The 72089-nt window shown below is 42.8% G+C and overlaps 2 protein-coding genes across 2 annotated transcripts; one reads left to right on the forward strand and one right to left on the reverse strand.

Moving 5' to 3' along the window:
• Positions 1-21928: 21928 nt before the first annotated feature.
• On the forward strand, positions 21929-22297 carry LOC136524006 (F-box protein At5g49610-like). Its single transcript, XM_066517497.1, has one exon. It carries the CDS (start codon positions 21929-21931, stop codon positions 22295-22297), a length of 369 nt encoding a protein of 122 aa, XP_066373594.1.
• Positions 22298-49653: 27356 nt separating this feature from the next.
• On the reverse strand, positions 49654-56169 carry LOC136521205 (uncharacterized). The gene is made up of 3 exons (XM_066514913.1): positions 55907-56169; positions 50227-50429; positions 49654-50118 (listed from the first exon to the last, which is right to left on the reverse strand). Exons 1-3 carry the CDS (start codon positions 56009-56011, stop codon positions 49854-49856), a joined length of 573 nt encoding a protein of 190 aa, XP_066371010.1. The 5' UTR covers positions 56012-56169; the 3' UTR covers positions 49654-49853.
• Positions 56170-72089: the final 15920 nt, after the last annotated feature.

A 72089-nucleotide genomic window follows, 5' to 3' on the forward strand; every position in this document is an offset into this window, starting at 1 on the left:
AGCCAAATCGGTATGATCTATTTGGGAGCATTGGATTGAATCTAGACGGCTTGGATTGGACGAGAGGGAGAGAGAGCGCCGACGGCGAGGTAGGTGGTGGCGCCATTGCCGGACTCATCCGGACCTTGCTAGAGTTCGTCGATACGATGATTCTGGCCATCAATGGACACGAGAAGACCACGGGGAGAGAGAGGGGATGATGGCGAACTCACCCAGGAGCTTTATGCGGATGAGGGCGGATCTACGGCGACGTGCAGCTCTATGGAGCGGACAACGATGGCGACGCTTGTTAGGGTTGCGGCGGCTGGAGCATAGGAATTCTATTACCTTGCATAAACAACATGTGGAAACAAACACCAACAAAAGACTAGGGAGATCCTAACAATACTTTAGCAGGTAAACATGGTTTTTAAGGGTTTTTCACAGAGTAAAGAAGAAGAGTTGAATTAAAAATGTTATTGAAATTCTATGAAGTTAATTATATCCAATTCTTCTTCTAGCAATTGTGTGTCATGCAAAATGTTTTAACGCTGACCATTTACCTTGAAAAGCGTACCTTCATCATTTTGAAGTGTGACTGCTCAATGAGACGATGTGCTAATGACCTTGTAAGGTCCTTCCCATTTGCTTTGTAGTTTCCCATGTCTGAACAACTTCACTCTGGAGTCGAAAAGCAACACCTTATCACCTGTTTTGAATTCCTTCTTTTTTAATTTTTTGTCTTGACACCTCTTTGTCCTCTCTTTGTAGAGTTTTGCATTATGATATGCCTTTTCTCGCCATTCCTCTAGCTCAGATAGTTGCATTTTTCTTTTCTTCCCGGCTGCTTCAAAGTCCATGTTCCACCTTTTTATGGCCCAATGTGCTTTGAATTCCTAACTCAACAAGTGACATGTCTTACTGTAGACCAGTTGGTATGGTGACATTCCATGAGGTGTTTTTAAGCTATTCTGTAAGCCCATAGTGCTCCGTGTAACTTATCTTTCCATGTTGTTCCCATCTCATTGACAGTCTTCTACAGAATATTCTTGATTTGCTTGTTTGATGCTTCTACTTGTCCGCTTGTTTGAGGATGATATGGTGTTGTGATGTTATGACGGACCCCACGATCAGATAAGAAGCATCGGAACTTTCTATCAATGAAGGGAGCACCTCCGTCACTAATTACCATGCATGGAACTCCAAAGTGTGGAGAGATGGTCTCTAAAAACATCCTCTTAGCGTTATTGGAATCTGTAGCTCGACATGGTAAAGCTTCAACCCATTTTGAAACATAGTCGACTGCCACCTAGGATGTATTCGCACTGACTGGGATTTTGGAAATGGACCCATGTAGTCAATTCCCCAGACATCAAAGAGTTCTAACTAGAGGTTGGATGGTGAGTGGCATAGCATCTCTTGCATTGATATTCCCATGTTTTTGACATGAGATGCACCTCCATATGAAGTCTTTGGTGTCATCATACATGGTTGGCAAGAAGAATCCACTTTGCCTAGATTTTAGCATTAGTGCAAATGCCCCATAATGTCCCCCATAGGGTACCGAGTGGCATCTCTTGATGATCTTGATTGCTTCCTTAGCCAAAACACACCTCCTAAGTAGTCCATCAGCGCAGACTCAGTCGAGGTATGTTTCATCGCATAGGTGGAGGTGACTTTCACTGAAGAGCTTCCTCTTATTCTCTCTTGGTGGTACATAACCTGCAACCATAAAATTAACAATATTTGCATACCAGGGGTCAGATTCTCTAACTTTTAGGAGCATGTCATCCCGTAGAAAGTCGTTGATGGGCATCTCCTATGGATTCTCGAACTGCATTCTTGACAAGTGATCAGCTATAGAATTTTCTATTCCTTTCTTATCTTTAATTTCTAAATCAAATTCTTGAAGCAAAACGATCCATCGTAAAAGCCGAGGCATAGCATCTTTCTTAGTAAGGAGATATTTAAGAGCAGCATGATTAGTATAAATAATAACCTTTGCTCCTACTAAGTAAGATCTAAACTTGTCAATAGCAAAAACAATAGCCAGAAGCTCTTTTTTAGTTGTTGCATAATTAAGTTGAGGTCCTAATAGAGTTTTACTAGCATAAGAAATTACATGATGCTTTCTATCTTTCAGTTTGACCCAAAACTGCCCCTATAGCACACTCACTAGCATCACACATGATTTCAAAAGGTAGCGACCAATCAGGGGGTTGAATGATTGCTGTAGAGATGAGTGCTTTCTTAAGGATTTGAAAAACAATTAAACACTCATCATCAAACTCAAAGGGGGCATCCTTGGCTAGCAAACTTGTAAGGGGTCTAGCAATATGAGAAAAATCTTTTATCAAACAGTGATAGAACCTCGCATGACTAAGGAAACTTCGTACCTCTTTGATATTTGTGGGAGGAGGCAATTGTTCTATTACTTCTATCTTAGCTCAGTCTACCTCAATCCCCTGTTTGAACACCAAGTGTCCAAGCACTATGCCTTCTCTAACCATGAAATGATGTTTCCCAATTAAGGACTAAGTGATTTTGCTCACATCTTTGCAAAACTTTGTCTAGATTTTCTAAGCAATCATTAAAAGTTTTTCCATAAATAGAAAAATCATCCATAAAAACTTCCATGATTTCTTCTATCATATCAGAAAATATAGATATCATGCACCTTTGGAACGAAGCTGGAGCATTGCACAATCTGAAAGACATCCTATGATAAGCATATGTTCCATAGGAACAAGTAAAAGTAGTTTTACTTTGGTCATCAGGATGGATCAGGATTTGATGGTAGCCAGAATACCCATCAAGAAAATAGAAGAAAGAATGATTTGCAAGGCGTTCCAACATCTCATCGATGAAAGGTAGTGAAAAGTGATCTTTCTTTGTTGCCTTGTTAAGTTTTTGATAATCCATGCACATCCGCCATCCTATGACTGATCATTGTGGGATTAATTCATCTTTTTCATTTTTCATCACAGTCATGCCCCCTTTCTTCGGTACAACTTGTACCGGGCTTACCCACTCACTATAAGGCACGGGATAAATTATCCCTGCATGCAAAAGTTTTAAAACCACTTTCTTAACAACGTCTCTAATCGCATTATTAAGCCTAAGTTGGGGCTCCCTAGAAGGTGTATATGCTGGATCTATGGGAATGCGATGGGTGCAAAGGGCAGGACTAATCCCCTTGAGGTCTTCGAGCGAGTAGCTGAAAGCAGAGCAATGCTTTTCTAAAATGGCAAGGAACCGAAGGGTCTCATCCTCAGAAAGTTTATCGCTATTAATCATAGGAGACTCCCTATCATTATTTTGAAAAGCATATTTCAATCCTGAAGGAAGAGGTTTGAGCTCAATGGGTTGTTTTGGTGGCTCTTGAGTTTCATCTAGAGGGAAAGGATCTCATGGTTCTTCTATGCCTTGGATGAAATCCTAGGGCATCTTCTTCGAGGTATTTGTCAGAAGTTTCTAGGAGAGATGCTACCATCATCTCCTCCATTAGATCTTGCTCGGGACTCAACTCTGTCTTAACATGTAATGATCGAGTGATGGGAATAGAAAGGTTTATGCTTTTCCTGAGTCTTACATTTATACTCCCCTTTCTTCCTTCATGTAGGAGTCTCCCTATTGGATGCCCTATCAAAAGATCAAACTCCCAAAAATTGAAAACATAAAAACTAAGATACACCTTGATTTTGTCTACTTTGACAGAGACAAGGTGAAAAATTACTTCACTAGGAAGGATTTGCCCTGAGAGACTTTTTAAGAGTTTGGTTGTTGGAGTTAATTGCATATTTCTAGGAAGGATATGTGCAAAAGATTTAGACATAAGATTTACACCTACAACCGGATTATAAAAAGCATCGAAGGAGGTTTTATGAATCTAACAACGAATTGAGGTAGAGGGAGAATTTAAACAAATGACTTTAGGAGAAAGCTTGGATTCTCCTAACCACTCATTGCTTATGATTGTTGTCAACTCCATAGTATTTTTAAGGAACTTCTCTTTGGTTGGGTCAGGAAGATGTTGGTTAGGTGCTGATGGTGCCAAAGATTTCCTTATTGCATAATAATTTGAGGTGTTTCCAAAGTCAAAGAAGAGCGCATCCTCGAATTCAAAGGTGGAATTTCTTCCTCCTTTGGTGGTTTAGGAATTTGAATAACAGTTGAGGCTTCAAGTGGAGTGGCAAAAGGTTTGGGCTCAGCTATCAAAGGTTCTTCCTCAGGGGTTTTCTTGACTTCATCTTATGGGCCATCATCATGAACACTGGTGTAGGGGGTGTTCTCTAGTATTTTTCTAAGGATTTTTCTCCCTTCACTACCAGAGCAATGTAAGAAGGCACCTCTAGAAGATGTATCAAGAAACTATGTAGTCTCCCCACTAAGACCCATATAGAAGTGTTGTAAAAGCATAGGGTCTTGGATGGCATGGTCAGGGCCAAAATTGACTAGGTCATTAAAATACGCCCATGCCACACCAAGAGATTCTTTTTTTCTTTCTGTTTAAAAGATAAAACCGCTATTCTAAGGCTAACCACTCTAGAGATTGGAAAGAAAAATAAGAAAAAGCTAGAACATAAGGCTTCTCAATCTCCTTGTACACACCTTATGGTTCGTGTATACCAGTGTTTAGCCATTCCTATCAAAGAGAACGGAAATAGCTTCCACTTTAAAGTTTCATGTGACATGCCTGTGATATGTAAGCATGCACAAATTTTCTCAAACTCTCGTAGGTGGGTATATGGGTTTTCATTGCCTTCTCCTAAGAACGATTGCTCCTGGACCAAATTTATTAAAGATGGACACAACTCATAGCCAGGTGTAAGGATAGGTTTTGATGATTCCAGTGGCTCTAGTTGTGTGCCCGTGGGAGCAACGAATTGATTAATAGGTGTGATGTTATCCATGCTTAAAGATAAATAAAAGATACAAGGACAAACCTGGTTTGATGAAATCATAGCAACTGTTTCCCCAGCAATAGCAGCAGAAAACTTGTTGACACCTATGGTGGCACACAGAGACAAAATCCGCAAGCACACGGGTATCGAAGTAGTTTTCACTCGAAGTATTATCAAGCATCGTATCTACAAGGAAACGTGTGTGTTGTCTAAACTCTAGTTTGTCTAGGGGTAGCAATCAAGGTTTAAGGTATGAGTAGAGAGGATTCCTATGGTTATGACCCTATGCAAAGCAAGGCTTATGATTCTAATGTTCACTTCGGGACGCCACTTAGATGGTAAAGCACCGCTAAAAGATAACTCTACCAATGCGACTATGGTCCTACTAATTTAAGAACCTACTCAATTTGGTGTGGACTACAAAAGATAGATGAGGCTATCACCTCTCGCTGCTACCACACAATCAAGAAACAGGGAGCAAACACAGGTAGCTGATAGCCTAAGCACCACGCTTATGCTAACGATTACTACTTTAATCTAGAGATCTAACAAGGACTAGAGCACTCAAAAGAACTGTAAACCCATGAACGAAAGAGCACAGAAATTAGTTACTAGAGGTATCTTAGACGTAGACTTGAAGAAGCCTAGATCTGCTAAAGTACAAGCCATAGAGGTAGCACCAACAAGCTGGTACTTCCCCCAAACTCTTCCCTTCCTCTCTCTCTATTTGTATACAAAAGATAGATCCTAACTAGAGGATTAATCTCTCTTAAATGCAACGCTCTGATCCTTAGATGAGGATACGAATTAGAGTTTCAGGATGATCTCAAGGAGGGGGGTACAGGGCCATATATATAGGGGGTAGCGTCAATTCTGGACCCTCAGATCAAACCAACTTGAATAAACAGCATAGATGCAATCTTTAAGGCGGTAGAGAACCGTCATTCGAAGGAGACACTGAGCCATGGGTCCCATAGACTGGCCGATCTATAGGTGGGGCCGACCAGCCCCACTTAGCAGCCCCTCATGGTCATCTTCAATGTGGTGTCCTCTGGAACCTTCTGGAGTTGTTTACGCCCTGGTTAAGCATGATTTACTTTGATGAATAGGCCCACCTTGACGGTTTTATGGATAAACCCTACTGAAAACACAGATTCACCAAAACTCATAGAATTTATTAGTTTAAACCCCTAGACCTATGTTGATCATTTTTATGTATTTATACAAGTTATGTTGTTGATTTATGATTGATATTAATGACCGTAAACATCCGTGAAGGAGGAGCCTTCACCTACCAACACCGTCTACTCTGATGAAGCCCCGTGCGCATTTTCGCAAGTACAACGATGTAATTAAGTGCATTGCCAAGTGTTATAATACTTTGTAAACTTGTACTTCCGCTATGTATCAACTGTGATATCAGTTGTTATTTGATAATGTGATGGCTAGATCTCCTAGACTATCACATTACAATTCGATTTTGTGGATATTCCCTTTGTGGGAAATCAGGAATGTCACAATTGGTATCAGAGTCATACTTGACCATAGGAAGAGACCTTTAGAACCAAACACTAGTATAAAAGCCAAACACCATGTCTATTGTAGAACTATAGGTGCTAATACTTGTTTCTCCCTCCACCTTGAGTTCTACTGCTAACTGACTTCCCTATTTTAGAAAGTTGACCTGTAGACCACCCCCATTGCCGACCACACTAGATCGGTAGATGTGTGAGACCTTAAGGCCTAAGAATTGCCTTAAGTCAACACTATGCATACAGGAGTTGTAATGTTGCTTGATTGCTTAGATCTTGTGCTGTTGTGCTTCTTGTGTATTTTATTGTCTGAGTGTAGGCTATAGAAACTATTTTGTATGTAAGACTCTAGACCCTAGCCAACCTAGCTAGCTAAACCCAAGCCCGCTTTACCCTCGGTTGACCGGATGTCAGTCCTCAAAGGAGTATCAAGTCAAAGAACAAGGAGGCCAGAGCTATCAGTGATCTCAGCTTGGAGAGAGTCTGATGGACATCGACCCCCGTGTGAATTCTAGATACCCATCATCCATCGCTCAGGCATGATTTTTGGATACCTTACCGCCCATCATCCATCGCTCCAAGGATCACATCAGGGTAATGGACAATTATTCTTGGATACCCATCACCCTGGTGTGAATCTTGGATACCCACTAACCATTGCCTTGGAGTGAGCCTTAGATACACCTAGAACCTGACCAGAGTCTTGCAATAGAGATCCCAGAGGAACCCAAGTTTGACAATAGCTATAGCACAGCAAACCCATACATTGCAACAGAGAAAGTTTCCAATGCTGAAGCACCTGAGCCATCCTGTGAAGTCTTTTAGCAAGAAGTTCGAGAAGATCTACAAGCCAAACCCTCTTACTATGACCATACCGACAACCCAATTAAGGCAGATGATTGGATACAAAGAATCATAAGAAGGCTCGACCTTAAGAAATGCACCGACAAAGAAGGTTTGAATATTGCCACCTCTTAGCTCAGAGGCATTGCCCATTCATGGTGACATTTGATCTTATGCTAAACCATCCTAACCCATCAACATTGGTTGGACCGAGTTTGCACAAGCATTCCGCAAGTACCACCTCATGGAAGGAACGATGGAAGCAAAGGTAGAAGAATTCAGGAAATTGCAAATGGGAACCATATCAGATCAAGAATACACCCCCAAGTTCATACAACTGATGAGATATGTGACTAAGTACACAACAGCTAAAAAATGAAGGAAACACTACCACATGTCGGATCTTCCCCAAGCCTTGCAAGTGTTCTCATCGCTCATGAATGCTCGACTTTGATGAATTTGATCAACACAACCACTCTCATGGAAATGGATCCTAAGCTAAATGCACTAGAGAAAGAAGCCCTCCACAATGAGAAGAGATAGAGAACCCAGCTGAATCTTGAGAATTCAAGCAATCATAGGCTTAGAAACCTACCAATACACTAAGAGCAAGAAGAAGAAGTAGAGGTGATTAATGTTTGCCACCCGTGACATCGGATTGGACACGAGGACCAAGTTTGCCCTCAACGTCGATTATCCCGCTCAGTTAGGACTACTTGGAAGTCGATCTCTACAAGCTCGAAGCACACTCATCGTATCATCCAAAGATCATGGAAGCTAAACCATGTCACAACCAAGAAAGTAATGGAAGCAGTAAAGTTGAACTCAGGAAAGACGAGAGTAGAAGGATCCCTTGCAATAGTCTTAATTGACTTAAGAGCCATTAGGTGCACCTTGGTATGCAAAATGAAGAAATGGAAACTCAAAAAGGATCCTTCTGATTCTCAAAGAATGAGAGGCAAGGGGATTGATACCGAGAAAGATTTCTTCTTATTATAAGACATGATTTGATCCGCATATGTTTGGTAAAAGAACAATCTTCTCCTTTAATCATAAATGGAAAGTGTTCAATTAGAACATGAAAACATGACACAATTCAATTGGTCTTAGTTAGTCTTCAGGGGCAGAGTGGAAGAAGGGCAGAGACTCTCGAACGAGGAAAAGGATCCCTTCAAAAGAATTGAACGAGGAGCCGTATGAGGTGAAAATCTCATGTACGGTTCTGTAGAGGGACTCGTATCATCCAAAGATCATGGAAGCTAAACCATGTCACAACTAAGAACATAATAGAAGCAGTAAAGTTGAACTCAGAAAGACAAGAGTAGAAGGATCCCTTACAGCAGTCTTAATTGACTTAAGAGTCATTAGGTGCACCTTGGTATGCAAATCGATGAGGCTGAAATGAAAGAATATATGTTACAAGCAGATCTAATAGTACTGAAGTTTGATGGTAATATTAATGTGACTCTTGGAATACATTGTTGGACCGAGCATAAGTATTTTATCACTTATCCTCTCGATTTGGTAGCATAAGGATTTTAGCACACTAAAGTTTTTCGAGTACAGATTAATGCTACACATCATTTGGATGATGCAGAGAAAGCTGAACCCTAGGACCAGACAGAGAATACCATGCAAGACGTATGCTAGTTGTCTGAGTATTCGAACGCCTTTCCAAATGAGTTGCCAGGATTGCCCCCTGATCAGGGCATTGAGTTCATAGTTGTTCCTTCAGATTGACTAGTGCGCCTGCATATTTCATGAACAAGATCTCCATAGAAGAACTAGACAAGTTAGTTGTGGAATTCATTGACAACATCTTGATCTATTTAGAAACAGATGAAGAATAAGAGAAGTATTTCATAGATGTGCTAGAAAGGCTAATGCAGAATCAGTTGTATCATGAGTTTAAGAAGTATGAATTCTAGCACTAAAAGCTCATATGTGTTAACCGTAGATAGAATTTTCAATGGACCCCAAGAAGATTGAAGCAATCAATGATTGGAAGCAGCCATAGAATGTTACCGAATATCAGAAGTTTCCTTGGAATAGCTGGATATTGTTGTCAACCTTACCCAACAGTCATTAGAATTTCATGGTATAATGTGAAGTTTCAAAGCAAGGTTTAGGAAGTGCGCTTATGCATGGTGATTGAGCGATTGCTTATACTACAAGATAGTTGTGAAATTGTGAGATGAACTACCCCACACAAGACCCTAAGTTAGCCATAGTTGTTCATGCTCTCAAGATTTGGAAGCACTACCTGATCAGCAACAAGTATGGAATCTACGCCTGATCACAAGAGTCTCAAGTATTTCTTCACACAAGATGAGCTAAATATGAGACAACACAGATGGTTAGAATTGATCAAGGGCTATGATTTGGAGATTCATTACCATCCTAAAAAAGTCAATATTGTAGCAGATGCTTTGAATTGGAAAAGCTATTGCAACATCTCGGTTGCCACAAAACAACTGCCTAAGTTACCTGAAGAGTTTGAGAAGCTAATGATAGTGGTCACCTATACCCTAGAAGAGAAGATCAGAGAAGCATGAGGATCATGCAAGGAGATCCAAGAAATCAAGATACTCATGCAAGAAGAAAACCCCTAGAATTATAGGATCAAGGAACAAGTCCCCCTATGATTGAAGGATCAGCTAAGTGTTTCCAAAGGATCAACAAATCTAAGAAGCCATCCCCGTTGGGAGCACATAACCTTAAATGTGACATTTACCAAAAAGGAGTGAAGACTGAACACTAGAGGCCCACATGATTGCTCTATCCCTTGGACATTCCTCTGAGAAAGTAGGAAGATATCAGTAGGAACATTACAGATGGCATCTTTTATAGTGGATTACGTTATAGACGACTATTACAGTTGGTATAGGTGATACAGTCAAATTACCCCACTCTTAGAAGGGAAATGACATGATGTGGTCATAGTCGAGTGTTGGACCAAGTGGCTTATTTCATTCTTTGGAAAGGTGTGCCGTAATTCAGACTTCTCCTCCCCTAGATTGATAGTCAGACTGAAAGAGTAAATAAGACTATAGAAGATCCACTTAGAGCTTGACTTTTTGACCTATGGATCAGATTAGGAGAAAAGCCTATCCTTTGCTAAGTTTTCCTACAACAACAACTACCAAGCTAGTCAAGAGGTGATACTGACAGAGGTTTGCAACCCTACTCATATGGTCAGAAAGTTAGAGAAAGATAGTTCCTTGGACCAATAGTGATAAAAGAAGCCAAAGGGCAAGTGACCAAGATTAGAGAGAAACCGATGATGGCCCAAACCCTCCAGAAGAGCTATACTGACAAAAGAAGATGTAATCTCAGTTTCAAGGTTGATGACTACGTGTATCTCGAGCTTGAAGTTAGCTACAGGTAGCTACAGTTGGTATCGCCTCCCAGAGGCACCGTGAGGTTACACACTAAAGGCAAGCTAGTATCTTGCTTCATGCCCCCTACACGGACTTGAACAAAAATAAGGAAGCTCGTCTACAAGTTGGAGTTGCCATCTAACCTAGCTGGCGTATACCCTGTGCTCTACGTCTCACACCAGAGAAAGTGCTTGAAAGTTTTAGATGAAGAAGTTCAAACAGAAACCCAAGATCTACAAGACCCGCTTGAGTACCTTGAGCACTCGTGAAGATTTTGGATTTAGTTGTCAAGGAAACTAGAAGGATGACAATTCTTTTCTGCAAGGTCCTTTGGAGCAACCACAACAAAAGAAAAGCAGCTCAGAAGTAAGAAGAACTTTGGAAGCCGCACCCCCACCTCTTCACTGATGGAGCAACACCATAATCTTGGGGATGAGATTCCTATGAGGGGGAGGATTGTAACAACCCAAGTCTTTGAGCATCCAAAAATGCGAGCTTTTTATTAAAAAAATCCTACAAATGTGTGAAGCATGTAGCCTCTAGGTCAAACCTAAGTCAAACCCACTAATAAATAGAAGTGTGCCGTGTTTCGGAGTTGGTTTTCAGTTTTCTGTCTAAGTTTGTTCGGAGTTTGGAGTGCATAAATCCATAGCAAATCCCCTCAAACCCCTTTTGAACTCATATCAAAACTCCTTTGAATTCCATCTCAAAATTTGTTGACTTACAAAAGGAAAATTCCTTTTCCTTTTTCTCTTCTTATCCAGCCCAACCAGCCCACCATTCTCTCCCTCTTTCTCCCTTCCCACAGCCCACTTCCCTTTCTCTCCCTTGGCCAAGCCGACACCATCAGCCAGGCCTTGCCCTGCCTTCACCGCGTGCCCCACCTCGCGCAACTGGCCTAGCTCGCCTCCCCTAGCGCGCAGCCCATCAAAGCAGCAGCCTACTCAGCCCAAAGCCGCTAGCCCCCACAAGCCCGCAACCCACTGGCCCTTGCAAGCCAAGTCACCCTTGCCCTAACACTAGATGCAATGCGCCCCTACTCCCAGACGCCGCCACCGCTCGCTGCGCACAGCGACCGCACCCCAACACCATGACTCCTGCCCGTGCCCCCACCTTCTCCGCCTCTCGATGCATGCCATGTGCTCTACCACTGCATGGAAACTAAGGATCGCTATCCATAGTGCCTTGGTGCCCCTCCAAACCATGTTGTTCCCAACTCGCCGCCACTCCTCTGCTTCCCTCCTCTTCCTCGCGAGGCCAAACCCTAGCCACCACTCCACCCACCGCTGCTCGCCACCGTAGAGCCGCAACCGGCCGCCACGCTACCTCCTTGCATCGAGCCTTGCCGAAGGCGTGTCACAGCACCACCTCATGGCCAACCATGTGGACTGCACTCGACATCCCTGACCACCTCCCTATGCTTCGCTCCACTAACTGTGAGCCTACCATGGCCGTGCCTAGCTCCGAAGCCGGTACACTCCGCCACCTAGCACCTCGCCAAGCGCCTCACTGTTTCCTGCTCTCTATGCCAAAGCCCTTCACCAATGCGAGCACCAGTTGTCCTTGCCACGCCGCGCCTCGATGAGCAATGGATGCTGACCACGTTGCGCGCTGCTCCATCCATCATCATGCATGCTGACCCCATCCTCACCAAGCACCCCAATGCCAAGCCGCTGCCCTTCGCTGAGCCTAGAACCATGACACCGCACACTGCCTCATCCTCGTCGCGACCATGCCGAGCTGTCTCCACCATATCGGACTCCATCACTGGCGCCATACAGCACACTCCCCACCGTCAAGCCACTCCTCCATGTCACCGGTGAGCTCCCAAAGCCCAAGCCTTTGCCTTTCTTCCTCCCTATCACCGTTCATGTCTGACGATCAGCCCTTGTGCCATGACCCTACACCATCGTAGCGAGGTGACCCCTACTCATCACCGTCGGGAGCCGAAGCTGCTGACCATGGCACCGACCACCTCGTCGGACAAGCAGCGTCATCTCCCCTATCGCTCTGCTTTCCCGCAGCTCAGGTGAGCTCTATACCCTCCCTAAAGGTCCCTCTTTTCCTTGAAATTGGCGCTGCTCTTGCTGCTCCTGACCGCTTCTTGCTACGAGCTCAAGCTGCGGCCTTGCAGTTTACATCACCGACTCCAGGCCATCACTATAGCCCACTGCTAGAGCTCCATTGCCACCCCTAGCCGCCTACAACCCTGCTCGGCCAACCGCAACCACTGTCTAGCCAAGCCATAGCTAACCAACAGCAAGCTGCAGCCAGCTAGGGAAGGCCGTCAGCAAGCCACCTGTCTCCGCCTTCCTCATTGCAGCAAGGTTGAACCCTAGTCGACACCATTCCCGATGCCGACGAAAACCCTTTCTTGCTCTTTCATACACGTGATATATGTTCATACTTGTTCATACATGATCTATCTATCATATGCCTATGACATGCCTTCGCCGTCCGGTCTATCTCATTTCTGCTATGGATATTTGTGCTACTCCGTTTAGTTGTTGTAGCGTTGTCTTAGTTCGTGGTTCTTGTGTTGCTTGTGTTGTCGGTTTGGGTGTTGTTTGTTGTCGTCTATGGACCGATCCTTCAAGTTGGTCGAGGGATCAGTAACTCGTTCGGTCAGTCTTGGTCGTGGGTTAGTCCCGCTATGGCTGTGATGCCAAGCGTAACTCGATTCCTTGCCTTTAGTTGACTTAGTAGTACTATGAGTGTTAGCTCCTATCTTTGGCCCTAGGATGAGGCTATTGGGGACTCGATGTCGATATCGATGCAGTTCTTACCCTGCACCTTCTCGAGCCCTCCCTGACCTTGTCTAGTGGGAGAATTAGGGGATGACTGATCGTGGGACTACGAATCCAACTCATGTAGGTATAGCTTGAGGCTGCGAGTTCGTCTCCACGACCATCGGGCTCTACCTCTCCTTGCTCTCTTGTGTCTCTTTTCTTTCAACCCTCGCATGTTCTCATGGCGTGTTGGTCGAGAAAATGCGGAGATGGCTCTTCTCTCTTCTCTCCCCTCAATCGATCCCCATCGATCTAGTAAGATGTGGATTGATCTTCTTGTTCCTAATTTCTTAGGTTCATGTCTATTACCATGACATGTCGATCGAAGTGCTATGGAACCAAACACCCTAGTTCATTGTTTGCGTCCCTTTGTGTTGTTGTTGCTCTCTTGATTCCATACCTTTGATTCCCGTCGTCTACCATGGCGAGTGGATCAAAGGAAGGTGAATTCCTTTCCTCTCTTTTGGTTCTTTCATGCTCGAGCCCTTGTATGCTTGTACCTATCTGAGACCTTAGCGCTCCTTAGGTTCTTGTGGTGACAACCGCACCTGCTAAGGTCCCAAGGCATCTCTTGGTGCAAATTAGAGCCCATAGGTCGAGGTACCCTATGAGTGGACCGAGCGTTCGTGTTCTCTTGTGTGTCGCTCCTTCCGATGCCCCGTCTTTTGCTTGTGGCGTGATGATTGGAAGAAGCTAACCAGTGCTCCTCTCTTTCTCCTCCCTGTTCCACCCTCTCTTCGGTTCTCGACAATTGCAATGGCGTACGGATTGAGAGAGACCGGAATTGTTTTCTACCCCTCTTGCTTGCAATCTTTTCGGTTCCCGTCAATCTCCGTACAAGGGCATAGGGTGGGAGCCAGTGGCTACTACAAATCATACTGAAAGATATTTGACAGGTTTTGGATGCCATCGACGATGATAGCAATGGAGATTAGGCAGTAGATGGTCTCGTTCCTGCGCTCAAGTTTGGTTGAAGAGATGAAGATGAAGTCTACGCCCACTAATGATCTATGACTACTCTGATGATTGCCCGTGAAGGAGGAGCCATCACTCGCCGATGATCTACGTCAACTCTGATGATAGTCCGTAAAGGAGGAGCCTTCACCCGCCAACGCGCTACGTCTACTCTGATGAAGCCCTATGCGCATTTCTGCTAGTGCAACGATGTAATTAGGTGTGTTGCCAAGTGTTGTAAAACTTTGTAAACTTGTACTTCCACTATGTATGAACTGTGATACCTAGCTGTTATTTGATAATGTGATGGCTAGATCTCCTGGACTATCACATTATAATTCGATTCTGTGGATTTTCCCTTCGTGGAAAATCGGGAACGTCACACAGGGAATTGGAGAAAGGTAAACGACTATGATGACCTAATTGACAAGCATGGCATGGCGAGGTGTCATGGGAATTAGATGCAACAGAAATAGCTTTATTTGAGCGCAACTGGGAGAGAACTTGAATAATGGGATGCCCGAAACGTCGGTGCCATGTAGTCTCCAGAGCAGCAAGAAGGGCATGAGGAGTTGAGGTGGACACCGAGAGGAATGGGTAAAGATCTCCAGAGCTATCACATCAGTGGAGCTCCACCTTGGTTTGGAGATCCTTCACAGATAAACCAAAAGGATCAAATTCAACCGAGCAACAATTATCTCTAGTGAATTGGCGAACAGAAATAAGATTAGTTATAAGCCCTGGAGACACAAGAACATTAGGAAGATGTAGAGGGGGTAGGGTTAGGGAAGGAGGTGTGACCAGAACAAAAATCAGGTAGGGAGGAGTCATTGCCAACAATGATGTTGGAATGGGAGTTAGGAGCGGTGTTGGTGGAAGAGAGATTACCGGAGGACGAAGAGTGGTGCGAAGATGCACCGGAGTCCATGTACCAGTTCGCCTCTGGCTGCTGCAGCGTCATAGCATTGAGGACGTTCGCCAGAGCAGCCTGATTCCACGAGACCGTAGGCAGAGCGCCGCTACCGAAGAAGCCGGGGGCGCCATAGTCGGGGGCACAGTAGGGGTAGCCCAGCTGAGGAGCAGTAGCAAAATTGGCGTGCGTGGTGCCCGGGAATGGAGGCGGCTGCTGGAACGGGGGATGGCCTGGCCGAGCGCCTAGAATTCCCTGGCTGGACTGCGGCCACGTCAAAAATGAGCCGCTACAGGGATTGTTCCACGGCAGTGGACCGCGAAAATTGTTGGCGTAGTTGGCGCCATTGCCGCGATCCTTCCCGCGACCCCAAGGGCGAGACGGTGGACGAGGGGCCGAGGGTGCAGCGAGGGCCGCAGCTGCCGGTGTAGGGACGTGGGGTGCTGCAGGTGAAGTCCTGGGCGCGACGAAGGCAGTGGCCAATGATGCACGCGTCGGGAGCTCAGACTCTTCTAGTGCAAGAAGAGACTGGGCTTGGAGAGACGAGGGCAGCGGATCGTTCGTCTTCAGGATAGAGGCCATGTTCTGTAGAGGTTCGTTGACGCCACGAAGGAAGGCCAGCAGTAACGTGGAGTCACCGGCGGGCTGCTCCAAATCAGCGAGGCCATCAGCAAGATCCTTGAGGCGTTGGGCGTACTCGAGGACCGGCAGATCGCCTTGGGTCAGAGCATGAAATTTTGCCTCAAGAGTCATGGGCCGAGATGCCTTGATCGATGTCGAGGAAGAGGTTCGCCGCCTTGGTCCAGATCGTGTGGGCGGAGGCGCCAGTCTCCATGATCATACGCATCACACGAGGTGACGACGACGTGTAGATCAGCGAGCGAACGGAGCAGTCGATCGCCTGCCAGTTTGCATCAGGTTCTTCGGGCGCCGGCGTGCCGTCGATGTTAGACGAGGCACCAAACTTGCTAACGAGGGTAAGGAATAGCTCCTGCCATGTAGAGTAATTTGGTGGATCAAGGTCGAGAGCGAAGGGGATGTGAGTCTTGACGTTGATGGTGGCGAGCGCCGAGGCTAGGCTCGGGGCAGCGGGGGGTGGAGGAAGAGCAGGGACGATCACGGCGGCCAGAGCAGCAGGCAGCCTGGGCGTTGTCTTCCGCCATGGGTATGGGGAGGAGGCAGTGGAAGGGTTAGGAAGAGGATGTATCGATATCGGCTGATACCATGTGACAAGACAAGATTAGGGAGAGTAATAGTCTCTGCAGTTTTTCATTCATCAATATATAGGTTTACATGGCTGATTGTTTCACACACGCACACACAGGACATGGCTGGTCGTTTCACATACACATGCACATGGCTGGTCATTTCACATACGCACGCACATGGCTGATCGGTGGTGAACGTTTCAGCTTCAAGTGATTCATATTCTAACACTTAACACGCTCTGCAAATGGTCCTTCAGTGTGTCGGTCAGAGGGGTTGACTCTGTTTGATTGACCGACATAACTCCTGAATTCACTTCCTCAAGATAATCATCAACGCCGAGCTTAAGCAGACTAAGAGATGGAGAATTTTGGGCCTACAGAGTTGAAAAAATTAAAATTTTAGATTCTATTAGTGCAAATATAAAGACAAACCAAGTTATTACCTGTCCAACTTCAGTTTCCTGACGGGTTGAAGACTCACCAACTTCTGGATTAACTGATTATCCGATGGTATAATTCAGTAAACCATCAGCCGAAAAATGACTAAATAAATTAGGATTGGAATTATGAAGGAGTCATACCATCGGCCGATCGTCATTCTTCATGGTTCGTGTCATTCGGCTAAAGGTGGCGTATTAGAGGTTGGTTGATTTGTTGGACTTGGAGTGCGGTTGGACTTGAAACTTACCCATCTTTTGTCGACTGTTCATCGGATGCCTAAATGAATATGGGATTTAAAGATCTTCAAGATATGAATGGGAGAAAGAAAAATCAAACAAGCATTATAACTCACCTGAGCAATTGGTGGATATGATGCTTCAGTAGTTTCTTGATTCAGGTTAGCTAAAGATGCACCCACATCAGACGATGGACCCCCGACAGCTGATGACGGTTCCGCTGCAATCGTTGACGACTTAACCTTTTTGGAATAAGTCTTCAAAACTGGACCTTCAGTAGTCTTGCGCTTCTGAACCTTCGAAGTTGGCACCAGCATTGGTGTTGGACCCTTCATTAGATCAGTCAGAGATGGTGCACTAGCTCCTAGCCTCCTACACGTGGATAGGGACACCACAATGCATTCAATTGGACGGTTGCTTCTGCTAACCATAGGTGGTTCTGTGTCGACATCCTGAAAGAAAGACAGATGAATGAGTATTTCAGGGAAACATCAAGAAATACTAGTTAACCAATGAAAAATTTTACCTTTTCGTCGGCTTCATAATTACTGTCCAGATGCTGACAGAAAGTTTTCATGGCCTAATAGAAGAGATGGTTCTTCCACTCTGTCCACCATTGATTGAACAAGTTGGAGCTAAATAGACTGTATGATACCATTGGTGGGTCAACCAAATCGTTGATACAAGATCACTGATCTTGTTACACTCCAAAGGACCCTTTATGGATTCACTCGGTCTCAATTTATTAGCAAAGTACAGCCTGATTGGTAACTGTCCTAGCCCCAATTGACGAGATGCTACTGACGGATTATAGAATTCATATGATGGTTGTTGAGTCCGGCCCTAACGAAAGTCAACTGGAAGGATCCCAGGACTAACAATACACTAAAAAGTTTCGGCAATATCAGTACAGACCGTAGAAAATCTGAAAGCCGGGAGCTCAAATTCATCAGCACCCTCATAAGCAAACCACATCATTGTGTTATTAGTGAAACCATTGAAAAAGGTTGTATTGTTTGTAGAAGAAGATGGCCAGGGAAAAGCCGATGCAGCTTCACCAAAGGATGAACATCGGCGTCTTTTTGGTTCTTCATCTTCTGCATAATCAAAAGATGGGAAAGTGTTTGCTCTGATATATAAGCTCATTGCCTTTTGCATATGAAGGTTCAACCAGTGAACCACCATGGACCACCAAGATTACCAATCTTTTCCCACTTCAACAATTTTACCGACTTGGTGAAGTAAAGAATATGCAGATCCAAGCAAATAATCCCCAAGTGGAATTTTCTTGCCACGGGCCAATTGCTCTGCCATGCACTGGTAATTGCTAGTGGGTCCAACACTGGTGTCACAGAAGATAAATTTTTCTAGCCACATATTTAGAAAAGCAGTATGCTCTCTATCACCAACGAATCCCTTCTTGGTATGTCTAGAGACATAACCAGTCCAGCCACCACGTTCCTTGGGTTTGAGCTTATGCTTTGTTTCATCAAACATTCTACAAGGAGAAAATGGCTCACTGACACTTAAACCAGTCAACATCACTATATCAACCCGAGTCATTGTCATTGGTCCATTTCTAAACAAAAAAGCATTCAGAGCATCAGACCAGAAATGAGAAGCCACGATCAACAAAGGTTCAGTTCTTTTCATATCGGCTAAACAAAGCGCGAGACACTGTCCTATCTCTATTGTATCCCGGACTTGCTTCTTAGCCGATATACGGCGATACCAATCCCTCCATCCGACGGTATAAGCTGGCCATGATCTAAAGGTATTTGTCCAATCTGATAGATCTATCCAAGACCTCTTAAAAGGGAGCCTCTAGGTTTCTAGGTTGATAAATTCGATTGGGTCAACATCTCCCATCGAACCCAAAAAGTGCATCCCCGAATACTTGGAATCAAAATGTCATCTTTTAACGCCAATGGCTCGTTTGGTTGGGGGTAATTAGAAGCAGGGAATGAGAGTTTAGAGATAGGAGTTTAGAAATCTTTTGTTTGCTTTGTGGGAATAGGAGTTTTGGTGGGAAGGGGAAGAGGAGTTTAAAGGCCCAACTCCCATTAATCAATTTCCTATAGGGGAGGGGTGGGAATTGGTGGGAGTTGTGTTCTTAATAAAGAAAGGTAGATCCTCACCATCCATCATGATTTGTCGTTTAATTTCCCCCTCAAAACCCCCACACCAAACAGGAGATATGAATTCCATCTTCAATTCCTTTTCTTATTTCCCTACACGAACCAAACAAGGGATCGGGACTAAAAGTCAATTTCTCACCTTAATTCCCTCTGTCAACTCCCACCACTAATTCCCATGCCTCTTCCCACGTAGTTGTCAAACACATCTAGAAATCAAGAAGGGAGGAATCAAGTTTAGATACAGAAGACAACAAGCAACAAAAGGGGAGAGGAAATGAAATACCTCCGTGACACTTGAAGAAGTCGCCATTAGAGTTTGAAGATGAAGTCCAAAGACGTAGGTGGCCTTCACGAGTAAGAGCAGCAATGGCAGATGAGAATCCGCAGCGGCGACACACTGGAATCCTTTGTCCCTTTTTTGCCTAGGTTTGGAAGCACCGGCCGCTATTGTGAGGGAAACAGAGGTATTAAGCAAGGATTATATCAGATTTAACCCAGGAATCCAAGAGCCACCCGCAGGAGCAGGAAATAGTTGTGAACACAGCCAACAATAATTGCAAGTGAAAATTTCGGAACAAAATAAATTTGTTTCAAAATTGGGGCGCATGTGCTTACACCAAAATTTGGAATGATACGTAGGAAGCCCAAGATTCGAGGAAGCTTCTAAAAACCACATTGCACACGGAATCAGCCCGAAGGTGATTAAGCCATGGAGCCAAAACAATGACAAACACAAAGAGACAGGCGTAATCAGCATCGGCTAGAAGCATTGGATCGGACTCTCTCGGAGAGGAAATCGTGGAGTCCAATTTATCTAAATTAGGATATTTTATCTATTTTTGAGTTTTGTAATAAGTCTTATTCGACTAGGACTCATGTTTAGGCCCAGGGTACAAATATGTTACCCTGGCTATTGTAATAACATCAATCACAATCAATACACACTACTACAAAATGAGATACCACTGTCGCCACTTTCACTGCCATAGCGATAGAAGCAACAGTGTTATACTTTCAAAGTCGGTTGTGTAACATCCTAGATGTCTGAAACAATTAAAATTTCATCATGAGCATCATTAAACATAATCAACAAGTAATGAGTTATAAATGCATTCCATGTTTCAAGTATTGCATTCTATGTTTCAATTATAGCATGACTATGTTGCATATGCGAAGTTTCATATGTTGCATATATAGTGTTTCATATGTTGCATAAGTGATGTCTCATTTATAGCTTTGATATGCTGCAAATGTGGTGTTTCATATGTTGCATATGCTATGTTTTAATTGTTGCATGAAATGTTACCTTTGATATCAATTTAAGAAACTTTATGAATTTATATGTGAGAATTTGCTTAAACAAATAAAATTTTGTTAAAATAAATTTTGTAGTTTAAAGTGTGCTCTTTAATATAGGACAAAGGTTTGTTTGAGTTTTCAAGCTAAACATGTTTAAATTGGAGCCCAAATCTTGGATTCAATACTGAATTTCATACTTAGCAAACTTTATCTAAGTCACTGCAAACCAGTATTAAGTTCAAATTTTGGTGATTTATTAAATGAGATTTCATGAATAAAATTGGTACAACTTTTGTTTCATTGCCTGGTAGTATACTTGAGTTATGATACTGCGCAATTGGTTGTTAAATTTGATAGATGTTTAACCTCTAATTAATTGACCAAAGTTGCTAATCAGAAAAATTTGCAAAACTCTAAAACTGATTTCAGTTTTACAGTTTCAAAGTACCTTTCTTCGAAATTCAAAAATCTCTTTAAACACCAAGTTTTGAGTGTCGATCCTTTAAGCAAAGATGGAGAGAACGTGTAGATGAACATCTTTTGTTCTTGGTGATGATCGAGTTGCTGTACAGAATCGAGAGATCGAAAGAGAAGGGGAGGGTTTCAGTAGGTTACTACAGCACGAGAAGCTGCCACGCAGCAGCTTCACCATTGGTGGCCTCTCGTTCCTTTGCGTAGCTTCTCAGCGAGGGCATGCAGTTGCTTCCGTGGCGCAGCTCCAACAGCAGCTGGCTCACCTAGAAGTCACGCGCGTGTCGCTATAACGCCCAGCCGGTACTCCGACAGACTACCGAGGTTATCTGGCTCTCGTGTACAGTTGTCAGAGGTCTTTAGGACAATGACACGTGCATGTGGGCCATATAATTTGGGTGGTTCTGCCATAGGTTGGACCGATAGCGATGCCTCCTAAGGGAAAAAACTGGCAGTTGAAACTTCTACCGCTGATGGGTTAACAATAGATGCGGCAGCGGTATTTTCTCCATTGTATGAAAAGCTGAGCTGACTTGGAAAGGCATTATGGCCGCCAGCTCTACACGACCGTTTGATGTACCGACAGTAGTAAATTCAGCGAGAGTCTCAACCACCCGCAACACAGTTGCATCACCGTTACTTCCACCACCATCTTCTTGTTCCTATCTTGCAATTTGTGTGAACCATTGCACGCCTCACGCCACACCACCGCTAGATCCAAAGGCAATGGTAATGCTTTCGTACTTCACTAATGGATCTTTGTTGCATTATTTTCCACTTTAGTAATCTCATTAGTAAGGAAGCTCTCATCCTACTACACACTAATGATCACGGGCTCTTTGAAATGGAGGAGGCCCCCAACAACAGGAACGCACTGGCCAGCCTCACAGAGGATGTCATTCTCGAGATCCTCCGCCGCCTCCCCGCCTACTCCTTGTTCTGCTGCAAATGTGTATGTTGCTCTTGGAACCGCCTCATCTCCGACAACCGTAAGGTGCTACCCCAGACTATGGCTGACTTCTTCTACGATGGCAAGAACGGCAAGCGAAATTTAACTAGCGTCACCGGTGAATGCTCCGACATGTCCTTATTGCCCTTCCTAAGGGACAATGTAGCTCTCTTAGATTGCTGCGATGGCCTTGTCCTATGCTTGTGCATTGAGGTTGTTGGATCCCACTATGTCGTCTGCAATCTGGCAACCAAGACTTTGTGAGTACTACCGCCTAGCATCCGTACTGTTGATCAGGCTCTATTGGGGTTTGATCCGACAACCTCCTAGCACTTCCATATGATTAAATTTGTGGAGGAGGAGGATGCTAAGTGCCTAGGTGTGGAGATCTACTCATCTGAAACCGTAGCATGGATCTATAAGGAATCTGAATGGGGCCAGGACATTGGTGATGTGATACGTTCAAGATCAGCAAGTGTGTTTCTTAATAGTTGTCTACACATTATGGGGTACTCTCTAATACTTGTTGATATGGATGAAAAGACATGGAGGAAAATTCCTAGACCTCGTGGTACTCTACCCTCCATCTATCAAGCTTAGGGTCACTTGTGTGTATGTACTGTTAGTAGTGTTGTTGGTCACAATATGTCCTAGCTTTTAGTCTGGATCCTTGAAGACTATGCTACTAATAAATGGACATTGAAGCATACTATCAGCACACTGAAGGTGTTTGGAAAGACTAATATTCAATTTGGTTATGTGGATTATGATTCGGTAAACACAGCGATTATAGTTCACCCAGAATGGAATTTGATTTTCTTTGTTGGGGAGGAAAGAACAATCACCGCGTATGACATGGACTGAAGAAAAGTTCATGTCATCCCTACTAGTGTCCATTGCTATGGTAGACGTAAAGTCCTGTCATGGTTCAAGAGCGGACCTTACTTTCTTCCTTATGTTCCCTTGTTCCTTGTTCTTGGAGTCATTAATGGAGTAGTGAGTAAAGCTACATTTGATGTATCTCTGTGTCATGACATGTTTAAATAGACCAATGTTGTTTGATTGTCTATGGCCATGTTAGTTTCATCTAGGATGGATGTTGTCATTATTGCAGCTAAACTAGTGTGCCATCTTTGTTGTGTTTGCAAATTGGTTTATTTCTCTAGCGCGAACAGTACGTTATGGTGGTGTTACAGCTCCCATCGCCGTTTCATACGGTGATTCAGCGTTAGTGTTACATCGCCCTCCTTTGAGAGTAGGAAGGCCCGCATGACAATGAAGAAGGAAGAAGCATTGTAGTAGTAGAATACTAATATTGATTTCTAATGTTATCGGTATATGGGAAATGCTGATGAGGGCACTCCAAAATACTACACAAAAATGATACCTCAAAAGCACTACAATGCACCTGCCATTGTACTACTGGGTTAGGCTACTAGTACTAATTAGTACACCTATGCTTGTGGAGTTGACTTCCATAGTCGTTTGGAGCGCGGAGCCGACTAAGATACACGTTATGGCCCAACATGTTATGCCTAGACCACACATCTTAACTGCTCCTTTCCAAACCAGGTGATTTGATTGGAACAATCAGCGCATCATATGTTATACATGTGTGAGGGTATTCGGGTAATAGATTATACGCCATGCACTCTGACTTCCCAAGTACTCATTATAGATGCACCTCATTGAGTACTGCTATAGATGCACTCCGCCAGATATTGCGCCTCATTGAGTACTGTTATAGATGAGGAAGAAATGTGGTAGTGAATCAAATGGTATGCGTCGTCTTCCCTTCTCTATCACCCGTGTGACTTGCGTGGGTGGCCATGGATGTCACACACCTTGACTATCACCTTCCCTACTGGTGTCGTATCATACTCTTGAGTACATGTCATCATTATGTCCAATTTTAGATGAGGATGATATGTGGCCGAGAACCAAATGTGCCAGGGAACCTGAACCGCAACATGTTCACGGACCTTGACTATTGCCTTCCCCGTGTGCGTCTTGTGGTGGGGCTATTTAAGCCAAGGTAATCTAGTTTAGGCCATCAGTTGTGCTCATTCCACACCTTCTTCCTCCAAGAATTGCCTTAGTTTTAAGGAAAGGAATCTTTTGAGCCTGTCATCCATCTTCATAGCCATGGTGCTCGTTCTTCAACTTCTCCAGCGGCAACACCGGCGATGGGATAAGGCCTTTAAGATTGGCTTTCTTTCGCATTTGGGGTGCAGCAATGGCAGCTTGTCTTAGGTGCTAGTGGATGTTTTGTGAAGATATAGGGAGGATCACTGGCTCTGTTATGTCTGGGGGTTCTTATTACACTTTGTAATCCTCCATCTCATGGTATTCCCATGGTGGGCTTCATCGGGCTGCTGAGGTGTTGCCATGGAAGATAGCTTCCTCTGTGACCCTCAGCCACTGTGCGTTGCCTCGAGGTATTTGGAGATTGGTGCATTGAGGTATACTCGATGGAGCTACCGGTGCCATGTATCAAAATTTGATGGCTAGGGGCACCGGGGTGATCCTCTCTTCCATTTCCACGGAGGAATCGGACATGCAGGCAGGTCTCCTCATGCTTTCTGCTGCAACCCTTGCCTACGGGTGGATGCAAGTGGAAGCTTTGTGAGGTGGGTGTCGCACCGGTTCTCTTCATCAAAGCAACCTACGACTACAACTCTATCATTTCAAACTCCACTCCATTCCCCATCTTGTGTGATGTTAATGGAAGTTTTGCGACGACACAGTCAAGTATAGGTTATTTTCAATACTTGATAGGTCTTTGTTATTGTACACCTAGTAGTATTCGATACATCTTTGTTATTGTACACCTTTCAAATGTAACACACTAGACTTATGAATAAAGATTTACTTTTTTAACAAAATGTTGCCTCATGTTGTTGTGGTACTTTTAACTGTATATCGTTTCATTCTTTAACATTTTCATTTTTAGACATATTATTTCTTTGATTGACTATTGCCTTTCCCACTCATGTCGTATCATATGTTGTACCATTGTATAAGTTGCTTATGTCATGCAACACACATTCCTATTTTTATTCTATGCATTAAGGAATTGTGAGTTACTATGTGTTAGATATATGGGCCAGGCGTACCCGCATTGCCCGTATATGTGACCATCACCAGGCTATTGGCCCAATAGCTGCCAAGAATTAGGCCCACAAGGGCTAACACGATTGACCAATGTGGAGATCAAGGCAACCCAAGACAGATGTATCTTGACGATAGCTAGGATCAATTTGTTGTGCATATCGTGTAACAAAGTAGGAATCCAATATGTTAGCCCGATCACCCTCTCTATAACCCTACCCCTTCTACCTATATAAAGGAGGGTAGGGACCTCGGGCTCAGGATCCATCTTCCACCATTCCAATCTACTACGTAGCTATCTAGGGGCAAGAGACCCTATAATTGAGCATACGAATACAAGAACAGTAGCACCACTAGAGTAGGGTTTAGCGCACCACCAGGGTTTAGCGCACCACCGCACCCCAAACCAGTATAAATCCTTATGTCTTGTGTGCTACCATCTGAATCCATCTACGCGATCTTGTTGCTAGGCATTGCCGAAGCTAAATCATCCGACACAATGAGACAATTTAAAAGGACAACCATTGTACATATAGTCTATTAAGTCGTCTTAAGTTATGGGGCACTACAAATAAAAATTGAAACAAAACAACAAAAAAAGCAAAAGTAAAAGCAACAGAAAATCAAAAGCTAACTAATTCTCTCACGCATGTAAAGAGTGAATTAGTAGTTTCTTATTCCAACTTCCTATACAAACAACTCAAATTTGCGGCGAAGCCTACAATCCTCGCTCCAATACACATCCCTTCCTTTCCATCTGTCTGCAATGCCGTGTCGCCTACACATGGAAGATCGCCTTGCACCTGTGCCGACAGCATTAGCCACTTCTTGCCCCACATTGTTTGGTGGATCACCTTGTCGGCTGCCAGCCCTGGTTGTGTAGCCACCTACTCATTGGTCTACCGTCGCCCATCATCGCCCATGATTCTTCCTCACCCTCGACCCGTCTTATGTACCGCCTAGTAGTGTCATCGTCGTCGGCATGCCATTGTGCCTATAGAGGAATATGATGACTAGATAGGCCACCACATTGTGCACGCCAACGGCGGTGTGGGTGAGATTGTCAAGGCATGGTCGGGGGCTATGGTATTCCTTGAATAGGATTGGTTTCCTGGTGAGGAAGCAAGCCTTTAGGCTACTGAGTTGGGTCAGGCTAGGAAGGAGGGCGTAGTAGTTGTTGACATCGTTCCACGACATCACCCCATGTCTACACTGGTCTAGTGTGATGTCTCAACCGATGGTGGGGTCACCACAGATGCAACAACTGGATGAGCAGGTTGCTCGTAGGCTACAGAGGTCGTCCATGGGCCACTCCAAGGTCATAGCAAGGTTGTCGGCGATCTCAATGGCTAGCTCAGTAGGGAGCGCTGTCAGCAGGTGTGGGGTGTCACCTCACCGCCATGATTGCCAGCGTCGATGTCATGTGAAGTGGAGCGTGACTAGGCCAACCGAGGGCTCATGTGATGATGTGGATGGAGCTATGGTGTGTGGACGGCGGTAAGCCAGAGGGCTAGAGAGGCAGAGCAGAGTGATCAACATACGTTGATTGAGGTGGTAGGGGAGGCGGCCGAGCAGGGGCTAAATACCCTCTATGAACTAGCATGGGAACTCGCAACGAGCCACGTGGAGCAGTCAATTTTCTCTGTCCAACTTCCAACGTCATTTTGGGAGAAGCGTGCTCCACTAAGATCGTGTGGGAGACATGGCCTTGCCTTAACTCCTGCTCTCGCTTGGTGCAATCGTATGGAAATCCAATGGGCAGGGTAGCAAATACGATTCCTTTCTAATCTCATTACACTTAAGGGGTGATCTATAGATAGTTTTAAAGGACAAATGAAGGGGTCATCTATAGATAGTCGGTAATCGTGCCTATTTAATGAAAATGAAAGTCCCACTGAGACTGGCCTTTAGATGAGTATGAAATGTGCAAGTGAATATAAACCGCCTCATTTTCCACTTCCAGCCATCACTCGTGACACGCGTGGGTGACCGCACAAGTCACGGATCTCGATGGATCCTTCCCCGCTTGCGTCATGAGGTGGGGCTATTTAAGTAAAGGTAAGGCGAGCCTCTTAAGCACAATCCAATCCCAACCTTCTTCCTCCCTTACCATCGAACAAACCAGAGAAACCCTTCAGTTGCTCCTAGTCTCCTATTGCCATGGCTACCCTAGTCCTCCATCGACTCCGGTGCCATTGGGAGAAGGCCTTCAAGATCAGCTTCCGCCATCACCTGGGCACAGCTATGTCCTCTTGTCCTGGGTGTTAGAGGATGTTTCACGAAGGTAGGGAGGAACACCTCCATGGTATGGTCCTACTACTGATCATAGTTTGCGGTTAGAGCATGCGGAATCGAAACCATGGAGAGCTTTCATTGGAGCAGGGCCCTGGCGTCGGTGGATCTTTTGGAGCTTTCAATGGATCAAGGGCCCGAGCATCATCTAGATTGCATTTGTGAGTCGAAGAAGTTTTGGCTCACGAATGCATTCTAGATGTGGGAATAGATATCCTCATTGCTATGCTTCTCCTCCTCCTCCCACTGCTCCTAGGGGGATGTTAGAGGAAGTTTTGTGAGGTTGTTCCCATCTTGATTCTCCTATGTAGTCGGGTATGGGTTACCCCCATACTCGTAAGGTTTTTGTTATTGTACATCTAGTAGTTTGCAGAATTTATCAATAACGAGTTCCTTTAATGACCTTTAGCCTGTTCGGCAGGCCATAAATGATCGTGGATTATTTACTGCTGGCTGGTTTGGTGTGAGAGAAAAATACTATTCTGGCTAGAAATTTATGATCATTTACGACCAAGCGAATAGGCTGCTTATTGTTGAATGCTTAACTAAGGTTTTTGTTATTGTACATCTAGTAGTTTACAGAATTTATCAATAAAGAGTTCCTTCAATGACCTTATTCTTGAATGCTTGACTTAGTTATAGTTTATTTTGTACTTAATCTAACATTTTTCTAATTACAATTGGGTAGAACAAGTGATAGTTTACAACCAGGTAGAATGAGTGACGCCCTCAACCAGGCAGCAGTTGCCACCATCCACGGCGACAGTGGCATAGTGGCACTTGGAACATTTTTGTAGGACCCATTCACCACCACCGGTAGCCTTCACCAATGCATACAGACGGTGAAAGGATCAAGATGCCCAAGAGGGGGGTGAATTGAGCTAATTCTAAATTTCTTTGCAATAATTAAGTCCTACGGTTAGCCCAATTAACCCCTTGTGCCTAGAAAGTGTTTCTATTGATCTACCGCACAAAAGTTTAGCAACCTATGTTCCAATCCTACTCTAGCATGGCAATTCTATGAATGTAAATGACATGAATTAAATTGCTCAAAGTAAATGCACAAAGTAAAGAGAGAAGGAGGAACACGGCAATGTTTTGCCGAGGTATCGGAGAGTCACCACTCCCCACTAGTCCTCGTTGGAGCACCTACGCAAGGGTGTAGCTACCCCTTGATCTGTGCAAGGATCAAGTGCCCTCTATGGGTTAATTCTTCAACACTTCGTCGTGGTGAATCACCCACAACCGCTCATAACTTGAGTTGGGTCATCCACAAGCTCCATCGGATGATCACCAAGCTCCTAATCACAACCAAGCCATCTAGGTGATGGCGATCACCAAGAGTAATGAGCACGAACTCTCACTTGACCACGACAAGCCTAATGAGAAGGGTAGATGCACACTTTGCTACTCTTGCTTTCACTAATGAGGGCTCTCTTTGGGATTCTCAAATCTCAATCACCTCACTAGGACCTTGCTCTTCTTGACACTCTTAAGGGTGTTTCTCAGCTGCTAGAATGAGCAAAAGTACCCCCCTCACATGAATGGAGGAAGTATTTATACACCCGTGTTCAAAACGAATCGTTATGTGCCTCTTCGGAGTGACCAGACGCTCCGGTCAGTTCACCTGCCTCTGTGTAGTTTAAGTTGTGACCGGACACTGGCCAGCATCCGGTCAGCACTGACTGGATGTGTTCGGTCACAAAAACTGCCCTCTGGAACCTTACTAATGTTGACCGGATGCTGGAACCCAGCGTCCGGTCACTTTGCTGTTAAGCGTCTGGTCAGCACTTACCGGACGCGTCCGATCAGGATTTTCCCTCTCTGGACCCTTACTAGAGTCGACTGGGCACTGGCACCCAGCATCCGGTCACTCACCTCTTAGCATCTAGTCGCGTCCAAACAACTTCACCTTGATCAAATGAACTAACCGGACTCTACGCCAGTGTCCGGTCATACCAGATCCAGCGTCCGATCAGCATTTGACCTTCCATTCACTTCCAACTCTCAATCATACATGAATGAAGTTTGCTCCAATTGATCTAAGGGCTTTTCAGGAGCTACCTAGTGCTAGATTTAGCAAGTGTGCACCACACCTAACTCACTAGACTCACCTAGGTCAAGCTACCTGTCCATACCCCCCTTAATAGTACAGCCAAAGGAAAAACAAAGTCCTAAACTACTCTAAGTGTCTCCTCAACACCAAACGACACTTAGAACTAGTCCATCCTTAACCTTGTCATCCATCCTTTGAAAACTGAAATGATTTCCATCATATGGGCATGACCACCATGATAGCCCAATCGATCTCCATTACCGTGACCTAACTTAATTGCCTCTACAAAACACATGTTAGTCATAGTAACCACATATTGTCATTAATCACCGAAACCCAACTAGGGGTCTAGATGCTTTCAATCTCCCCCTTTTTTGTGATTGATGACAATACCACCTCGAGTATGTGAAAGAGATGAGGTTTTTAACATGCTTGGTTCATATAAGCTTTTGTCAATAAGAACAAAAGAGTTAGGCAAGCTTATATGACCCAAGCCAACATAATGTACTCCAAAGATATGAAATAAGCATGAGTACAAGTAATAAAGCTCATTTGCATCAGAGTAAAAATGCGGAAGCAAAGCAAATGAGCGTAACACAGGTGATATGACATAAATAATTCAAAGTAGAGAGCGTGCATGTCACATATCACATAATATCACGATCACGTAGATATCACTATCACATAAATATGGTTCGATGCATCAAAGTAAACACACGAATGCATAATAGTGTATCACACATAAAAAGCCAAATGTAATAGATAAACTCCCCCTAAGTCTAACATACTCGATCCCTCTCCCCCTTTGGCGTCAAACACCAAAACCTAAGGGTCGGTCGATGGCGCTACAGCAGATGAGTTGGGCGCTAAGGTATGAGGAGCAAACTGGAACTATGTGCCATCATCATCTGACCCTAAGCTCTAAGCTGTCTGACCCTCTATAGCTAGAAGCGATGCTAAAGCGGTCTGGGTCAGATCAGGGACTGGTGCGGCCTAAGACTCTGCAGGTATGACTGTAGCAGGTGGCTCTGAGGATGCAATAGAAGAAGGGAGCATCTCTGTAGTCCTGGTAATAGGTGCAACTATGGAAGGACCTGGGACTTGTAGATATGGCGGAGTAGGCTGCCCTGTCAACTCACTGAAGGTAGCACCAAGGCTCCTGGAAACTATAGTATCTAGCACAAGCAGCAAGGAAGTCTGAGCCAGTGTGAAGCCCATCTAAAGAGGTGTGAACTACGGGGCTGGCACTAGTGAGGCAAACCATTAGGTACACCTACTCTGTAGGAGAAGGAAACTATGATGGTGGTTGTCCCTGACTCTAAAGCCCACCGGACTATAAAGCTAGAGTTGTAGAAGTGGTGGCAGGCTGGCCAATCTAGGGTGAAGGCTGTGGCGGTGGAGCCCCAATAGCTGTCACAACATGCTACATAAATCCAAAGAGCTACTATTGTATGAGGAGCTACTGCTGATGCATGGCCTGCTGCTGCTGTAGTATAGCGTGCTGCTGCTGCTGGATCACCTGCTGCTATCGTTAAAACTCATCCTGCCTAGTCTGGAACTATGTGAAAGTAGCAGCGGTCTCCTAGGCCTAGTGATCCTGATCCTGCCTCATCTGCTCAAGGATAGCAAGTAGAGCAGGGTCTATCTGTGGTGTAGGTGGAGTTGAACTAGAGCTACCGGCCTCATGGTCATGTCATCATGAAGGCATCTAAGGAATATCCTGGTAGTCATCATCTGAGCTATCACTGGGGTCACTCTCGACCATCCCCTCCTGCTGAGCATCTAGCTGCTCCTCCTCAGTAGCTGCTATGCCCCTGATGGTTTCATCTTGCTGGGCTACAGTCTCTGGCACCTCTAGATAATGGCATGGCTGGCTAGGTGTCCTCACTGCACTATGGCAGATCATCTGAGTCATGTTGTATGCAGGGAACTCTATAGTAGCACCACTATACTCTGCTAGCATCTTAGGTGGCCTCACAGTAACTACCCTATTGATCAAGAATGTAATCCAGTGAGCATATGACAGTTGCCTATCTCCTCAGCCTACTCTCCCTCCTAAGTCTACTCTATCTCCTCATCCTACTCTCCCTCCTGAGTCTGCTATGCTGGCTATGCCTGCTGCTGTGGCACCCCCTAAGACTTACTCTCATCAATAGCTACATGCCATCCTCTAACCATGACAGTCCCAGCTAGACCACCATGATGGTGCTCAACCTGCTCAAGTGTAGCCCTCTATGTTGGTGAAAGCTGATCTGCAATAACAACACCACTCCTAGCACCTCTTCTCTCTGCGTGCTCTACAGCCTCTACAACTGCGGCTGCTCTCGCTGTATCTGCATCAGGGTACTTGCGCTTCTTCGTTGCTAGCTTCTTCGTCGCCTTGCCTTTTGCATCTGTAGGCTGGCAAGGCAGGGCCTCGGATCCTCATCACTGGGACCTCCTTTGACATTCTTGACACGAGCCATCTGATGGATCTAAAAAGAACAACTACTGCTGACAAAGATCAACTGCCAACTGTCACTTCGGCTTGGCCTCGATCCATACTCGTGAGCTTAGCCTCGAGTTAACTGTCAACTGCCAATGAGACTTCAGAAGCACCGACTCGCTACACATTAGAATAGATCGGATATATGAATAATTACAATATATCTAGAGATACGAAACCCTAAGAAAGCAAGCAATAGATACAAAATTGGAATCAAGGGCTTGCTACCTAATGAACCAGCGATCCGAAAAGCAGAGGTACGACATGTGGGGAACCACCAGGAATCCTAGGGTTAGGGTTGCACTGGTCGGCGTGAATCAGCTGGCAGGAACATGCAATGTGGGCACTGGAGGCTCTGGTGAAGGGCTCGAGCATGGCGGTGCACGCAGGGCACGGCGGTGCAGGGTAGGTCGTGGTGGTGCATAGGGTTGTGTAGCACAGCAGGCGTGGGGAGTGGCACGAGCGCTGGAGCTTGTGGTGGCATGGGAAACGATGTTGGAAGCACAAGCTCGCGGCGGGGAACAGTGCGGCGCTAGGAGGATGGCACAGCTAGGGTTCAGGCGATGGAGTCACGGTAGAGGCACAGGCAGGAAGCACTGATGGCAGAGCGAAGTCGGCAGGTTAGGTCAGAGAAGCAGCGCGGCGGATTGGGTTATATGGTGCCCCCACCCCCGACGATGATGAATAAGAAAAGAATAGAGAGTTTGGAACCCACACGTTATCTACTGATCGGACGCTCTGTTGGTAACAACCGAACGCTGCCACCCAGAGTTCGGTTGACTCTAGAGAGGTCCAAAACCTCTGGAGCCACAACCGAACGCGTCTAGTGAACCCCGATCGGGCGCAGCTAGAGTTCGGTCCTCATTGCCTTGATCGTCTTCGCTTGATCAGATGCTAAACCACCATCTGACCAGACGCTGAACAATAGAGTCCAGTCACTCCATCGTAGCAGGTTCACCTCCTGTGAACAGACTGGATGCTGGACATCGAGTCCAGTGCAGCATCCGGTCACTCTTTTTCCAGCAAATCTTCAAAGTCTTTCGTGCTGCCTGTTCCCAATCAAGTCCCAACTTCAATAAGATCCAAATAAACACCAATTGGGACTGATGTGAGTGACCTCTCTTAAATCCTCAAATTTTTCAAAAATATTTTGCCTTAGGCTATAATTCTTTTTAAGAAAATAGGCAATAAGAGGGCAATTGAAGACAAACAACAAAGCAACATTCATGCATATGCAATGCAATACTTGAAAGTAAATCTAGTTGCTTGTCAAGTTTGATCCAAGGTTAAGCTTCTTCAAATGCTTTACGGCGGTTATCTTAACCATGTTAGACAAGCCCTATATGCATTACCAAAGATTAAACATGTTGTATATTACAATGCAATGCAAGGGACAACACAAGCTCAATTTTTAGTGAAGTTACTAAAGTCAAGCACATTTAGCTCATTCCGCAATCGACAAAAAGTCATCTCATCTAGCGGTTTAGTGAAGATATCCACCAATTGATCCTCGGTCCTTACATCTTCTAATGAAATATCATTCTTTGCAACATGATCTCTAAGAAAGTGATAGCGGATATCTATGTGCTTGGTGCGAGAGTGTTGAACCGGATTATTTGCGAGTTTTACCACATTTTCATTGTCGCACAAAAGAGGTACCTTTTCTAGAACTACACCATAGTCTGACAAGGTTTGTTTCATATAAAGTATTTGTGCACAACAAGCACCCATGGCAATGTATTCCGCTTCGACGCTGGACAAATACACACTATTTTGTTTCTTGGAGGACCAAGACACAAGTGATCTACCAAGCAAATGGCACCCTTCGGATGTGCTCTTTCTATCAACTTTGCAACCGGCATAATCTGAATCGGAATAGCCAACTCATTCAAATATAGCTCCTTTGGGATACCAAAGGCCAATACTTGGTGTATGCTTAAAATACCTAAGGATTCTTTTAACGGCAATCAAATGAGTTTTCTTAGGATTAGCTTGAAATCTAGCACACATACACACACGAAACATGATGTTGGGCCTAGATGCGGTTAAATATGACAAGCTACCAATCATAGAGCGGTAGAGAGTTTGATCAACCATGTTACCTCCCTCATCTAGGTCGAGATATCCATTAGTTGGCATTGGTGTCTTGATTGGCTTACATTCTCTATCTTGAATCTCTTGAGAAGATCATTGTATATTTCTCTTGAGAGATGAAAATCCCTTCTCTCGTTTGCTTGACTTGAAAACCAAGAAAGAATATAAGCTCTCTAATCATTGACATCTCGAACTCCTTCAACATCAATTCACCAAACTCATTGCAAGAATCTTCATTTGATGATCCAAAGATGATATCATCAACATACACTTGACAAATGAAGATATGTCCATCAAGCTTCTTGGTGAATAGTGTAGTGTCGACATTTCCCAATGGTGAAGCCCTTATCAATGAGGAAGTCTCGAAGCCGCTCATACCAAGCTCTTGGGGCTTGCTTAAGCCCATATAATGCCTTGGACAACCTATAAATATGATTAGGATATCTAGGGTCTTCCAACCCGGGAGGTTGATCAACATAGACTAGTTCATTAATAAAGCCATTTAAAAAAGCACTTTTCACATCCATTTGATATAGTTTCATTTCATGTTGTGATGCATATGCAAGGAGGATACGAATGGCTTCTAGTCTTGCAACCGGTGCAAAGGTCTCTCCAAAATCCAAACCTTCAACTTGAGAGAACTCCCTTTGCAACTAGTCTTGCTTTGTTCCTCACAACAACGCCTTGATCATCTTGCTTGTTGCGGAACACCCACTTTATTTCAATGACTCTTGCGCCTTGTGGTCAGTCTTCAAGAGTCCAAACTTCATTGCAGGGTGAAGTTGTTCAACTCTTCATGCATGGCATTTATCCAATCCAGATCTTGAAGGGCTTCTTCTACCTTAGTAGGCTCAAAGCAAGACACAAAAGAGTGATGTTCAATAAATGAAGCAAGCTTTTGAGATCGAGTCATTACTCCCTTTGATGGACTCCCTATGATGAGATCTTATGGATGAGCTTGTAGTAGAGGTGAATTTCTTCTATCAACCACTTGAGGGGGAGGTTGTGGAGCATCAACATCATGTGCTTGTGTCACAATTTGCTCATGGGAGACATGAGTGTCTTCATTTTCTACTCTCCTATCTTTTTCACCATCTTATGGCACACTTGATGAAGAAGGTGGATTGATCACTTGTACATCATCTTCATCATCATTAGGCTTGATGTCTCCAACTAGAATATTCTTCATGGCCTCCCTCAATGGTTCATCACCTACATCATCAAGATTCTCATGTGCTCCTTGGGAGCCGTTAGATTCATCAAATTCCACATCATATGTTTCTTCAACCAAGCCTGGTGGCATGATTAAATACTCTATATGCTTTGGACTTTGATAAGTAACCAATAAGAAAACCAATATCACAATGTCTTTGAAACTTCCCTAGGTGTTGCCGCTTCTTGTAGATGTAGCATTTGCAACCAAACACCCTAAAGGAGATGTCCGGCTTCTTCCCATTGAGCAACTCATAAGGTGTCTTGCCAAAGAAACTTTTGAAAGAATAGGCGGTTGGATGCATAGCATGCGGTGTTGATAGCTTCCACCCATAGAGCTTTGGGAGTGTTGTACTCATCAAGCATTAGTTCTAGCTAGTGTGATCAATGTCCGGTTCTTTCTCTCAACTACACCATTTTATTGAGGAGTATATGTTGCAGAGATCTCATGCTTGATCCCAACTTCATCACAATAGGCTTTTATATTTGTGTTGTCAAATTCTTTCCTATTGTCACTTCTTATCTTCTTGAGCTTCACTTCAAACTCATTTTGTGCTCTCTTGGCAAACTTCTTGAAGCAAGATGCAACTTCGGATTTGTCATGAAGGAAGAATACCCATGTGTATCTTGAATAGTCATCAACAATCACAAGACAATAAAGATTTCCTCCCAAACTCTTATATGTTGTTGGTCCAAATAAGTCCATGTGAAGGAGTTCTAGCACTCTTGTGGTTGACATAAAAGCTTTTGTTGGATCAGTGTTTGCAACTTGCTTGCCGGCTTGACATGCACTACAAAGCTTGTCCTTCTCAAACTTCATATCCTTCAACCCTCTCACCAAATCATTCTTCATTAGCTTCTTGAGTGAGCTCATCCCAACATGAGCAAGTCTTCTATGCCATAGCCACCCAAGTGTTGTTTTGGTGAATAGTCAAGTCTTCAAATTAGCATCTTTGGAGGTGAAGTCCACTAGATATAGGTTGTTGTATCTAAATCCTTTGAAATATCACTTGATCATCATCCTTCTTAGATACAACAACTTCCTTCTTGGTAAACAAGCATTGGAAGCCAAGATCACACAATTGTCCAATAGATAGCAAGTTGAAGCTTAATGAAGCAACATATAGCACATTTGAGATAGAATGATCATTTGATATTGCCACTTTGCCCAATCCTTTAACCTTGCCCTTTGAATTATCTCCAAATGTGATTCTTTCTTGTCCATCTACTTCTTCATCTAGTGAGGTGAACATACGAGGATTATTGGTCATATGTTGTGTGCAACCACTATCAATAACCCAATGACTTCCACCTGGTCTTGTAGTTCAACTACACATAAGAGATCAAGCTTTAGGAATCCAAACTTGTTGAGGGCCCTTCACCTTCTCAACAAGTGACTTTGCTATCCAAATTTTCTTATGCCTATTCTTGTTGGGAGGTCCTAAGAACATGACTTTCATCTTCCACTAGAATCATTTCTAAGCATGTAATGAGCATTGAAAACAAAAGGTCAGCATGCTTGGGCAAGGGTTGTGTGGTGGAGTTTGGCGCTCATGGGCAAAGTGGCCTTCTTGTCCACACTTAAAACATCTCTTTGACTTTGGCTTTGACTTGTGTTGTTGTTGACCTTGAGCCTTCTTCTCTTAGTTTGCCAAGTACCCAATGCCACTTCTATCCATTTTTATGACAGTGTTCATTAGTAGCTCACTTTGAAGATTCTTGCCTCTTGTGAACTTGCTCAATCTAATCTTGAGATGCTCTTTCTCCAATTTGAGCTTCTTGTTCTCTTCCTTGAGTGCATCATTATTTTTCTCTTCCTTGAGCTTCTTGTTCTCTTCTTTTAACTTCTCGTTCTCAAGAATCAAATCACCATCATGATCAAGAGTTTTTAGCACTATAGTGTTGGTGGTTTTGAGCTCTTCAAGATCTTTCTTTAGCTTTTCATTGTCATTCTTGAGCTTGACATACTCATCATAATTATCGGTCTCAACCACTTGCTTGCCCTTGCTACTAGAGCTTTGCTCAATTCTCTCAATGATCAAATCATCACATGATGTAGCTATATCAATCTTAACAACATCGTTAGTAGTATCATGTGGCTCATTGGATAAATATTCTTGAGCAATGACAAGATTATCATGATTAATCTTAAGAGTAGTATATTCTTCTTTTAGCATGTTGTGGCTAGTGATGAGCTCTTGTGTATCCTCTTAAGTTTATCATGTTTTTCTTTAAGCTATTTCTTAGAAGATTTGAGCTCCTTGAGTTTGGATGATAGCATCATTTGCTTCTCTAAGCTTAACACTAGCCTTTTTGGCTACATCATATTTAGCTAAAAGAGAATCAATCTTAGCTTCTAGCTTGTCATTCTTAGCTCTAGTCTTTCTAATGATCCTAGTATATTTGTTTAGCAATTTGACAAGTTCATCATATGAAGGTTATTCAAATTCATCATCATCACTATCACTATCACAATCATCATTGTTAGCATGATCATCACTACTACTATCATCATCATTTGATACCTTCGTTCACCCTTGGCCATAAGGCATAGGTGTGTAGAGGATGATAGCAGTGGTGTTGGGGAAGATGATGAAGAGTCAATCACAATGGCGGCCACCTTCTTATTATCACTATCATCATCGGATGAGCAACTTGATGAATCAATGTCCGTGAGCCAATCACCGACGATGTATGCCTTCCCACTTTTCTTCTTCTTGTGGAATTCCTTCTTCTTGCCATCCTTCTTCTTGTATGGCTTATTTTTCTTCTTCTCATCTTCTTCTTCATTACTTGAGTCATCTTTCTTGCCCTTGTACTTGTTCTTGTACTTGTCTTTCTTGGGCTTTATGCATTGGTGTGCTAGATGACCAAGTTCTCCACAATTGTAGCAATCCATCTCTGAGATTGGCTTCCTTCTAGAGCTAGTGAAGAACTTCTTTTTCTTTCCATTAAACTTGATGCCACTCTTGTTGAGCTTCTTTAGCATCTTGGTGGTTCTTCTCACCATGAGAGCAAGACTTGCATCATCTACTTCATCATCACTTGAGCTTTCATACTCAATTCTTGCTTTGCCCTTCTCTTGGCTAGCTTTGAATGCTAAGTCTTTTTCTTTCTTCTTAGTAGAGGATGAGCCATCTTGTGGTGTGATGTGCATGTACATCTCATGAGCATTGATCTTTCCCAAGATTTGTGTTGGTGTAGCGGTGGAAAGATCACCTTGATGAAGCACGGTCATAATATGCCCATATTTATCAATGGGGAGGACACTCAAAATCTTTCTTACAACGTCGGATGGTTGCATTCAAGTAAGTCCAAGCCCATTGACTTCCTCTACAAGAATATTTAAGCGTGAGTACATTTCATTAGCACTCTCTTTAGGAAGCATTTCAAATGAATTTAGCTTTTTCATGACAAGATGATAGCGTTCCTCATGCTCGCTCTTTGTTCCCTCATGGAGCGCACAAATATCCGACCACAGTGCATGGGCATCTTTGTGGTTCCTCACCCAGTTGAACACATCTTTGCAAAGGCCTCTAAAGATAGTGTTTTCGAGCCTTTGCATTCCATTTCTCATAATTCACCTCATCGCCTTGTAGGTGTGTGGCATCCCGAGGTTTTGAGAAACCTTGTGATGTGGCTCTAAGTATTCCAACATCTAGAGCTTCTAAATACGCCTCCATGCGGATTTTCCAAGGCAGTTAAGCCTAAATACGTGAGCATGAGGCTCTGATACCAATTGAAAGGATCAAGATACCCAAGAGGGAGGTGAATTGGGCTAATTCTAAATTTCTTTGCAATAATTAAGTCCTACGGTTAACCCAATTAACCCCTTATGCCTAGAAAGTGTTTCTATTGATCTACCGCATAAAAGTTTAGCAACCTATGTTCCAATCCTACTCTAGTATGGCAATTCTATGAATGTAAATGATAAAAATTGAATTGCTCAAAGTAAATGCATAAAGTAAAGAGAGTAGGAGGAATACGGTGATGTTTTGCTGAGGTATCGGAGAGTTGTCACTCCCCACTAGTCCTCGTTGGAGCACCCGTGCAAGGGTGTAGCTCCCCCTTGATCCACGCAAGGATCAAGTGCTCTCTACGGGTTGATTCTTTGACACTCCATCGTGGTGAATCACCCACAACCGCTCACAATTTGAGTTAGGTCATCCACACGCTCCACTAGATGATCACCAAGCTCCCAATCACCACCGAAGCCAGTCTAGGTGATGGTGATCACCAAGAGTAACAAGCCTGAACTCTCACTTGACCACGACAAGCCTAATGAGAAGGGTGGATGCACACTTTGCTACTATTGCTTTCACTAATGAGGGCTCTCTTTGGGATTCTCAAATCTCAATCACCTCACTAGGACCTTGCTCTTCTTGGCACTCTCAATGGTGTTTCTCAGCTATTGGAATGAGCAAAAGTACCCCTCACATGAATGGAGGAAGTATTTATACATCCATGTTCAAAATGAACCGTTATGTGCCTCTGTGAGGTGACCAGACGCTCCGGTCAGTTCACCCGCCTCTATGTAGTTTAAGTTGTGACCGAAACTGGTCCAGGGTCCAGGTCAGCACTGACCGGACTGCGTCCTGATCACAAAAACTGCCCTCGGGAACCTTACTGATGTTGCCTGATCACTTTGCTGCTCAGCGTCCGGTCAGTAGCCAGAACCTGACAAGCGTCAGGTTAGCACTGAACCAGACGCATTCGATCAGGATTTTCCCTCTCTGGACCCTTACTGGAGTCGACCGGACACTGGCACCCAAGCATCCGGTCACTCACCTCTCAATGTCTGGTCGCATCCAGACGACTTCACCTTAATCAAATGAACTGACCGGACTCTGTGCCAGCAGTCCGGTCACACCGGATTCAGCGTCCGGTCAACATTTGACCCTCCATTCACTTCCAACTCTCAATCATACGTGAATGAAGTTTGCTCCAATTGATCTAAGGGCTTTTTAGGAGCTACCTAGTGCTAGATTGAGCAAGTGTGCACCACACCTAACTCACTAGACTCACCTAGGTCAGTTGCCCATCCATACCCCCCTTAATAGTACGACCAAAGGAAAAACAAAGTCCTAAACTAATCTAAGTGTCTCCTCAATATCAAACGACACTTAGAACTAGTCCATCCTTAATCTTGTCGTCCATCCTTTGAAAACCAAAATGATTTCCATCGTAGGGGCATGACCACCATGATAGCCCAATCGAATCTCCATTACCGTGACCTAACTTAATTGCCTCTGCAAAACACATGTTAGTCATAGTAATCACGTATTGTCATTAATCACTGAAACCCAATTAGGGGCCTAGATGCTTTCAGACGGTCTGGATGGTAACACTTTCATCAATTTCCAAGAGCACGGGGAGTCTCACGTGTTTTTACAAAGTTGTGCACAATTTCCATTCCCGCATCTAAAACGGTTGCTTACAAAGCATGCTCCCCACCCTGTGTCTTTCTCCTCGCCCATAACTTTTGTTCATCATCGTCGCTCCTTGCTTCCTAGTGCTAAACTACATGACCACCCCTACTCAGTGGGGTGCAAGCCGCCACTCACCATAGACAAGCTAGTACCCCGTGCCAGTACTGCCTCACCAGCAAGGCTCGCACATATCCACCGATGACCAGGCTGATACTCATCACCGTTGTGGCCGCTCCAGCTCAATCCCACAAGATCCAAAGGCAATGGTAATGCTTTTGCACTTCCCTCCATCTTTCTTGGATTTTTATTCCCCTCTTCACTTTTCTGAGTACGAAGCAAGCTCCCATCTGTTTACTAAGGACCTCACTGATCCAATCTCCGTAGGCGACAGTGCACCACTTCCATTGCCGGCCCTGCTCCACCAGATCCTAGTCAGATGGAGGAGGCCCCCAACAAGAGAAACTGAAGTGTCTATCCCCACAGACCATGTATTGGTCCTCATCCTCCGCCACCTCACCGTCCGCTCCTTGTGCAGCTGTAAGTGTGTATGTCGCTCTTGGAACCGCCTCATCTCTGAATCCGAGTATCGTAAGGAGTTGCCCCAAATTGTCGCCGAATTCTTCTATCGCAGCTGGAAAGGCAAACGCAAGTTCACTAGCATCACCGGTGAATACCCCTCCTTGACCTTCTTTTCTTTCCCCATTCAGGATGTTGTGATCTCATATTGCTGCAATGGGCTCATCCTCTGCTAGTGTGTTGGGTTTCGCTATGTTGTCTGCAATCCGGTGACTAACAAATGGCGGTTACTGCTGGATAACAACCATTCTTTTGGATCAGCTCGCTTGGGGTTCAATTCGACAGTCTCCTCGCACTTCCATGTGATTGAATATGGGAAGAAGAGGGTGGGTGAGTCCGTAGGTGTGAGCATCTACTGATCTAAGAGTGCAACATGGATGTTTAAGGAATTTGAATGGGGTGAGGGTGTTGTACGCACATATTTGACAAGTGTGTTTCTTAATGGTTTTATGCACTGGCTGGAGTTTTCCCAGATAGTTGTTGTTGATATGCAGGGAAAGACATGGAGGAAAATTCGTAGGCCACGTGGTGAAGCAATCTCCATCCATGAAGCTTAGGGACAGTTGTGTTTATGTACTGCTAGTATGTTCAGGAAGTTTTAGCTTTCATTTTGGATCCTACAAAACTATGGTATTGATAACTGGACATTGAAGCATACGGTGACTACGCTGGAGATATTTTGATAGAACAATATTCAATTTGGTTATGATGTTTGCGATGCAGGACTACAGGGTGATTGCAGTTCACCTAGAATGAAATTTGATCTTCCTTGTTGGCGAGGACAGAACACTAATCGCATATGATATGAACTGTAGAAAAGTTCTTGTCCTCCCTACCCAGGTCATGCGGTATCCTAGACCTACCAGGACGCTACGTCTGGAGGGATCTCACTATCTTTCTTATTTTCCCTTGTTCATGAAGTTAGAGTAAAGTTGCATATGCTGTTTTTTTTTTATTACAACATGTCTTTCTTCATATAGGGAGTTATTTTGATTCTATATACAGTCCAATTTTGGCTTGGTAACTAAAGCAATTGTATGTTGAATATTATTAATACTGCTGCTTTATGCAGGTTGTGGAGTCTTAGTGCTTTTGAATGATTTTCCTGCAATGGCTAAGGGAGGAAGAAGAGGTGTTCCATGGTGCACTGGCTACCAAGCTGAAGGAAGGTTTGCTTTGCATGCAGGAGTGCCAATCTGAAGGTGCGGAGCACATCTACCTCGCTTTTGTTAGGTAAGTCTGTAAAGAGCAGAACCTTTATTCTTCTATCTATGTACCGCTTGTGGAATTTCTTGAGTTGACATTAGTTGTTAGGTTAAAAAGAACTTTTCAGTTGTGGACATGATAATGATGTGTAATGATTATATCTAGATGCTGTGTGTTCAATAAGTTATTAAGGCTGACACCGGGCGACTGGACAAGCAGCCACATGGGACCAGCGCCACGTCGCCGTCGTGCGAGCGGGCGGCCAGCGCTTTCTAGTCGCGTCTCATCCTCTGCGTGTCGGACTCGCCTACACCATTGACACCTCTGCCTGCCAGTCTGTCTGCCGCGCTTGGGAGTTGGGACTACAGCAAGCCCGTCTACATCACGGCGTGCCGGCGTCGCGCAATGGCAGAGCCATAGGAGATCTGCAGGACCCTGATGCCCTACTTTGCTCTACAACATCTTTAGTAGCCAAGCTCTTCTTCAGTTCTGTTCGCTTTCTGTATGAGATGTGTTACTTAGATGTGTAACTTGCTCGATCCACAAAGCTTGCCGTATAAATGATCAAATATAGATTACGTGATCTGAGATGAACAAACACTATTAGCTTCTTTCAGAGAGTTAACTGAATACCATTCAAAACTGGGATGTCACCATTCAACTACTTATCTTTTTCACTGAACCTAGCACAAGCAGTTCCAACATACTACTGATCTTTTTCTGCAGATGTCTGACTGACAGGATTTTTGAAGGTTCTATCAACCTTGCAATGACTGAGTCCCCTCGTTGTTGCATTTACCGCAAGAGCTTAGTGCTTGCTCCATGTCCACTTGATGACACGAACCAGCCAATGACAGCACTCTAGCTCCCGACATTGGGCACCGCACGACCATCATCGCATCTTCTTCGCCCCAGCATCCTAGAAAACTTCACGGCCTCCTCCATCTCTCCAAGCTTGCCGTATATGCACACCAATGAGTTGCTGACGAGCAGGTAGCCACGGACAAGCCCTTCAAAAAGCCATAGGCATGCAGCGTGGTCCACGTCACAGAGTCCGGGAGTGCCCAGCTACCCAGGTCGCCACCCATGTGCGCGAACGCGGCCCAAGCTGCGTCGGGGTCAGTGGGTCACACTCACACCATCGTCACCGGCGCTGCGTCGAACCCGTGGCGAGCCTTGCCCGTGCCACCGAGCCCTGGCATACAACAAGACCTAGCTGGCAACCTCCAGCTGTCTAGGTGGGCGTGTACGGCGGAGGTGAAGAGCGAGGAACACACGGCGCTATGAGGGCGAGCGGCAGCGTGTAGGATTTGAGCAGCAGCGGCATGGCTGGCCCTGCGCGATCGCCTGCCCGCTTGCACCGCGGCGGACTTGGTTGGTCCCCCGCGGCTGCCCGCCCACTTGCCCGGGCGACGGTGTGGCTGCCCGGCGCGGCCACCTGCCCGCATTCTTGCTCTCCCAGCGCAGGCTGGCAGGCATCTCGCGCGCGGCGGCGGCATGGCTGGCCGGCATGCCTGGTGACGGGGTGCCTAGCGGCGCAGCCACCTCGCTCGCGCCCGCTCCCCCAGGCATCGGTGTGCCTACAGTCTCAGTGGGGGCTTTTTTGAGACAGATATTGAGGAAAAGGGGTTTAATGAAAAAATGTCAAGCTCCCAAGCGGGTTAAGAACTATGGTGCACAACATAAAAAGTTTATGGACCTAGAAATACACTTTGAGAGTTGATGAATCTATATGACACCCCTCTAGAAGTTAATGGACGTGGTGCATTTTACTCTAAATAAATTGTGAAAATTGGATGATATTTTATCACCATCAGATGTAAGGGCCATTGGCTGTTTTGTCATCATCGTCGTATCCACTCGCCGTTGGTGATACAGAGAGCCATCACCACCGCTATTTGTCTCATGCAGCAGGGGTCAATAATGTATCACCACCGAATCGCTTAGTAACCCGACACCGACTAAAGGATCTTCATAAACGGATCATACTACAACGTGACGGTGACCATTACCTATGACCAGACAGTTCATACGTTCAAGCGACGGTGATGTCCACCTCGACATAGACGTGTCGGCCACCAAAGCGACGGTGAACACGCACTGCACACAATCGGGTCGTTGTGCAAGGCGACTGTAATCCTAATCATTGGCCAAAACGACGGTGTTAATATACACCCACACAGGCGGATCGTGCTCTAATACGACGGAAACAATGGCCTGATCACGGACGGATGATAAGCCAATACGGTGGTGTTAGTGTATGCCCACACAGGCGGGTCGTGCTCCAATGCGACAGAAGTAAGTACCATATCACGAACGGATCATAAGACAATACGGCGGTGTTAGTGTAAACTGTAGTCGGTCTAAGGTGCCGACGGTGAAGGCTATGACCATCACTGCCGATAGCTTACTGCCGAGGCCAAAATTGGACTGCTGATGGGGGTTACAACGTGGCTGTGAAAGGTCTGAATGTAATAATGACAAACCGGCTTCATGCGACAAACCTTAGGAGTAGGAGTAACATAGAATCTCGATGAGTTCTTTGGTGAAGTAGGGTTGCATCGCTTTGATCTCCAGGTTTGCTGTAAGTACCGTCACAACTAGTGTTTTATCTCGTTAAGTTGCATCACATTGATCTCTAACATGGTTTAATTCTAGTTAGTTATCGATTTGTATCTAGATTAAGTAAGGGTGCATCTTTACGACCCCACTGCTTGGTTTAGATATCAAATCACCAGTAATCAAATCTATTAAAGATTAATAGGGTTTCCTTGCTGTTTTTAGTAGATTCACCAGTTATCGATCTTGCTATCTTTGGTATCTTTACCAATTTTAGCAATATCACCAATTTACCTGATTGAGATCGAGATAGATCGGCATCCCATTATATCAATCTATCGTCTCTTTGCTACATCACGATTAAACCCCATTTTGACGATGGATTCTGTTAGATCAGCTATTTTATCTCGATCCTAATCAAACATAGTATGCGTTCAAGTCTTATCTGACCATAAGTAGGTTTATTGACTAGCGAGGTCTGAATCTATCGTCCACTATCATAACTGTATCACTTGAACCTCACTAATAGTGTTTTAGGTTAGAAATTATTAGTCAATGAATCTATTTATTGTTAAATATGACCTTCTCCGTTTGCTATGCTTTCCATCGGGTATATTGCCAATGACATGTGCCTTCACTTATAGAGATGTATTCATGACTCTGTTGAAGTATAAATAGATCTATCGACTTATTAAGCTTTAGTTTGTTATCTTTGACAGCTTTGCATCATCTTTGAACTGTTTGGTAGTGATAATGGATTAGATCTCTGAAAAAAGATCGGTTTGTAGATTTTTTTATATTAAATAGTCGACTGCCTACATGATATACCTTAAACCTCTCTGTATCGGTATAGCCGATAGGCTGTGCTTTCATGATTTATCCTTTTATGAGTATATTGGCTCTTTGATGATTGTCTTTTTTTGTCTTGGTTAATCAGCCAATGCCAGTGTATTTTACTTTTATTAACAAATCATTGCAATTAAGCACAATCATAGGTTTCTTTTTATTGCATTATATCATGTTCTACGATTATCAGCTATTAGATCTATATAGCTTTCATTTGATAATAGCCAATAGCGCTTGTTTTAATTACTTTACATCATGAACACTGGATATCGACTCTCTAGTCGATAGCATTTCTCATCGGCTCTTCAGCCATACAATTGGAACTGTTTAGGATAACACCGACATGTTCCACCTTAAATTACTGATGATCTTTCTCTCATTATCAATTGCAGGATCAAATTGACTGGCACGCTAACGAACTCAAAACCGGCTTCTCCTGCTGGAGCCAAAGCAAATCTCCTAGGCTTGTCGTGTGTCCTGTGCGGTCAGATTTTTGCGTCGACAGTCAGATGTGGTAGTGTCGGCCTTGGTTACTCCTAAACCCTTGGTAGCCCTCCACGTAGTAGTTGGTAGAGGTGATGCCAATTGTGTGGAGGTGGTACCTATTGGTATTTATTAACACAAATAGAATATGAAGGATTCTGCAAGCGTACAGAATACCATTGTAGCATTTTACCAGAAGTATTCCAGGTATCGTTATTTGTATTTTACCCCAGGGAAATAATGGAGTAAAGACTTATTGAGTAATAAAGGAATATCTATCAGTCAACATACCAGCATAGCTAGAGCAAGGGGTAAAGGTAATGATAAGAATTAAGCACAATGACACTCAGGGGATAGATCACTAAGATAATATAAACTAGATAACTCAGGAGAACAAAGGGTGAGGTTGATTTCTATGATATTCTTATTACAGGATCAAAGTATATATATACCCGACTATAATTAAGACTCACTCTACTCTTATGCACTTCACTGCTTAGACGGTAGAGCGCCGCAAAGGATAACTCTACTGATGCGACTATGGTCCTACAATTTAAGAACCTGCTCAATTCAGTGTGGACTACAAAGGATAGACAGGGCTATCACCTCCTACTGCTACCACACAACCAGAGAACAGGGGGTACTCACAGGCAGAGCATCGTATAAGCTCCATGCTTACATGAGGCTCGCCTACTTAGCCCAATCGATAAACTGCAGGCTAAGCGCTTTATGAACCCGCACACAAAAGTGAAGATAACCTCAACTAAGCAAGATGTAGAAGCATAACCATGTAGATAGGAATATGATAAATTGATAATAAGTCTTACAAGATGTAGAAACGAAGATACAAGGCTTTGCCGAGGTTCCAAGACTAGATCCAGAACTTGAGCATGAGCCCAACTCGACCCTCACTGCCGAGCTACTAATCTACTACATTGGAGAGCTATAGACCTAATTCTCCTGGTCTGTGTTGATCTGAATGAGAGGTGTGAATGAGGGTTTCAGGGATGATCTCAAGGAGGGGGGTACAGGGCCATATATATAGGGGGTAGCGTCAATTCTGGACCCTCGGATCAAACCGACTTGAATAAATGGCGTAGATCCGATCTTTAAGGTGGTGGAGAACCGTTATTCGAAGGAGACACTGAACCATGGGTCCCACAGACCGGCCGGTCTACAGGTGGGGCCGGCCCCGCCCCACCTGGCAGCCCCTCATGGTCTTCTTCGGTCTAGTGTCCTCTGGAACCTTCTGGAGTTGTTTACGCCGTGGTTAAGCGCGATTTACTTTGACGAATGGGTCCACCTTGATGGTTTTCTTGATAAACCCTGCTGAAAACACAGATTCACCAAAACTCATAGAATTTATTAGTTTAAACCCCTAGACCTATGGTTGGTGATGGAATTAAGTATATATGCAGGTTATATTGACAGTTTATGATTGATGTTAACGACCGTCAACAGTATCGCTGTTGATGTCATTGTTGATGAAGTTGTTGTTGTAGGCGAAGGCGGTACCGTCCTTATGGTGATGTTGCAGGCATGAGATGCAGGTGTAGACGTGGCCAGCTCTTTTTCAGTGATCATCACTTTTATATGTTTCACCAGGGGTTGTGATGGTGCTGATGTAAACGTATTCGACGTATAGTATGGCTTGGGCGATGTTGGTGTGGTTGTTGCTGGCATAGATGTAGGCGCTGAGGAGATCGCATCCGAAAACACATAAAATGCATCTGCAGAAAAAAAAATAATTGGGGGTAATTTGATTATCAGATGCGGTGGATGTCGTCGTGGGTGATCCTCTTTTGAGTGGGATTGGTGCCTCTGGTGCGTTGCTCTCTAGCTTATTTGGATCTACTATCGATGGAGAGGTTTGGTGCTATGCAAAAATTTTATCCAGCACTTTTCGCCAATAATCGGATGTTGTTGTAGATGACGAAGGTGGCAGAGTTGTTGCTTTTTTATATGTTGTCAATGTCGGTGTTGGTTTGTAGCTCGATGCGTAGCCATTGTTGACGAAGTGGTAGACATTGTTCCCATCTTTAGATGGAATCGGAAAAAAATATTTGGTGGAAATTTGGGTGTAAAATCCACCGGTTGCTGACGGGGGAACGTAGATCAGCGCTTTGTCAATTGGTAGAAGCCGCTGCGGAAGTCGTCCGTGGTATTGGATCGAAACGGCTCCAAGAAACCATTTGTCATGGTCCTAATTCGTCGGGGAGGTTTAGAGGTAGAATTGGGGGATTAGAGGGGAAGAACGACAGCCCTAGGGCTGGCCGTGCCTAGAGAGAGGGAGGGAACGGCGGCGGCAGCAAGCTGTAGCGACAGTTTCCTTGAGAGTGCCATGTAAAAATGTATTTTTAACATCCGACTAATGAAGAGGCCAATCACCAGAGATGGCAAGAGATAATACCATTCGAATGGGTGCAAGCTTCATCACCAGAAGACTGTGCTGCTAAGAAAATCCACGCATTTCCCAACGAGCCTTGTACCGAGCCAGAGATGGGTCTGGACTCTTCCTCGGCTCGACTTGACCAACAAGTAATCCTAGCTTCAAGGCTCTTCCTAATCCTAAACATAGATGGGTCTTGCAACGTGCTACAACACAAGCTATATTACCCGCGGGTACTGTTCATTGGGCCCAATTGGCCGGACTCATGCCCAACGCTCTGTCGTCACGGCTATATTGGCTTGAAAACACCCTCCGTTCTAAAATAGATGATGTTTTTATTTTTAGACATCTTGTTTTATTGTTGTCTTATTCAAAAAATTTCATAAATATTATTTATTTTGTTATGACTTATTTTATCATTAAAGATATTTTAATAATTACTTATTTATCTATTTCATCCGTTCCAAATTATAAGTCGCTTTGACTTTTTTGGTATATCAAATTTGCCATGTATCTGGATATAACAATATGTCTATATATGTAGCAAAATCGATGTACCAAAAAAATCAAAGCGACTTATAATTTAGAACGAATGAAATATTATTTTGTAAAAAAAAAAGACATGAATAAGACAAATGGTCAAATATGGCATCTAAAAGTCAAAAACGTCATCTATTGTGGAATAGAGTATTTGATACCCAGGTACCAAATAGCGTTGTTAACCACTTTGAATTATTATAATGACTACTAATTTATTTATAATTTAAAAATAAGTCCCTGTAGCCTTGTACCAGGAAGGGTAGGCAGGCGCCAGACTTAATACCCAGCAAATGGTTTTATATTTCTTTACTACAAGCAGATAGAGCGTCATAGTAGAAGAGTAATTTGGTTTTGCAAGGAAAAAGCAGTACACATATTGCATATTATAGTAAAAAAACCATTTAACTGAAACTAAGTCATGTCCCAAATCACTCACTACAGTGTAATGGAACAAAAACAGAAATAGTTGCAGTGTTACAAAAACGACACAAAAAAAAAGAAATAGTTATTTTTTAATCAGACCGGGACTTTTATTAGGTCGCTCACGCATAGCCGGTCATGCCAACGCTGGGAGTTGTCTTACTGATCCTTTTTGCAGCTTGGCTAGTGGCCTTAGAATAGTACATGTAGAAGTAGACGTTCAAAATCATGGTGAACACCACGAAGACTGCTCCAGCAATAAACACTCCCTTGCGCAGAGATTGGCAAGTCCAGTTACCAGCATATACCATATTCCTGTACTTGGTGTGATATGCGTTCTTTGTTGCTCCAGCAATTAGGCAGGCCTCTGCAATTGCAAATGTGATCCTGCAAACATGTGCCATGAATATATAAATTGTGGGGCTACAAAACGTTGAAAGTACTGAAGTTTTTTTTTTCTTGTCATGTGTGATAGAGCATAGAAATAGAAATAACCATGAAGATGCGAAGTATATGATGGACCAGGCTGTGCTTCCACCTGGTGCAAGTGGTGCACCAAAGCACATGCATCTCGTAACACCCATAAGCAGTGAATGGCCTGAGAGAAGAAACAGGAAAGCACCAACACCATAGCCAGTAGCAATGTCGGAGTCATAAACACAAAATGTAGTATTGGAGCTGTCTGTGACTATTGAACCCTGTTATAAAAATGTAAAAGGTAACAAAAATTAATTATCAGGAGAACATGGAGCTCTTATAAATATGTTCTAGCAAACTAATTTCCTTCCCTCCGAGAAAAAAAAAACTAATTTCCTTTTTTTTATTTGTCAAAACCAACAGCACATGCTGAATGCTTTTTGACACATGAACCTAATGATTATATTGTTTTATGTATTACATACATCAGTCATGCTTGACATTTCAAAAAGGAGCTCATAATCTTTGGCTTGTAGCTAAGTAAAACTGTCAAAAATAGCCTAATTAACTGTAATATAGCAACACTAAACTTAGATCAAAATGGGAGCTCATAAGCATTGGTTTTAGGTCACTATTAAAACTGTCAACAGTAAACCTAATTAACTATAACATAGCAAAGGTAAACTTGGACCAAGATGTTGGCCAAAAACTTGTTTGTGACCCTATGCAATGATGGTTGCTGAAACATGAAATCATGCGATCGCAATGAAATTTACTCCAAAAAAACTAATTGGAATTGTTTTCTAATGAGATAGTCAATTCAATTTCGTTCAAAAATAAATATTGCAGGTGCATATTTAGAATATTGGAAGACAAACAATTACATCATATTTATCAATGAGTTTTTTTTTTTTGACAAGGACTCACATATATACTAAACATTTAAACCAGAGTACAAAGTTTTGGGAATATGATCCCATGAAACAGACTTGTAGAGTTGTAGCAACCTAGCTACAACAGGGTCAAGATTCAGAACGAGGTGCTTCTCTGCAAAGGTACACATCAAAAAACAGAGCATGAATCCATCTTTTTGCTGGGACAGACAATAGGTAATGTCCCTGCCGGGGGCACTGGGCTTCAAGAGAGTGGCCACGGCAAGGACATCGAGGATTCTCATTATCGCACTCCGATTGTACAGCCGGCGCTCCCCATGACTATCTGACTGGCCTGTGTCTTCGACAATTAGAGATCTTGAGCTGTATGTTTTCATTGACCTTCACCAGACTCTTAAGATGTTGGCATCCCTTCTTATCGCGTTGAATCTGAGGACCATCACTGCCCTAAAACGGAGGTCAACCCGAACACTAGGGCCTAGGCAAAGTCTTGCCACCTCTATGTCTTATCTCAACTAAAAAATAAAGCCTTAAAAACCAAATCGATGTAGTACCCAAGAAACACACAGCAAATCGCCTGCTGAGGCTGACTGTGCATGCAGTGCACGTGTACACGAAAGCTGTTAGGGACGCGTGTGCACCCAAGTGGGCCCCGTGATGACAGAGGTGGGGGCCACTCCCAGAGCACCCTTGCAGATCTCTGAGCACACGGCAGCTGGCCTTGATGCGCGACAACGAAGTTGAAGCCGCCACTGGTGACCATTGAAGACGGTGTCATTGATCTCAGTGCGGTCGTTGCCGGACTGCGTTGTGTAGCTCTGACTGCTCTTCGTACGTCCTTCAGCAAGGCGCACGTGGGCCTTGAGGCTGGTCCCACAGGTGCTGTCATTGACGAAGGTGTCGTCCAACGCAGCCTGTCTCGATGTCCTACAGGTCCGCCACCTTCTCCGCCCGGTGTGGAACCATGCTTGAGCAGTGGCAAGCCGAGAGTTCTTGCTGGCGCAGACACCGGAGATGAAGACCCAAACGGGAGCGGTGAGGACAAGGAAGGAGCACCATGCCTCCCACGCAGCCGAGAAGCGCGGATGGGAAAAGAACATGAATAGAAGAGGGCTTTATTCTCTAATTCACCTCGTTACTCTGGAGGAGACTCTTACCGACCACCACGGCCACAAGAAGCCCGCCCACCACCAAGAGGACGAAGATGAGGAGGAACGCTGTCCTCGACGAGGCACCCATCCGAGTAAACTTATTACAGAACTAGCTAGGCTTAGATGTAGAAGACTGGAGGAGAGAGAGCCAGCCCACCTACCCCTCCCCACCAGCAAGCTCGCCCGAGGAGCAGGGGGAGGGGGGGCAGAGTCTGGGAAACTTTGGAGGCTGCTTGCGTTCTTCTCTCCAGACCTGCTCTAATGCTCTTGAAGTTTGGTCATCAATGAGTTATTATACATATATTAAACCATACTTATTTGACATTTTCACAATTAACCTGAATGTCAGGTGATCTGGATCTCTGTATGTGGCCTCTAGGTTCAATTCTGATAACTAAGACCACAAAAACCACAGAAGCTCTTAAAATCATACGGCTCAATAGAAGAAATTAAATTGGATCCTGGTTGCTTCTAGTAATCTGTAAGCTGAGAATGTGCTTCATCCAAAAAATGATAACTGGAATGGTATTGAGGGGGGCACAAATGTTCTAATTGTTTGAAAGCTAAAATACCAATAGGCAAATTACAAATCTGTGTTTCCCAATTCAAGCCTAAGCCTAAATTCGATCTTTTACAACATCAACTTGCTAATTGGCCCTCATTTGGAATTAGCTGTGGCAGCTGTAGCATGAGCAAAATCGGTATGACGAACGTTAGGGTCAGGCCAAGGAAGGCATTAGCTGAGATTATTAATTCGTTGCCAGTATGATTTATATGTTATTGGGAAATAAAAGTCTACACAACCCCTATCATATCGAGGGTTGATTACATAACGCCCTTAACTATAAAAACCCGTGTTGTAGCCCTGGGATGGTTTTGTAAAGTTATTTGCCACCATACCTGCCACACTAGCATGTTTACCCATCACCCATGCTTATACGGAGACCCATCTGTAAGTGGGTACATTCTTTTTTCCTTTTTATTTCACCCCTCATCCTCACAGCTACCTTTGCCTTCCTCTCCCATCATTTTTTCTGGAATGCTCCACGCCTCCACCTACTGACGCTCATTTGACAACATGGAGCTCATGCCCTGCTCCTGCACCCATGCATCCCCTCCCACATCCACATCCTCCCTCCCACTCACTTTCTCCTCCCATTGCTACATCAACAGCAAATTCTTGTTCCCTACTAGACCATGCTCATCTCAGTAAGCTGTCAGGCCCAAGCATTTTAAAGATGGACCCGCGTGCTACTAGTAGGGATGAAAACGGATCGGATACAGACGGATATCACCGATATTACATTTGTTTTCATATTTCTGTCCGGATTCGGATTCGAATACGGATAGTGTCAACTATGTCGGATAGGATACGATTGGATATCGACATCATAAATATGCGATTTGAGTATTCGGATACGGTATCGGATGTTGGATATCCGGACTCAGATACGGACAGATCTCAACCCCTCTAAACGGATTCGGTTTCGAATACGGTCGGAAAATATCCGTACCGTTTTCATCCCTAGCTACTAGCATGGGTACTGATGCTAACGTTGCAGGCCATGGTGGCAAAACAGCCTTACAAAACCATCCAGTGGTGATTTGAACATTATTAGATACTTTAAGGGCTACAATACTAGGTTTATAGTTGAGGGGTTATGTACTCAACCCTATATACGTTAGCTGGCTATCTATACTTTTCCTATTGTTTTCTGAGTCATAGCCATGTCAACATCCACGTAATATGCCACGTTAGCAAAACTACCACAAGGGGTTATTTGGACGGTTTTCAGTACTTTAAAGGGTATAATATCAAGTTTTCTAGGTGCGGGGGTGAATTAGACGAATATCAATTGTTAGTGGGGTTAAGTAGACTTTTCCTTTGTTATTGTAAGATTTAACATTTTGTTCTTCAACATTGTTGATAAGTGAACATATATTACTTCATTAGTAACAATAAAAATAGGCCTTCATGTGATTGTCTTACTCCACTCTATTTGAACATAGGAAAACTTTAAGTACAAAATCTAGTTTCTCAACATAGCACGAGCGCAAGGTTTCGAAAAATCATTTCGATAAAAATATGGTTTCCAAAAAAAAAATTCCAGTAAGACATGTCAATACACACAATAACCCAAGAATGATAGCACAATGGAGTATCAAAGAATTGCACATGCCACTTTTGTGTAAAAGTTACAGATAAATAAAAAAAATATATATTAGACACACTATAACACTAGCAATGTCACAGTTTACATTCTACCTAAATCATGAACCCAAATAAAGAAGTGATGGATACAAGACCAACAACTTTAGACTTAGCAACTGTATTTGAGTGATTAGTCCAACTGTTGAACTTGCATTTGTTGGGAATGTGCAGACTGCTCTTTCCATAATTTGACTATTCCATTATCATTCGCATTTCGTAACCCAAAAATCATTGTATGTGGCCTCTAGGTTTTATTCCAGTAATTAAACCATAAGTACTCTATATGAAAATCATATAGTTCAAGAAAAAAAAAGAAAAAATAATAAATAAATTGGATCTTGGTTAGTTTGTAATCTGCAAAGATTGTGTTTGATCAAAAAGAGGCTAACTAGCATAGTATTAAAGGGGCATAAGGTTCCAAGCTTGTTTTTAAGAGCTCAAATATCCTAGTCAATAGACAAATCTATGTTTCCCTATTCAAAATTTAGTTCAGCCTTTCGAACATCAGTTTGCAAATTGGTCCTTGTTTGGCACAAAGAAATCTCAGGGACAGGAGCCAGAGAGGCATGCTGAACTTTAGAACATGCAAACCATTAGTTGTGCTTATTAATTTGTTGGCAGTGAGATAAAAATTTGTTATTTGCAAGATCTAATATTTGGTTAGTTCAACATTGTAAGTAGCTTGGTATATATTGCTTCATCAAGAATCAATAAATAATAAGCCTTTGCCAGGAGATTGACTGCCCACTATGTTTTAACATTTGAAGAATTTATGCTGAAAGACTATTTTCAACAACATTTGAACTTCAGCGCAAAGCACTGGCAGAGCTTCATTGAGGCCAAAAGGGCCATGGCCCTCCCAAATTTTCCATATTGCTTTGAAGATTTATACTTAATCATGCATAAACATTGCTAATATTGCTTTGAAGCTTCACCACTGGCGCAAGGATATGAGGTATCAAAAATCATCTAGAGAGAAGGCTTGCAAGCACAAGCTCCAGTAAGACATATCAGCACATGATAATTGATAACACATAGATGATAGCATAGCGGACTATGAACGGGCATGGACTCTTTTTCTTTAAAAAAAACATTGCAGGTTAACTAAAACAAATATCTTAAGGCATCGTGTACCACCAGTAATCCCGCAGTCTATGTCCTTCCTATATCGTGGAGAAGAACAAACAAATGGTGCAGCTACAGGAAACGAAGCAAGGCTGCAAGGGTAGTTGAGTGATTAATCCTACCGTTGCGATTGAATGTATTGGGACTGAGATAGTGGGATAACAGGATAGGCGCTTGCAGAGTGCTCTTTTATACAATTTGTTTATTTCAACATTAAAAAATATTAAAACCAAATAGCAGGAATTCCTTTACAAACATTAAAATTCAACAACAGATCTCTGCGCGTCTTCAGGATGCAGGGTGTGTGTTGTGGGGGAATGCTTGTTTATGGATGCGGTAGGCAAAGAGAAAAAGGCAACTTGCGGAAATGTTAGTACCGTGCTGCGGCGGCGCTCGGCGGCGATGGCGAAGCCAAAGGCGGTCAGGCAGAGGGCGATCACCAGAATGTGCACCAGAATGGAGCTGCTCCCCGTATCCCCCATAGCCGACCCTCTCCTTCGGTTCCCTCTCCTCCTCAGGGCAAAAGGATAGTGGCAACTCGCTCAGTCGTTCTCCTTCCGATTTGCTCTGGTCGCTGCTGCTCGGGAAGGGGAAGGGGAAAGGGAAAGGGAAAGTTATGCGAGCAGTAGGCCAACGCCGCCCTTTGTTTTTATTTATTTACTTTTTAACATGGAAGAACTTAAGGGCATCACTGCATCAGCAATGTTTGCTCACCGGAGTACTCCGTCGTTATCAAAATAAACTCACATCTCGTTTTCTGAAGAATCTAAACCTTTTAAATTTTTACTAACATGGAAGAACTTAAAGGCATCAGCAATGTTTGCTTACCAGACTACTCCGTCTTTCTCAAAATAAACTCACATCTCGCTTTCTTAAGAATCAAATCTTTTAAGTTTTTACCAAATATATAAAACTATACTAGCATTTATGATGTATAATAAGTACCATTAAATTAACAATATAATATATTTTCATAATAAATTTATTTAGACATACAAATGGCAATATGTCTATATGTTTAGTTAAATTTAAAAATTAAACTCCTCGAGAAACGAGTTGTGCATTTATTTTAGCATAGAGAGGGTAGAAAATAAATGTGGGACCCAACACGATAGTAGATACTTGCATAAAATGTCACGATGGTCATAAATATTGTGGAAAGTAAGGTGGTCCGGCTTAATTTTGTTTAAAAAACTCCTTTCTCGAACCACCGTATGAGTGTGGTAGGAAGTCTAAGAAATTATATTCTACTTCCTCCGTCCCACAAACAATGTTATTCACTTCAGACGAAATCAAACACTTTTAATTTTGATCAATTATATATAAAAAATATTAACATTCATAATGCATAATTAGTATAATTAGATAAATCATGAAATATATTTTTATAAAAAAATTGTTTAGTGATACAAATGCTGCTATTATTTTCTACAAAGCTTGTCAAACTTAAGAAAGTTTGACCAAGCTTTGCCACACACCACTCTAAGTCTGCTGCCCCGGTGATGGTGTCATGAACGGGTGGGGAACACCACCAGCGGCAGGAAGCTGCCGCTCCTTAGGAGGGAAACCACCCCCCTCCCCACCTCCACGACTCTGGCGCAAACCCTAGCAGGTCACGCATGAGCCTCGACGGATACGACACGTAGATCAGCAATCTCGGGACGAACCTAGCCAGGTGGTTCAGGCGCATACTCCGGCAAACGTTGACACTAAAGTTGGCACACAGAGTAAACTGCAAGTGTATGGCTGTCAAGGTAGCTTTCACCTGAGAGTATTCCAGGGTATCGATTTCCATGTGGAACATGAAGTGATCTTAACAAAGAACTAAGTTCATCCTATGACACAAGGGTAAATGATAGATTGGATAGAGAGTTTTTTCTATGGTATTGAAACTAGATTGGTAAGGTAGATACAAAGGTTGTTCACTTCGGGTCTAAGCAGTTTAGCAACAGAAAGGGATGAGAAGGGTGCTAAACCGCCTAGCATAAGAAGACCTACGTTTTAAGAACTTCCCGAACATGGGAATCAAAGGCTAGATAGGGCTATCACCACCTACTAGCTACCACAAACAAACCGTGGAACAAGCTAAGACACAGGTAAGCATATTGTCTAGACACCACGTCTACACTATATCTCACTACTCTAATCCGAATTCTAGTGAGCTTGATTAGAGTACCGGGTTAAGGACGGTGAGCCAATGAACAACTAAAGTAAATGCTTTACCAGAACTAAGGATCAAATACCATAAAAGAATCTAAGATGCTTAGTTACAATGAAGGTCGCATCCGCCAAGGCACGGCTTGGAGGAGATTCCCGACAGGCCTGGGACTTCCTCCACACTCTCCTCACTCTCTCCCTATTTTCTAAGCTACTAGTAGAGCAGGGCTTCGCCTAAGTATAGAATGAGTAGGTGGAAGCCCTAATTTGGTTTTGGATAATTGATGAAACCTATTAGACTAATCCTTGTATCTAAGTGTGTGACTAGATAGGATGGTTCAAGGCCAAATGATGGAGCAAGATGAAGTCCATGGTGATTGTTGGTATATTTTAACGCACATAGATAAATCCGCAAGCACGGATACCGCTGTAGCTTTCACCTAGAGGTATTCCAAGTATCGTATCCATAGAGAAACGTGTGAGACTAACTACGGTCTAACTTAACTAGAGGTAGCAACAAGGTTAGAATAAATAGGAGCATAGAGAGGATAACTAAAGTTCTCTAGTTCTGACTTGGATAAGCTTATGCCTACTACTATTCAATTGGGGACATTACTAGGAAAAGACACCAGGAGAGGTTCTCTAGTCCTATGTGCGCCTACAGACAGGAGGTGGACTACAAAGGATCAACGAAGCTATATAGTACAGGCTATATAGAACTTATGTCACACACGCGATCTACCACCTTCCAGAATGCAGGGAGCCTCCACAATTAACCCAAGTCTAAGCACCACGCTTACACTTATGATTAATACTTTAACCTAGAGCGTCTATAGATTAAAGCACTCAAAAGAGAGTCATGATCCTAATGAATAATATAAACAACTACTTACTTGAATCAGAAGTTGATTACCAGAGAAATCTTGAAAGCAAGCTCAAGTAGAACTTGGATCTGCCAAGATATAAGCCATAGAGAGAGCACCGACAGGCCCACACCTCCTCCAAACTCTTTCTCACTCTCTATCTCACTATCTCTACAACTAAAACATACGGATTGTCAACATCTACCCGGCAGGACCAAAACACTCATGCGATCCATATCCAATAGGCAAATAATCACCGCATCTCATGTGATCCATATCCGGCAGGCAAATAATCACTGTATGGAGACACTGGAAGGCAAGTAAATAAAATGGAATAAAACTCATGGAATCACCGCATGGAGACACTGGAAGGCAAGTAAATAAAATGGAATAAAATAGAAAGAGAATTATGGGAAGAGAAAGGAATTTATTGGAATATCACCACGCAATGATCATGATCGTGATCCAAATCTCGTTCGTTGTCCTTCGCGTTGCGTGTTGACAACAAATACTTTTTTCCCAAAAAAATGAATTATTGCCATGCCCCATACGGGCTAGGATATTGTAAGTCCGAGTATATATGTTTTGGCAAGGCAGAGCATGGATAAATTCAGATTCATTACGATAATGAATGTGTTTCTAGACATTTTCAGCCTTTGAGGCAACTGATGTTTGTCGTAACTTTCAGACAACAAGTTCCAAGCCTTGCTTTTATTTTAGATTCATTATGATAATGAATGTGTTTCTAGACATTATCATGGTATAATACATGTGAAAAATTGAATTGATATATTCTTGATTTTGACTTGGCTAACAAACATCTCATTTAATTTATGTTGCACCCGTTGCAACGCACGAGCACTCATCTAGTTCTATTTATAAGACTAGATCCTATGGAGGACTAATCTTCTCTTGATTGCTGGCTCTAATCCTAAAGATATGAATTAGGGTTTCAGAGATCTGCTGAGGGAAGGGGGTATAGGGTTGTTTATATAGGCCGGAGCATCCATCGTGAGCCCTTGGATCAAACAGATTTAAAGAACGGTGTAGATGCAACCTAGGAGGTGGTGGAGAACCGACATAACGAACCGACATAACCTAGCATCCCCTCGGCTCCTGCTTCGATGTGGTGTCCTCTAGAGTCTTCTGGAACCTTCTGGTGCCCGTTTCATGGTGGATAAGCACGATTCATTCTGACATGTAGGTCCGCCTTCACAGTTTTCTAGATAAACCCTGCAGAAAATACAAATTCACCAAAACTCATGGAATTTGTTAGTTTAAACCCCTAGACCTTTGTTGGTGATCACAATTGCGCCCTTTTACATGTTTTATTGACGGTTTATAATGGTTGTTAACTACCGTCAACAAGCTCCCCCAAGCTTAACCTTTGCTAGTCCCTTAGCAAAGCTAAACTCAGCAAAAAATAGATCAGGAGTTGCTACGATGCTTTTACTCCCCAAAAGTACACATGCGTTCAATCAATAATTCTCCTCTGGATTAGAATAAATTGATTTGACTTTCATAGTTATCCATATTACCTTCAACCATGGGGCTTCTTAGCCTTCACTTAGCTCTTGAGCAATTGAAAGATAGAACGATCAAGTCAAGCACTATGTCTCAAGTTCGTTCTTCCATCATTATTTTGGAGTTTTTATAAGTTTTCAAAATAAAACTTAGAGATCTCTCAATATATGTGGTATTTGTGGATCCTCACCAAGGCAATGAAGATGTTATGCCTTTTTCTCTTCCTACCACTAAGGCTTATGTGGAGTTCATAGGTAGGGAGAAAGCTAGAGTATACTTGCAATGCATATATTATAAAGTCAAACAATGGATCCAAAAAGAGTTGAGTCATACAATCAAATCAAGATATGCATGTGTGTAGAATATATGGTGGCTAATCCTAACTTTATTTTTCTCCTTGAAAACTTATCTCTCTTTTGAAACTTAGAAACACTTGCTAGAGAGCAAGGGCTATCTTATTCATCTCTCTCATTTTTTCAGGCAGGCATCTAAGTACTCATTGTTTTAGATATCTCGGGCACTTGTCCATTTTTTCTCAACTCTTTTTTTTCTTTTCTTTCCCTTTTTTATGAATAACTTTTGTATAGTCTCATGCCTCTTTTCTGCAACAAAACTTTATGAATAACTTTTTTTATGAATAACTTTCGAGTTGATTCACCGTCTCCCTCCTTTCTCTCATGTCTTAGGTTGATAACCCTAGACCTAGCTAGTGCATGATGGAGACCCACCTTTCGTCGCCATCTAGCTGGAATAGTGAGACCAGCACTGTGCTCCGTGCGTCGCCGCATGGCCCTGCATGCGGCCAAGCTCACCGATGCCACCTCGAGCCCTCACCTACACCATGTAGCTTTGCTAGGTCACCAGGATGGAGTAGCCATCCTCTCCTGAGTGTGCCATAGCCGAAGATGGCTGGCGTACTGCCACCCAACCTCCACTATCTGCCATGGTCACTATCGAACTTGCTCTAGCGAGCCACCGAGCCAACTAAGCCTACCAGTCGATGCGCGAGGGTGAGAAGAGTGCAATGGTGAAGACGCTACCACCGGAGTCCTCGCCATCGGTGAGTTCTCACCGGTCAGCACCATCCCTTATCTTGGTCTCACTGACGGGTGGGTCCCGTTGACCGTGGGCCTCAACTGTGAGCCTATGTGATGTTTTGATTTTCTAATTTATTTTTCTAGATTAGAATGCATGTTTCAAAAATTCATATCTAGAGCTAGGAGTGTCCAAATGGGATGAACCAAATTTGTTGGTTTCATCTTGAAGTGTATTATTGGATACAAATATTAAATATAATATTTAGGGTATTTTTTTAGGAGAATTAAATTGAGCAAGATAAGTGCTTTTAAAGTAGTTTATATTTTGTAAATTACATAACTAGAGCTAGGAAGGTGATCAAATTGTGATTTCAATTTTGCTGGTCTTGTGTTGACATGCTCTATCTAGGAAAAATATTAAACCTATGGTAAACATACTTAAAATATGGTCTTCCTATTTAATCATAATTCATTGCTAGTTTCTAGTGAAATTAAGTGGGGTAAAAATACATAACATATGATCATGCAAATTTTTTACAAAGTATTCTTATGATTAGAGGAATGTAAGAAAACTATTGAATCTATTGTTTGGCACTTTTCACTATGCCAAACTATTTTTGCTAAAATAAGCCTATATAACTTGTTATTTTTGTAGAGGTTGTTATACTTATCCAAACGGCATGAAATTTATATAGTAGACTACTAAGGTCATTTGTAGACTACTGTAATTTTCTCAGAATTTATTAAGCACTAGAAATATTTATCCTTTAAATCACCTTATTATCTAAGGAAATTAATAAATGGATATAAATGATTTAGTTATGTTTAACCATGATGTTTTCTATAGTGCTTGTGACGCATATGATCTGTTGATGTTATTAGTTGGGCTTAAAAGCAATTGGTTGTATGCGACTAGTTAATTATTGCCTTATAATTCAACTAGATGGCTACATGTATAGTTTCGGTTGTGATGATAATTATCTTTTCAATAAAACTTGTTAATAACAAAGTTGCAGATAACTTACTTATATACCTTGTGTTAAATTTTCATATTTATAGGCCTTATGGTTTAAGAATTATGGCTGTTAGAATTCTGCTATCAGAAATGCTTGTTCTCTAGATAGATCTGAAGGATTGATTTGTTTGACCTAGATAACTACTGAATCATATTAAGATGATAAAAATAAAGTTGTAGGAAATTTCATAAGCTTTACAAAATGTCCACAACCATATTATGTTGATGTGCATAACTCCAGTTATGATCAAAACAAGTGGTTGTTATCTTGTAGTCCAGAAAATAATTTACATAAGTGTTTGTTTAAGTTACTAGAGAAGAGATATGCACCTACTCAGTAAAATAACATGTAACTTGTTATTACTTTAATTCACTGCTATAGAAAACACTTATGAGGATGCATTCATCACATCATATCATATTATATATGTCATCATATATGCATTCGTGATATCTTATTTTATGCTCATGCATATAGGATCGTCCGAAGAGATAACTCTGTTGGAGTTCAACGAGGAAGAAGAGGAGGATTGGCAGGAGATGCCTCAGGCTGTAGCTCTAGGAGAAGAGGAGCAAACTCTCGAGGACCTCCCTGAGTGCCTAGATCACCAGCCAACCTCTTTCCTCAAAGGCAAGCCTCGGAGCATTCTAAGTCTCCCATATTTTACAAAATATCACTTGAGTCATTTACGTTTGATGCATTAGGTTATAAGAATTGATTGAAAACACTTGATGCATAGAACTACCTTATCCAGTTACATATACCTTTAACCCTATGTAGATCTAGGATCAAATACATGCTTAGTCATGCTTAGACCGGTAGAAGTCGAATGATTTCCTGTCACCTGCGAGATATAGGTGGATACTAAAGCACGGTTGGCTATATTTGCTATCGTGGAAAAGAACCATGGGGTAGGTAAATGGAGGTCGGGTGGAGTCTATGTGTAGGTTGTCTCATGTGATTCTGTCTGTGCCAATTAAGGACCGTACTGTTGTTGGCGCTTTTGTTGAGATTGAACGCATGCCTCTCACTTAGCTGGCCAGATAACTCATTCTGACCATGAATCCGAGTAGCTCAACTCAGGCTGAGCCCCGTTCTATAAAAGTGCGTACTCTAGATGGTAGTAAGGATGTGCGGGGAGCTAGACGTGAGCCCAAGGGTAGACCGGGCCCAAACCTCCTGGCAGCTGGTTGTCCCTGATTGTGTGGCGCTGGGCGAACCAGCAAAATGTGGACCTGAGTTATACCAAAGGTGACCTAAGGTGACCGTTGATCTAGTCTGCTTGGGTTTATGTTAGGAATAAATTCATAGCTGGTTGAAATCGATTCGAATCGTCGCCTTTCCCAGACAGTGAGAAACTTGGCTAGTCCCAACATCGTAGTAACTGTGTTATGAAATGATGGTTATGATGAACATGGAATTACTACACCGGCTATGGTTACTATTGTATGCTACTAAATGATATACCATATGTTTGGCACATGTTAGTTGCTAATCTAGAGATAAATAGCTATAATTAATATGATGATCAAATTATAATTGTATACTTGAATTGGTAAGCTTTTATGCAAAATGTTGTGAAGGTAGCTCCACTTATAAAGCCTTGCATAATCCTTGGAGATACTTTGTTTTTGGTTTATGACAGGTAAGTCTAGCTGAGTACCTTCTTGTACTCAGGGTTTTATTCCCATTGTTGTAGATGGTACAGTTTATCATGACTATTGCAAAAATTGCTTCTGTCCCGCATCTCTTATTAATACTTCTCATATGCTTTTATGGATATGATCATGAGCTGGCACTGTATTGAACTATGATGGCAGATGTTAGTTTCAAACTTTAATTTTCTTCTGCTGCTATTTTACTGAACTTGGTTTGTAATAACCTAAATTCATACTCTGATGAATGAATTGTATTTGTGAACTTTATGCAACATGTGACATGTATGTTGAATCATGTATGATCTTAGTTGTATGTTGATGGTTAATCGAGACCTTTCGTGGTACTCAATGAACTATCGGGTTTATATGGGCTCAAGTATGACAGAGCGACTGCTTGCAAACTGTCATTGTACTTGTGCTCTTATAAATTAGTCGGTTCTGCTACAAGCACAAGGTTACACCGAACATATATAAGCACTCCACGTTACTTAATTAAACATCCCATAACCTATCATGCTAGGATAGTAAGGAAGGTAGCACCAAGCATGACACAAGTTTCTCAAGGTTTTAGGTATATTACCTTAACACCATCAAAGGCATGAGCCACACTTAGCAACACACAAAGCAAAATAAGGTGAAGCAAACAATTTTAGGTACAAACATATATTCTGAACAGCAACACCACATTCACTTGTTTTAATCATACCCAGAGTTCTAGGCATGCAAAAAGTGTGATTCAAGACTTTCTGGAAATCTAATGAAATTATCTAAAACTCTGTTATTAACAACAAAACTTGATTTAACAAATAATAAGGTCAAAATACATCACGAAGCAGAGCTTATAAAACTAAGGATAGAAAACTGATATTAACTTTAGAAATGCATAACTGGAGTCCTAAACATTCAGCAAACATGATTCTTAACTTTATGGAAAGCTTATTAAGTTATCTATAACTTTCTCATTATCATTTGAAGATGATTCTACAGCTCACAAGGTCAAACAACACTAAGAAGTCATCTCTATCCAGATTTGGATAGAAATCTACCATTCCACTATGAACAGCTATAACTAGACTTCTAGACCATTAAAAGTAGTGATCTCAGACATTTTAGAAAGCTTAGGAAAATCACTACATCTTTCCTATTATCACCAATACATGATTCCATATTTAAATGATCCAAACAATACAATCATTCAGATCTGTCCAGAGGACATGTAAAAACCTGACTGTAAACTTCTAAAATCTATGACTCCTAAACCATCTGGCCTAAAATCATGAAATTTTAGAACAAGCAAGATAAGGAAATTATCTACCACTTTTGTACTCAACATATCTATAGAAAAACATCATTTGCATCACGGGAAAATATCACCACCACAGAACTGTACATGCAGCCATAACACCAGAGATACAACTATATGCATTTATCATTTATGTTGTTAACAACTAACATTTTGTTGCTATATATGGAGCTCCATGCAACTCCTAACTATAACCAAGCAACCACATTACCTAGCACCAATTATTAGAAGTATTACATGGCATAAACACAAGCATCTACTAACAAACTTTCATTAGCTTTTCTATATATAAAACCTATATATTAATTATAGGTGATGTTGCATACATCTTATTTGGATCTCAAATTTTTATGTGAGATAGACGATGAAAAAACATGACTACTATACAAATCTTACATGATCAGGTTTTATAATTTAATTGCTATGAAAAAGACAAATCTTAATTATTAATAAACATGTGAGAACAAGATAAATCTAAAGATCATTATTTCTATAAACATATAGCCATATTAGGGTTTATCAAGCCACATTATCACCATGCAAGGGCAAAGGAACCACATTTCACATTTTTGCACATATAAATTATTTATAAGCCATTTAAAACCATTTATCAAGCATTAAACCAGTTAAATCAATATCATAATCATAATCCATCCAATGACCATGAAATTTTTACCATAGCATACACATAGCATCAGTAGCCTACCATAAAAATTTCATAGCAATTGGAGCACACAACTTTAGATATGAGAATAACAAGCAAAACAATCTAAAATTGCCTATTTAACAAGATTAAATCAAAACATTATAAAAAACAGTACAAAACTAGCATGTTTAACATTTTTATTATCTAGATTATGTCATCACAAGATTAACACAACTAGAATTACCATTTTTGGACTTCTATAACTCAAGATATGCATCCGACAACTTAAAACGATTTCTAAAAGCACTTTATAAGAATAAATAAAAACATCTGAAACTTTCTACTAACACATATCATATTATGACTCTACTGTGTATACCTACTCACAAGGATTCAAAAAAGTCCTCATTTGCTATTTTACAATTTTTCAACAATTTATCATGATTTTCCAAACTTTCAGCCATAAAAGAAAAACAGATTTGCATAGAGGACCCCGAACTTTTTTCAAATACCGATTCTAGTGAATAGGTCCCTATAGGCACTATTCATATGAGTCTATGGTTCATAGTTAGGTCCTTCCCTTTTATCAAATTCTTACGCGAGGTCCCCGACATGAATTGGAGCAGAGGAGGTTGACGGCGGCTCGATTTTCGACGACGAGCGACGAGCAGCGGAGTGCTAGGGGGCCCATGCGCTCTAGCAGGCGCTCACAGCTTGCCCCATGGTGGACGGAGGAAGCTCATTCATAGTAGCAGCGGCCCGATGGCCGGCGCGGATGGCTCAGGGTCAATCGGCCTTAGCCAGCAGGGGCTGGCAGCAGTGGGGAGCATCCCCATCACCAGGGCACCCACTGGTGCCCACGGCTTGGCCCGAGATAGCTCGAGGTGGCCTAGCCTCGGGCGCCGGCGGCCATGCCCATAGCACCTCTGGCGGTGGGGCGCTCTGGCGACTACGGTGGCCAGGAAAGGGACGCAGGAGGGGTGGCCCAAGCTAGAGATGGCGAAGACACGCGTGGTTTGGACGGAGAGAGCGCAGCAGCGGCGGTAGCGAGCTTGGCCTGGCCATCAATGGTGGTGGCGTCCGTGTGAGCTCAGAGCAAGGATGGAGAGCAAGTGAGCTAGAGAGAGAGCAGAGGGCGTCCACGACCACATGGAGCATTAGGCACTCGGGCGACAGCGAGGTGGGAAGGCAAGGGCGCATGGCAGACGAGGTGTGGGTGCGCTGCCCTGCATGGATGCCACAAAGGCATTAAGCCAAGCAGGTGTTAGGCATCGGAGTGGCCACTATGGGACACAATTTTGAGCTGGCTATGGACCAATATGGGCCTTGGGCTTAAAACAAAGTTTGATCATCTCTAAATACTATCCAACTTTGATTAAGAATGCATTGCCATTAGAGCAACAGATTAGTGGGTAATTAGCGCCCAACATGATAATGTCAGGGCATTGATAGTGATGAGCAAATATCCAATTTGATGGTCAAAATGAAGTCAAACTAGTGCCATCTTTTTGCATGCACTTCCTCAAAACATGTAGTCCAACTTTTATATTTGGCTCAACTTGAGTCTCTTAACAAAAGCATTAGAACGCGGCGTGTCAATTAAGTGGTTACTAATATTTCTAAGTCTGAAGATAGCCGCAGATTCAATCTGAGCCTCTATTTGACAAACTTAGAGGGTGATTTAGGATTGGGTCTTTGAACAAAGTTTGTTGTACACATCTTGCTCTGCAACTTTGCTTAAAAGATGATGGACTGGTTTGGATTGGTTGCAGAGATACAAGGCTACAAAGTGTAGTACCTGAAACTGAGTTCAGACTTGGAACATTTAGGCATTGGCAAAGGAATTTAGTGCCATTAGCTGTTTTAGAAACTACCTTTGAATGTCCAAACATGCTCCAAAAGTGATGAGACTTATTTTTTTGTTTCCTCCACATAGTGTACTCCAACCCATATTAAGGATTTAAATTGAGCTACCATATGAATTTAGAAGATAAATATGTCACAACATGTCAACTTGCTGTTGTCAATCGGGGACTTACAAATATTTCTAAGAGCACAAAAGGAGCACTGCATTCAAACTTGAGGCCACTATTTGAGCCACTTAGAAGTTGAATCAGGTCTTGGTCCAAAAATAAAGCATGTTGTACTCCACTCAAACTTCAAATTTTATTAAAGGTTAAACATCATATCAGGTAAATAAACCATTGCTTCATCTTGGTCAAAGCAGCACCTTGTTAAACCCTGGAATTAGGGTTTTCGACCAATTGAGGCATTTTTTTATATTTTCTCAACACGAACCCTTCATGAATTTTGTTGTAGAGTTCAATTAGAGTCATTTAGGCAAGGTAGCAAGGTTTGGTCGACATCTCATATTCCCATTTACTTAATAAAGCAATTCAATCAAGGTTATAACTTATCATTTCATGTGACTTCTTGGCTCCAAACTTCACAAAACTTTTCCACTGGTCAAGATGATGCATGTTGATGTAATGTTCATGAAATAAGTAAGTTTAACATTACTTATGCCTAATCTTAACCAGGGTCTACATGTAAGCAAAGTGTATTGTCCGAATCCATGTTGGGGCTCATTTTCATAGGTTTGACCTAAATACTGTCATCATTACTTCTAGATTATGAACTAGAGATCATAATCATTACTTGACATATCCTACTTAAGTCAAATTTCACTGCTTAATTCATGACTAACACCCGGGGTGTTATAGCCCTCCCCCCTTATGGGAATCTCGCCCTAAGATTCTATGCGAAAGACTTTTAAGGGAAGAGAAGCATGTTCTCCATTTTCCAACATCAGTGATAGCATTAAGCTACTTAACTTTGGATTATTAGAGAGGCTAATTTGGTCAAGACAACTTTCCAATATTTGCTCTTTGTAGTAAATTTTGTCTGAAGAATTTCTTTTATTGACTTCCATGAAGCATTGTTACTTTGGGAGGAATCCAAGATAGCACAACACTTCGTTCTCGGGATACAAAGAGTACTACGGAGCATAAACTGACTACCCATAGTATCTATTTCCCTAGGGAGTATAGCATGGACCATGTGAACTTTGCACAAGACTACAAGCTTCTGAAAGCTACTCATTACAATGGTTCCATGTTCGTTCACAAAGTTCGAAAAGTAGTCCTCTACCAAAGTAGCTTGAGTACAACCTTTCATAAGGGATGAGATCACAGACAAGGTAAACATCCTCTAAGGCTGTGAGAAACCGAGTAACCAACAGACAATATCTATGCCAGTCGTAACTGTTCAATCACTCAGATGCTAACCGATGGAAAACTACATAATATTCCATGTGTGCAGTTCTCTTTCTCTAATGATAACACTTTATTATCTGACTCCATTGAGTGAGCAGTGAATGTGATAGCTGACTCTATTGACTCAGCGTTTTTGATGAACGTTATTTGAGGGAATCCTCATATCCAAGCGGCAACAGTTATCTGGGTTAAATATGAGGCAACCTCTTGGGTAAAAACACATGGAAGGTACCAAGGACAAGTCCGCCTTGGAAAACATTGCTGAAGAAGGATGACAGCGAGGTCTGGAGGACAACAAAAGTTGCAAGTGTACACCAATTGGAAAAATAGTACACCGCTAGTATTGAGTACAATTTTCCTTCATGGTGCTGTTGCACAGTAAGTTGGGTTGACTTACACTATAGCAAAACTAGCCTTGTTGGACTACATTTGACATTGAAGCTTCCTTTCTAATGTCAATCAACAGCTCATAAGCATAATCTAAAATCTATTGTTTGACACTTTTTAAATTGTTTTCTACTCGCAAAGGCACAAATTGACTTGTGAACACCTTGACTGCTCAAGCATTGTTGATATGAGAGGGCAAAAGCAAGGCACAAAGAGTGCAAGGAGTCTTTTCTAGGGCATCTAAAGGATTAACAATCATCACATTGCCAACATGACCTAAACTACAAACACAACCTTCTAATATGAGGGATGATAGTAGTCAGCAGAGAAATCACAGATTCTGTGCACCTTGGTTTTTAGTTCATATCTCACAAACTACGGCACCATTGTGTACAAATTTTTGGTAGGCATTCAGATCCAAGAGTCTTTTAACTACTAACCAAAATTCAGCTCAAACGGACACCGTTTGACTATCCAAACAAATCATCTACCAAAACTGCTTTGTTCTAAAACTTTGGGACCGAACTATCAAAATATCTCTTAAATCCGATGCTTTACTCAACCAATCCTCAAACCAACTTAAGACATCAAAGTACCTTAAGTGAGGAATGAGATCATCAAGTTTGGTGTGAATTCAACCATGTTTGAGCCACTAATCACTGACTTAAAGATAACAGGTTTAGTGCCATAAAATCTAGATAGATTTCCCGCTCTTTTTTCCTTTGATTTACACATTAGGAAGTGTGTTCATAGTCTTTAACTCTTTTTATGACAGCGGTAGCTTTCTTGCTGAGGATGGAGGCTAGGGTTTTCCTCATATGCTTCCTAGGGAACAACTTCAACCGTTGATTTAGGCACCAGCTCAACGATGCACAAGCATTGGACTAGTGGGGTGTTTTTGTAGGGCACAATGCATACTTCACGTGGAGGGGCAGTCCTACAAGATAAGGAACCATTGCTAACTACCCTTTTGTGCTTCATCCAATAGAGTCCTGAGCAAATCCTTTTGCAGCACCTAGATGCATAGTAAAGCTGTCCTCAACTAAGGACGTGCTCTCTCTAGCTCATTACCTAGCCGATGCGACATATTGTACTATCTGTGTGATTGTCCAAGATGGAATTGACTTGATAGCACATGGTTTGAAGAAGAAGCAGTACTTGCATTGTAGGCCGGCTTTATTGTTTCTTCGTCTAACATTATTCTATGAGACATAGCCTTCGGAGCTACAAAAAAGTTATTACCTAGCTGTAACTTAATTTTCCTATTGGTAACTAATTAGTTGTCTCTCAACATTTAAGGCTCCAAAATTTCCTTTTTGATGGCAACAATTGTAGATGATGTGCAAATAGATAGTCACCATGGAAGTCAATAGAGAATGGGTCACACCAAAGAAGGTCAGTTTTTGACTGCACGATCATCTTGCACCTAAAGATCAAGAACTTGAATAGGAAGCTCATGAGCACCAGGTGACTTATTATAGCGCATAATATCTCCATCCATTGTCACTCGACTGTTAACTTGTCCAACGTTACATGTTGTGTACCTTTCTGATCCAATAGGGATGACATAAGTTGCTCACTAGATGACCAACGTCATTATAGGGACATTCAAGTAGAGTCACTTGTCTACCACATCTTGTAGTCTGCTATTGTTTATGTCGGTGATCTGTTCTTCTAGATTATCCTTTTTGCAACTTCGAAAGGAAGCTTTACTACTTTTGGGCCGATATAAGGATCTTCTAATAAGATATGGGGATCTTCTGATAGGATTAGGAGAGATAATCAAGGAAAAGCTCATGATGAGATGACACATCGGCGTAGTTCCATAATGGATCATGATTAGAAACCTCAATACCAGCGCGCACCCAGTAGCACAACCATGTGTTGGTCGGCCACAAGGAGGCCCTAGGTTCCGGTACGGCACCATTAGTCATTAACCAAGACACCATTAACGAACATACAACCCACAAGAAATCTCACGTGGCACAAATTGGGTTGCATAGGAGCAAGCACTATGCGAAGGAGGGATAGCAAGCAAAGGTAGTCACAAGGTCAAGAGTCAACAAGGGGTGGTCCAAGGTAAATACATAGCACAAGAGAAACATAGATTAGCTAACAAAGACAACTGAGCATAAGACTCTTGCTTTATTTTCATGCATGCCTTGAAAGTAAATATGGGATTTTTGGTCTTGCCGAGCAGCAACATGAGATCAAGATTAATAAATATCTAGAGACTTGAAAGAGTTGGAGACAAAACAAACGAGATTCGAGAGATAGAGCCAATGCATTGACTAGGGATTCAGTTGATAAAGCAACAACATGATCTGTGAGGAAAAGGTTTCAAAGCCAGGGTAGATAGAGATTAGCGTTGCACTAGATCATCTATAGGAGAAGGAGCAATGAGGTCCGATAAGAATTTTTGAGCAGGGTCCTCCCACACAGGAGCGAGACAACCATGACACATGCAAGCATTCAAGGGAACTAAGCTTGGGCTTAAGGTCAAGCAAAGGCATGGATATAGGTCTTCGTAGTGCAATGTTCAAGGGCTAGCAACCACGTGTACAGGCTCAGGCTCCTAAGAGAGAACCTAATTAGAGATGACAACCATGAGATTATCAAAACTTGGACGCTGTTCTAGGATAGCACTCTTCAACACTTGTATGCTTACTAAGGACAAAAGGGGTGACAGCTACG

This window comes from Miscanthus floridulus, chromosome 18, assembly GCF_019320115.1.
Source record: "Miscanthus floridulus cultivar M001 chromosome 18, ASM1932011v1, whole genome shotgun sequence".
Classification (NCBI taxonomy): Eukaryota; Viridiplantae; Streptophyta; class Magnoliopsida; order Poales; family Poaceae; genus Miscanthus; species Miscanthus floridulus.

What these genes read in the sequence shown, in the direction of transcription:
- LOC136524006 (XM_066517497.1), top strand. Translation starts at nt 21,929, where the DNA reads ATGGAGGAGGCCCCCAACAACAGGAACGCACTGGCCAGCCTCACAGAG.
- LOC136521205 (XM_066514913.1), bottom strand. Translation starts at nt 56,011, where the DNA reads ATGGGGGATACGGGGAGCAGCTCCATTCTGGTGCACATTCTGGTGATC. An exon ending in CCGAGCGCCGCCGCAGCACG is followed by an intron (nt 50,430 to 55,906) that starts GTACTAACATTT and finishes TTTTTATAACAG; the next exon opens with GGTTCAATAGTCACAGACAG. An exon ending in ATATACTTCGCATCTTCATG is followed by an intron (nt 50,119 to 50,226) that starts GTTATTTCTATT and finishes ACATGTTTGCAG; the next exon opens with GATCACATTTGCAATTGCAG.